This window comes from Lepus europaeus, chromosome 10 (assembly GCF_033115175.1).
Source record: "Lepus europaeus isolate LE1 chromosome 10, mLepTim1.pri, whole genome shotgun sequence".
Taxonomy (NCBI): domain Eukaryota; kingdom Metazoa; phylum Chordata; class Mammalia; order Lagomorpha; family Leporidae; genus Lepus; species Lepus europaeus.
This window is the reverse complement of record NC_084836.1, coordinates 72589708-72661796: the sequence shown is the minus strand read 5'-3', so window position 1 is coordinate 72661796 and position 72089 is coordinate 72589708. Positions and strand designations below refer to the sequence as shown.

Sequence of the window (72089 nt, the reverse complement as noted above, 5' to 3'; positions counted from 1 at the left end):
ATCATACCATGCAGCTTCTCAGACCACAAAGGAATGAAATTGGAAATTAGCAACTCGGGAATCCCTAGAGCACGTGCAAACACATGGAGATTGAACAACATGCTCCTGAATGAACAATGGGTCATAGAAGAAATCGAAAGAGAAATCAAAAATTTTCTGGAAGTAAATGAGGATAAAAGCACAACATACCAAAACCTATGGGATACAACAAAAGCAGTGTAAAGAGGAAAGTTTATAGCAATAAGTGCCTACATAAAAAAATTGGAAAGGCACCAAATAGATGAGCTTTCAGTGCATCTCAAGGATCTAGAAAATCTGCAGCAAACCAAACCCAAACCCAGTAGGAGAAGAGAAATAATTAAAATCAAAGAAGAAATCAACACGATTGAATCCAAAAAAACATTACAAAAAATCAGCCAAATGAGGAGCTGGTTTTTTGAAAAAATAAACAAAATTGACACCCCATTGGTCCAACTAACTAAAAAAAGAAGAGAAAAGACCCAAATCAATAGGATCAGAGAAGAAAATGGAAACGTAACAACAGATACCACAGAAATAAAAAGAATCATCAGAAATTACTACAAGGACTTGTATGCCAGCAAACAGGGAAAGCTATCAGAAATGGACAGATTCTTGGACACATACAACCTGCCTAAATTGAGCCAGGAAGACATAGAAAACCTAAACAGACCCATAACTGACACAGAAATTGAAACAGTAATAAAGGCCCTCCCAACAAAGAAAAGCCCAGGACCAGATGGATTCACTGCTGAGTTCTACCAGACATTTAGTGAAGAACTAACTCCAATTCTTCTCAAACTATTCAAAACAATCGAAAAAGAGGGAATCCTCCCAAATTCTTTCTATGAAGCCAGCATCACCTTAATTCCTAAGCCAGAAAAAGATGCAGCATTGAAAGAGAATTACAGACCAATATTCCTGATGAATATAGATGCAAAAATACTCAATAAAATTCTGGCCAATAGAATGCAACAACACATCAGAAAGATCATCCACCCAGACCAAGTGGGATTTATCCCTGGTATGCAGGGATGGTTCAATGTTCGCAAAACAATCAACGTGATACACTACATTAACAGACTGCAGAAGAAAAACCATATGATTCTCTCAATAGACGCAGAGAAAGCATTTGATGAAATACAACACCCCTTCATGATGACAACTCTAAGCAAACTGGGTATGGAAGGAACATTCCTCAATACAATCAAAGCAATTTATGAAAAACCCACAGCCAACATCCTATTGAATGAGGAAAAGTTGGAAAACCAAAACCAAAATTAATATTTGGGATTGCATCAAATTGAGAAGTTTCTGTACTTCAAAAGAAACAGTCAGGAAAGTGAAGAGGCAACTGACAGAATGGGAAAAAATATTTGCAAACTATACCACAGATAAAATGTTAATAACCAGAATCTACAAAGAAATCAAGAAAGTCCACAACATCAAAACAAACAACCCACTTAAGAGATGGACCAAGGACCTCAATAGACATTTTTCGAAAGAGGAAATCCAAATGGCCAACAGACACATGAAAAAATGTTCAAGATCACTAGCAATCAGAGAAATGCAAATCAAAACCACAATGAGGTTTCACCTCACCCCGGTGAGAATGGCTCACATTCAGAAATCTACCAACAATAGATGCTGGAGAGGATGTGGGGGGAAAGGGACACTAACCCACTGTTGGTGGGAATGCAAACTGGTTAAGCCACTATGGAAGTCAGTCTGGAGATTCCTCAGAAACCTGAACATAACCCTACCATACAACCCAGCCATCCCACTCCTTGGAATTTACCCAAAGGAACTTAATTTGGCTAATAAAAAAGCCATCTGCACATTAATGTTTATTGCAGCTCAATTCACAATAGCTAAGCCCTGGAACCAACCTAAATGCCCATCAACAGTAGACTGGATAAAGAAATTATGGGACATGTACTCCATAGAATACTATACAGCAGTAAGAAACAATGAAACCCAGTCATTTGCAACAAGATGGAGGAATCTGGAAAACATCATGCTGAGTGAATTAAGCCAGTCCCAAAGAGACAAATATCATTTGTTTTCCCTGATCGGTGACAACTGAGCACCAAACGGGAAACCTGTTGAAGTGAAATGGACACTATAAGAAACAATGACCTGATCAGCTCTTGTCCTCACTCTAGATGCACAATGTAATACTTTATCCTTTTTATTATTTGTTGTTGTGGTTGTTGTTGTTCTAGTACTAGTGGTTGAACTCTGTAATTAACACAGAATTATTCTTAGGTGTTTAAATCTTAACTGAAAAGTGATCCCTGTTAAATTTAAGAGTGGAAAAAGAGAGGGAGGAGATGTACAATTTGGGACATGCACAATCAGACTTGCCCCAACTGATAGTTAGAAATGTGCCAGGGGATTCCAATACAATCCCATCAAGGTGGCATGTACCAATGCCATCTCACTAGTCCAAGTGATCAATTTCAGTTCACAATCGATGGCTCTGATAGGTCTAAGAATCAAAGGGATCACACAAACAAGACAAGTGTCTGCTAATACTAACTGATAGAATCAAAAAGGGAGAGAAGGATCCAACATGGGAAGCGAGATGCACAGCAGACTCATAGAATGGCAGATGTCCTAAACAACACTCTGGCCTCAGAATTAGCCCTTAAGGCATTTGGATCTGGCTGAAGAGCCCATGAGAGTATTGTAGGCATGGAAAACCAAGATACCATGGAAAAGGAAAAAAAAGAAGAAGACCTAAATGAAAGATCTCTGTGAGTGAGATCCCAGTGGAAAGAACGGGCCATCAAAGAAGGAGGTACCTTTCTCTGAAGGGAGGAGAGAACTTCCACTTTGACTATGACCCTATCGGAATAAGATCAAAGTCAGCGAACTCTAAAGGCTTCCATAGCCCTGGCAACTCATGACTAGAGCCTAGGGAGATTACTGATGCCATGAACAGGAGTGTCAAATTGTTAAGTCAGCAACAGAAGTCACTGTGTACTTACATCCCATGTGGGATCTGTCCTTAATGTGTTGTCTAATGTGCAGTGATGATATAGCTAGTACTGAAACAGTATTTTTACACTTTGTGTTTCTGCGTGGGTACGAACTGATGAGATCTATACTAGTTATATACTGAATTGATCTTCTGTATATAAAGATAATTGGAAATGAACAAAAAAACCTGGTGTTAAATTGGAAATGGCATAGAAAGTTAATTAATTGGATGTCTCACTTGTTGTTGGCTTGGAGGGCTTGGATTAAGTATGGCTTTGGAAGGGAAGAACAAAAAGAAGAAGAGAAGTGCCGAGCCTGGAGAGAAGCTGGACGGCGGCGTCGGCGGGCATCTGACCGGAGACTACCTGGTTGGACAATTGGCCGGTAGCTTAGCCCACGGCAAGCGCTCCTCCAGAGGCGGTACAGGTTGGCTGGCGTCTCTTTTTAGCTCTTTGGAGCCGCAAGTTCAACCCGTGTACGTGCCCGTGCCCAAAGAAACCACCAAAAAAAGGAAACGGGATGAGGAGGAAGAAAGTACACTCCAGACTCAAAGACCGTTTTTGCAAGAAGGTGCAAAAAAAGTAAAAGTGAAGAAGAAACTCTCCGAGGCAGACAAAAATTTAGCAAACAGGGAAAGCGCTCTAGCAAGTGCTGATTTAGAAGAAGAAAGTCAACAAAAACAAGGGCAGAAAGAAAAAAATTCTCAGTCTAAAGTTAAAGTTGCAGCTAGAAAATTACTTGAAGATGCAGATCACAACTTTGATGTAAGTCAAAGAAAGAAAACCCAAATCAACCAAGAGGAAGAGAAATTAAATGAGAGAACTGTGTTTGTTGGAAATTTGCCTGTCACATGTAATAAGAAGAAACTGAAGTCATTTTTAAGGAGTATGGGCCAATAGAGTCTGTACGATTTCGTTCTCTGATTCCAGCAGAGGAAACTCTATCCAAAATGTTGGCGGCTATCAAGTAAGTTTACAATTAGAGGAAGGAAGTCATCTTAAACTCTTCTCTTTTGGTTAAAAACTCAGACCATTTCTTAACAGCTTTATAGATTGATACTACATGCTTGACCATTTTCTTGTGTTTTTAGTAGCCTATAAATTTGTCAGATGTTTGTCTTTAAACCTAAATGTAAGCTGTAGAGTCACAGGAAGTATTGTCAAGTTATGTACTGGAAAATACTCTGAGAAATTGCCAAAGAAAATTATTTTAGTGTTTGGAGAATATAAAGTTTGTTTTAAAATTCAGAGTTAGAGAGGGAGAGAGAGAGAGAGAGAGAGAGATCTTCCATCCGCTGGTTCACTTCCCAACTGGCTGCAATGGCCAGAGCTGTGCCGCTCAGGAGCCGGGAGCTTGGTCCATCTTTCACTGCTTTCCCAGGCCATGGCGGAGAGCTGGATCAGAAGTCGAGCAGCCAGGTCTCGAACCAGCGCCCATGTGGGATGCTGGCACTGCAGGCGGCGGCCTTACCTGCTACACCACAGCGCCCACCCCTAGCATAAAGCATTATGACCACATTTTCCAGTACAAATCATAAGTACCATATTTCATCAGTTCTGAGGATTATCTAATAATTTCTGTCAGATCAAAGTGTTTTAGAAACCAGTGTTGCTTTATACTTGCTGTCAGCTAGTTGGGTTTTCCCAGAGAAGATTCCTGTTTGCTTCTACAGGTCACCTGGGGGTTACTATTAGCCTGTAGCTAGTTTCAGTTCTCTGATTAGTAGTGTGACATATTCCAGTTTTGGGGTTTGTTTTCCTCCAGTGCCAAAAATGAGATGACAGCTCTCCTTGCTTCCTCTTCCCATTGGTGTCAGCATCCTTTAAGATTTATTTATTGGGCCCCCCTGTTGTGGCACAAAGATTTAAGCCGCTATCCATAATGCTGGTGTCATATGAGTGCTTGAGAAATGATAATTCAAGTCTCTCCTGGCTGCTCTACTTCTGATTCAGCTCTCTGCTAATGCACCTGGGAAAGCAGCGGAAGATGGCCCAAGTGCTTGGGCCTCTACTACCTGGAGAGACCAGGATGAAGCTCCTGGCTTTGGCTTGGCCCAGCCCTGGCCATTGCTAATGTGCCTTAGAGACACTTCTGGGAATCTTGTTTCATCGAACTATTGCATTGTAACCATCCCTTGGACGTCTTAGTACCACCTCCGTTCATACATTCATTCTTAATTTGGAGTTATTTAGCAGATAAGGCCTTTGCTGGGTTTTCCACATTGTCATCACCATGCCAGATGTGTAGTAAACACTTGATAATATACTGCCTCCCACAATAATACCTGTTGAGATAACCAAACATGTAGGGTCCTCCTGTATGCAAGGTGTTGTTTAGGTGTTGTGGGGAATAGAAAACTTGGTAAGATCCCACCCTTCTTTTCGAGTCATACAAACTTCTATTTCTCTATAGGGTTAACAACCAGGAGCCTATATTTTGACAGAAACCAAGCTTCTGACAGGTGTATGTAAGAGCAGTACTAAACAGATTGGGTGGGATTTGCCAGAAAATTGGAATTTGCACCTGTGATTGTCATCAGCCTCTCTTCCTCTGCCTTTTTTAAAAATTTAAAATGTATTTAAGTAATCAACCAGATGGTTCAGAATCAAAAAGTAGAAAAGTATACCCAATGAAGCTTTTTTTCTACTCCTTTGTTATTGTCTGCCAGTTCGCTGCCCCAGGCAAGTAACTGTTTTTAGAGTCTTAGGTAACCTTCTGAAAACAGCTTGCAAACCTATAGGCACACATGTTCTTTCCCCCAGTGTAACTTCTCGCTGGGCGCTGGGCAGCGTTTGACATCTGCACTACTCCAAACCTTTTCTGCACTTGATGTGATGTTTCAGTGTAAAAGTGGTTATTTTAACGGATCATCAAAGGAGGAGGTACCTTTCTCTGAAGGGAGGAGAGAACTTCCACTTTGATTATGGCCTTGTCTAAATAAGGTCGGAGGTGGTGAACTCAAGAGGCTTCCATAGCCTTCGCAGCTTGTGACAAGAGCCTGGGGTGATTACTGATGTCATAGATAAGAGTGTCAATTGTTAAATCAACAACAGGAGTCACTGTGCACTTGCTTGCCATGTAGGATATCTGTTCCTAATGTGTTGTACTATGCGAATTAATGGTAAAATAGTATTCAAACAGTACTTTATACTTTGTGTTTCTGTGTGGGTACAAACTGTTGAAATCTTTGCTTAGTATATACTAAGTTGATCTTCTGTATTTAAAGATAATTAGAAATTGAATATTAATAAAGAATGGGATGGGAGACAGAGTAGGAGATGAGATGGTTTGCAGGTGGGAGGGTGGTTGTTGGGGGAAGAATCACTATAATCCAAAAGTTGTACTTTCGCAATTATATTTATTCAATAAAAGTTTAAAAAAAAAGAAAATTAATTAATTTTTTAAAAAAATATTATGTAGGATCTCTGTCTTTAATGTGCTGTACACTCTTATTTAATGCTATAACTAGTACTCCAATAGTATTTTTTTTCACTTTGTGTTGCTATATGGGGGCAAACTGTTGAAACTGTTACCTAATATATACTAAACTGATCTTCTGTATATAAAGAGAATTGAAAATGAATCATGATGGGATTGGAAGGGGAGAGGGAGTGGGAAAGGGGAGGGTTGTGGGTGGGAGGGAAGTTTTGGGAGGGGGAAGCCATTGTAACCCATAAGCTGTACTTTGGAAATTTATATTCATTAAATAAAAGTTCAATTAAAAAAAAAAGAAAATATGAGGCCGGCACTGTGTTGCAGTAGGTTAATGTTCCACCTGTGGTGCTGGCATCCCATCTGGGTGCCGTTTCTAGTACTCGCTGCCCCTTTTCCAATCCAGCTCTCTGCTATGGCCTGGGAAAGCAGTAGAGGATGGCCCAAGTGCTTGGGCCCCTCCACCCACAGGAAAGGCCTGGAAGAAGCTCCTGGCTCCTGGCTTCAGATCAGTGCAACTCCAGCCATTGTGGCCATTTGGAGAGTGAACCAACGGGGAGAAGACCTTTCTCTCTGTCTCTCCCTCTCACTGTCTACCTCTCAAATGAATAAATAAAATCTTTATATATATATATATATATATATATATATATATATATATATAATTTGTGGGGTTGGCACTGTGGCGCAGCAGGTTAATGCCCTGGCCTGAAGTGCTGGCATCCCATATGGGTGCCGGTTTGAGTCCTGGCTGCTTCACAACCTATGCAGCTCTCTGCTATGGCCTGAGAAAGCAGTAGAAGATGGCCCAAGTCCTTGGGCCCCTGCACCTGTGTGGGAGAACTGGAAGAAGTTCCTGGCTCCTGGCACAGCTCCAGCCATTGTGGCTAAATGGGGAGTGAACCATCAGATGGAAGGCCTCTCTCTCTCTCTGCCTCTCATTTCTCTGTGTAACTCTGACTTTCAAATAAATAAATCTTTTTTTTAAAAGAAAATATCATTTGTTAGACCATTTGTAGGAAAGACAAGCAGAATGTTCACCATATTAGGCCCTTTATTCACAAGTTCCAACATCATTACTACCACCAATTCAGATTTAAGAGGAAGGCAACTGTTAACCTTGGGTGTGTACCTTAGGGAAGGGGTAAACGGGATGTAATATTTCCTATCTCTTCACTTAGTTTCTAGCCTGCAAACCTCTCCTCCCCTTCTCTAGTTGTCCCAGGTAAGAAGTCAGCATGCTTTACTCATTCACAGATTTGTCTTGAAAATCCCATGGCCCACTCTCCCTCTGTCAGACCCTCACTCATATCAGGTGTGTGGGTGAACACATGGGCCAGCACCCAACGTTGCATATACTGTTGCCATTATGACCCACAACCTACATACATTAACCAGAATCTCATCTGGTGGCCTCTCAGCATCACCCACCCAGGTTGTTGCTCTCAATTCAGGCTCATCTAAGTTCAGAGGAGCATAAGGGGAAGGCTATGTGGTTAGGAGGCCACCCTGCCTTACCAGGGCTGCCTCTGACACATCACTTACTGAAAATATTGCTGCTATGGCAACTCTCCAAACTTGAGGCCAGTGCTTCAGAATTCCTCTGAATGTAGGTCTCCACATATCCATTGGCCTCGTCAGGTACTCCAGGAGCAGACTCACCCCATGCTTACTGCAGTGCTCGCCAGGCAGAGGCAGGGCTAGCTCAAACTTCCCATCACTCTCTCCTGGTGTGTCAGCAGCTGAAATCAGTACCACGAGGCCACAACTCAAAGCACATCTTCAGGCTTTCTGTGATCATCCTACTCTGTGGGCAGATTGTGATGTGGCAAGCCTTTGAGTCTTCTGCTGGATCCTTTGAGCAATGGGCTCTAGCGGGGCAGGTGTGTTCCTCCCCAAATGCTTTCTACACTGTCAAGATAGTGCCTGCCCAATTCTGGCCTTAGAGGATTTGTAATTTTCCAGGAGCATATACTCAGGAGGTGGGTGGATGGGCCCTTCTGAGGTGTGAATGGGATTTTCTTTCTTTTCTTTTTCTTGATCTTTTTTGTTTGTTTGTTTGTTTGTAATGAGGACTCTAAGGTTGAGTGTGACCAGAGTCCCCTGCCTCAGTTTTCTTACCTTGAAGTACACTCAGAGGTGAGAATAGATTTATGGGTCTTCCATTTTCATGACACCTCAAGATTCTGTTCATTATCATCTGTCCCCTGATGTGGTCCTATTGGAGGTCTGGTGTCAGGAAAGGTTTATACTTAGAAGATAATGCTAAGCGCCTTTATATGGAAGAGGGAACCTCAAGGTTAAAAAGATCCTGGCTTTAAATGTGGAGAGCTCCCGGTTGCTCCTCTTCCAGTCAAGCTCTCTGCTGTGGCCTGGGAGTGCAGTGGAGGATGGCCCAAGTCCTTGGGCCCTGCACCCACATGAAAGACCAGGAGAGGGGATGTGGCAAGATGGCAGAATAGGAAGGGAGCACACTGATAGTCTGGGGAGAGACAGTTTAATAAAAGTGGAGATACTGTAGGTTAAAGGAAGAGTAGGGGAAGAAACAGCAGAGGAAACTCTTCCAGAACTAGTGATTCACAGTGGACCTGCGTGGAGAGCATGGGAGCCCAAGTTCGGGATACAAGCGGCAGACTCAACACACCAGTGCTAGAACGCAAGGTGAGCCAAACCTCAATAGCACGAGACACCAGCAGGGAGCGGAAAGAGGAGACAAGAGTGAACTAGCCTTGAAGCCCTGTGGGGAAAAGTTCACCAGGCTAACTAGAAGACAGAGAGAAAAAAAAAGTGACCAATACGGACACGAGTTTCTCTCTCTCTGCTCACCTCTCAAAGGCAAGCAAGACAAAGAGCAGGTGCCATTTTAGACATACGTCATAAGCAGGGTGACCTCAGGTCTGCACCGGCCCTGAGCCTAGCTGAAAAACCTGGCTCTGGGGGGTGTGTGTGTGAAATAACAGGAGATTAAGATCTAATGAATGTGTGGTACTAATGAACTGAGACTGAGAAAAAAGGGACGGTGGGGGAGAGAACTAATGGAATTCATGTGAGTACTCTGCAGAGACGCTACAATTTGGTAACCTTGGCAACCCAGTGGGAGACTGCAGGAAAATTTGAGCCCACACTGAGGGAAACACAGATTCCCTCTGTGGTCCTTGGGAAAGAGCTTCTGATCCCTGGCTCCTGTGGGTATATCATTCGCCTGCTAACTACCTCCAATTCCGTTCCACTGTGCAGAATTACATCCCTTCTAAGTAAAAAAAAAAGGAAAGAAAGAAACAAAGAAAGAGAGAGAGATTTACCACAACTAACCTGGGAGTGTCACCTTTGGCACACTCTTAACCCTGAGGAACCAAACAGAACTCTCAGGCCACACCCACCTCAAGCCTCTAAGGCTCCATCAAAAGCAGACAGTCCACGTAATACAGTCATAGTATAACAAGAAAAAACACCACAGTGAGGGAAGAAGAATCCAAAGACTATCTCTACAATGCCAAAAAACAAATGCAAAAATCAAGGAAACAAGAACAAGGAAGACATTAAGACACCCCCAAATGAAAAAGACACCCCAAGCCAAGATTATGAAGATGATGAGATGGAAGAAATGCAAGATACGGATTTCAAAAAACTTATGATAAAAACAATTAGTAGTTTTCAAAAACAAATGCTTGAGGTACGGAATTCCTTAGTGGATAGGATAGAAAATCTCCTTTGAGAAAATGAAATATTAAGGAGGAATCAAAATGAAACGCAGAAACTAGTAGAACAGGAAAGTGTGATAGTGAAGAGCAATCAAAATGAAATGAAGAACTCAATAGATCAAATGACAAACACATTAGAGAGCCTTAAAAACAGAATGGGTGAAGCAGAAGAGAGAATATCGGACTTAGAAGACAGAGAACAGGAAAGTATACAGTCAAACCAAAGACAAGAAGAGGAAATTAGAAATCTAAAAATATTGTTGGGAATCTACAGGATACTATTTAAAAACCCAACATTTGGGTTCAAGAAGTTCCTGAAGGCATGGAGAGAGAGAAAAGATTGGAAGGCCTTTTTAGTGAGATACTTGCAGAGAAATTCCTGGGTCTGGAGACGGACAGAGACATCCTAGTACAGGAAGCTCATGGAGCCCCAAATAAACATGACCAAAAGAGATCCTCACCATGACACGAGTAATCAAACTCAAAACAGTGAAACATAAAGAAAAGATCCTAAAATGTGCAAGAGAGAAACGCCAGATTTATCTCAGAGGATCTCCAATTAGACTCACAGCAGATTTCTCATCAGAAACCCTGCAAGCTAGAAGGGAATGGCGAGACATAGCCCAGGTACTAAGAGAGAAAAACTGCCAGCCCAGAATATTATATCCTGAAAAGCTCTCATTTGTGAATTAAGCAGAAATAAAGCTAATAGAAATTGAAAGCATTTGTCGCCACTCATCCAGCCCTGCAAAACATGGTTAAAGATGTGTTACACTCAAAAAACAGAAACATGGTCCTCAATATGAAAGAAGGTAAAGGAAGGAAACCTCACAGCAAAAGATCACAGGAAGCTCAATTTCTCTTTGACATAGAATTAAACTCTGATGCTCTGTTAAAGCAATGTGTTAAAGTAATCTATTATGTTCTCTTGATGTCTGTTAAATTCTAATTGTTCAAAAACAGCTGAAATTTTATTAAGAGCTATGGGTTATTTAAATATGTGCTTATTTTCAAAGATTTGAATAATCACCTTGTAACAATGATCAAATTTGGTCTATGTTATGTCATGATTTTAAGGAATCTTATTTCAACCAGATATTTTGGATTTTGAGCCTTCTTGGTGTTCTTCACAGGCATTCAAAAAAATCAAAGTTTCAAACAATCTGGACTCTAAAATTTCCAGTAAATCTTGGACTTTGGTTTTTCAAGTTTGGGCCCAACTGAAAAAATCGAAGGACCTATGTCTCTCATCTTATAGAGACGCCAACTAATCAAGCTATTTGGACTATATTAGAAGTACTGTCAAGATGTGACGTGGTACTAAATTTTAAGTTTCTATAATGGAAAATGCTATTAATACAAATGTTTGAAAATTAAAAAGTCTAATGATCTTGTGTTACTAGACATGATAGTTATCTTAATGAGAAAGCCCCAGAGGCCTAAAGGGTTAAATACTTGTAAAATCCTACAGGTAGGTGCTTTCAAAAATACTGTGAAGTAAGCAAGTGCCTCTTGTTGGTTGATGAGTTTATAATTTTAAACATGGCGACTTAAAGTCTTTTGTCATCCACAGTTATATATGATTTGCTGCTCATAAAACTAAAGCATTGTTGGTTCTGTGTTTAGCTGTCCTCTTATAGGTTCCTATGGACTTTTTCCAGCCACTTCTATTGTAGTCAGTACTTAGGGATGGCTCTGTAAACAGATGAAGCCAATAATGTATTAACAGTACCAACTGAGAGAAAGTATAGTTAACTGAGGTTATTAAAAAAAAAATTCAAATCAATTGGCAATCTACAAAAAGAGTTAAGGATTTTAAAAGCTATTATTAAAATTGCCATATTGGTCTATTATGTTATATTATATGTGTGTACATATTGTATGTCCACATGGGAAAATTTTATTAACAATTTCATTTTAATTGGCTTATAGATAAGATTGTCCATAAATTTAAGCTGCTAAAATTAATCAAAGATACATTTTAATTTGTCTGACCTGAATCTGTGTATCATATGTTTTAAACTTGTTGGTAGAAAGAAACTAAAAACATTTTATATGGTTGTGCTTAAGTTTACTGGTTAAACAAACTACACCATGTTAGATATTTAAGAGGTGTTTCCAAATACATGATTCTTAAAATTTATAGAAGGCATTGGACCTTCTGGTAAATGTTTTCTTAAGTTGGTATCTAATGGTTGAAACTGTTTGCTAAGTATTCATGTGATATTGCTATTGTCAGCAAGTGATCTAGGACTTGCTCCCTCATTTCTCTATTCTAAGCCCAACTTGTTCTTTCATTTCTCTATTCTCTTCAAGGTAGGAAACTAATTCTATTATAAAGGAATCTGTAGGATGCACAATTTAATTTTTAGACCTTATAAAAGAGATGGCTAACATTTTTCTGTAATAGCATAGCCAAAATAAGAGCTTAAATTATAATTTCATAGCTAGATTTACTTCGCCATCAGCAAAGTAAACAGTAAGTAGAAAAAACCTCCCTTTCAGACCAAAGGGAAAGAAAGTTTTAAAGTGAGAATATAATTTTCCTCATGGGCATTGTCTACCTTAGAAAAACTACTACAGAACATGCCTGTGACTATAGCCTTGTAGTTCAGGCCACTGAAGATTAGAGATGGGACTTGGGCATTCCCTTGACTTGCATCCTCTGGTCTGCTTTAACAACAACCAGGAGGAAAAGAAAGCTAGGCATCAGAAGCAATGGGTGGCAGGCCTATTAATGGCTGATCTGTACAGTGATCTTCCCTCAAGGAGACCCAACAGGCCAGTCCACTGCAGTGGCTTTCAATGTGGTAAGCCTGGGCTTCAGCTGAACTTAGCTTGTGAAAAGCCCTGGCAGCTCTGCCAAGAGTTGGATCACTGGAAATGGACCTGCCCTGGAGTCGAAGGATGCCCAGGTCAGAGCCACAGATCTTATTGGCTCTAAGCTGAAAAGCCCTTCACTCAGCCCAGCCTCCAAAGTGACCACTGCAGCTGAGGGGATGGTCAAGTAGGGTCAGCAACATTGCAGGCAGAACTGTAAATTTCTTGTTAGAGATGCCCCCTGCCTTTACCTGGCCAGCTCTCCTCCCAGGCCAGCTAAGTAATGAAAGTCAACAGGGTGCCTTTCCCCTAGGAGGTTCACACCTCCCTTAGGATGTACCCCATGTGAAGAGATAGATAGATCTGGGCCTCTTATCTTACAAGGCCTAAAGCCCACCTGATTATTATCAAGCCCCTTCTGTCAGGTTCTATTTGCCTCTCACTCAGAAAACTTAATTGTAGCTTAGACAGCACCTTTCTTAGCTCCTCTAATAATGACTCTGTTCTAGACCCTGTCTAGCACACTTGGGCCTCATTCCTTTGTAATCATAACCTCTACTCTACCACCAATGGCTCTACTCCCAACCTGTGTGTACTGATGGTCCTCTTCCCCACTTAATGCTGTATAATTGTTCAGACCTGGTTAATGCCACTCTTAGGATCACTGGTTACTATCCTCACCCTGTCTTTCATGACCTTGTCTAAATATGATCAGAGTTGACAAACTCAGAAGGCTTCCATAGCCTTGGCAACTCCTGACGGGAGCCTTGGGTGGTTACTGGCACCATAAACTAGAGTGTCAATTTGTTGTGTCAACAACAGGAGCCACTGTGCACTTGCTCCTCATGTGGGATCTCTGTCCTTAATATGCTGTACATTTTGATTTAATGCTATAACTAGTACTCAAACAGTATGTTTCACTTTGTGTTTCTATGTGGGTGCAAACTGTTGAAATCTTTACTTAATATATGCTAAATGATCTTCTGTATATAAAGAGAACTGAAAATGAATCTTGATGTGAATGGAAGGGGAGAGGGAGCAGGATGGGGAGGATTGCTGGTGGGAGGGAAGTTATGGGAGGGGGAAGCAATTGTAATCCAAAAGCTGTACATTGGAAATTTATATTCATTAAATAAAAGTAAAAAATAAAAAAATTTAAAAAACGACCAGGAGAAGCACCTGGCTCCACGCTTCGGATCAGCTCTGTGCATACCGCAGCATGCCAGCCGTGGTGGCCATTGAGGGGTGAACCAACGGAAAAGGAAGACCTTTCTCTCTATCTCTCTCTCACTGTCAACTCTGCCTGTCAAAAAATAAAACTAAAAAAATAAAAAAAAGAGTCATGATGCTGAGCCAGTAGCTAGACCCCTTACTTGAGTTTTATAATGTGTATTTTGGATATTCTAGGAGAATTATTTTTACTTCTTCCCTCCTTCTTTGTGCTTTGGTTATCTAAGGTGGACACATGAACTGTGAATTAGGGAGGTATTCCAAATTTAGCTTTGAATTAAATAATTTTGTGGGTTTTTATTTTAATTTTTCATTTGGATTGTTCTCATAGGCATAGATTACATCTTGTAGGTTCTAAGTAACTGCATCATAACAAAGACCATTGTATATGATGGCAGTTAAAAATACTTGGCTTGGGGATTAACATAGGGCTTATAGATAGTATCTACCCATGAGATTTTGTCCTGGATTTAGGAGAACTTTATAAGCTGATTGGCGGTAGCTTTTTATTACTGATGGACATTAATGTACTGAGAACACCTTGTCCTTTAAATAATAAAATACAAATGAAGATTTATACGTGAGTTCCCTTTTGTCTTGATCTACCATGGTAAAGCATTGAAATCCTGTTGGTTCTGCCTTTTAGATCTCACTGTAATCTATTGCCTCTTCTCCATTCCCACTACCACCATACCTTGATTCAGTTCCTTCTAAATTATCTTTAATATATTTTTTAATTGACCACCCTGCTTTTTTGTTTTTCTTACCTTTGTGTCCAAAGCCTTTTAGTTCATCTCACTTTCTTTGCCACTTTCTGATTGCTCAGTATCTCTTACTACAATTTCTAGAGAAATCAAGTGGATGGTAGTTCTTTCAACACATCATACAAAAGAATGCTCAATAAATAATGAATGGAATGCCTTAAATAGCTAGGGTGAACATTTGACCTGCTTGGCCCTGGATGGTTCCTGTTTATACATTTCAACCCTGTGTAGTTATTAATATGTCCCTTTTTATCAAATTTATCTCAGAACAACATATTATACATTCACCTAATTGTGGCAGTTATCAAATAGATATCTACTTCATTGTCTCTTCTATGAGATAGTTCTTGAGAATCAGAAATAGCATTTGTTTATTTTAATCGCCTCATTTATTCATTCAACTTAAGAGACTGACTCTGTCAAGATGCTGAGTTTTAATGTCAAAGCAAACATGTTTCTTGTCCTCCTTAAGTTTTCATTCTGTCAAGAAGGAGCAGTCTACACAAAGAATATTGCCTGAAATAGTAAACATTAGTGTGAAATGAATAGATTTAAGCATTCCTAATCCTGCAACTCTAATCCTATGAATTATAATTGATAAACATAAAATTCCATGTCATCCAGCTATCCATTTGCATTTCTACTTAAAAACAAAACACCACACATATACCTAGGAATGCATAATATTTATATGCTATCTTGATATTAAACATGAGAAAAAATGAAAATAGAGTAATAGCAACTTTGAATCTCTTCTTTTTTAATCAATTTATAATCCTATGTGTTTCTCTACAGTGTGGATTATCATTGTAGATACTCTACTTATCTCTCACTTTTTATTTGACAGATGAAAAATCTGGGGTTTTAGAAACTGAGCCTTAAGACGAAAGATATCCTTATCTATCTATCTATCTATCTACCTATCTATTTATCTATTTGAAAGGCAGAGTTACAGATACGCAGAGGCAAGAGAGAGATTTCCACCTGCTGATTCACTCCCCAAATGGGTGCAACAGACAGAACTAACATTATCCAGAGCTAGGAGCTTCTTCCAGGTCTCCAATTTGAGTACATGGGCCCAGGCAATTGCGCTATCTTCTACTTCTTTCCCAGCTTATAGCAGAGAGCTAGACTGGAAGTGGAACAGCAGGGACTTGAACCAGGGCCCATATGGGATGTCATACCTGAAGGCAGAGCCTTAGCCTATTAGGTCACAGTGCTGGCCCCAAAAGATTTCTTAATCCAGTATTTCATTTAGGTTAGCCTTTAACCAAGACTTCTTAACCATATTTCCATTGGCAAACTCAACTCTAAACTCTTTTCATCTGTTGCCTCTTTGTGAATTGATAATGTTGTCTCAAAACTTAATCAAACGTATAAATGATATGATGTAAAACATTTAGTCCCTTATCCTGGCTCCTAGAAGATACTTGGCAATGTTAGTTCTATATCCAGTTCCCCTGTTTGTTTCTGTACTTGGTGAATTAGAGGATGGTGTAAAATGATTTGAAAAGAATAAACATCAATAAAACACAAATAAAAATTGTATTCTCAAATCTGGATGTTAAACTATGCTGTCTACACCTCTGCTAAAAGTTACATTGAATTCATAGTCATTTATTATTTGAGAGAAACTTTCCAGGAACAAAGAAGTCAGTAAGATTTTTCTGAAAGAAGACAGAATTTATAAAAGAACCATAATTTGGTCGTCAGCAGCAATGGGTGTCACTTTTTAAGATTTTGGTCCAAGACAGGACGAAGAACATCAACTGATCCTTAAGATTTGGGGGTGGGAAGGAAGGGACGAAGGGGTGTAAACCAAAGCAGACCCCTCTGGTTCCCAGTCTGTTTCCATCTACCCCACACTGAAGCTCTTGGAGATGGCCAGAAGGTCTATCTAGGAATACCCTGGCCCGGACTCCATTTCCCAGAGTCACCAGGTCTCTGACGTTTTCCGCGCTCAGAATGCGTGTGCGTGTGAATGTGGGCGAATGTGTGCGTGCGCATGCGCATGCCTGCCCAGGTCGCTCAGAGTTGGAAACAGGAAGTTTGCTTACTGATCGCAGTGGGACGTATGAGGCCGCGCTGCTCCTTCTCACACATTCACTGAATATCTTGCTCGGTAAGTGCAACCCAGGCAGTTTGTGAGCGCACACCCGGAGCCTGCCACCTGCTGCTTCTGTGCCTCTGCATCTGCCGCCTGTGTGTCCCACGTGCCGTGGACTTTTCCTGTCCCACGCGCTCCGCTTTGCTCCCTGTGTGGCCTGAAAAAGGGGACGTGCTCCCGGTACTTTCCATGGCAAGTACGGAGAACAGGAAGAGGCACCTATGTGTGTGGGAAGGGGGTCGGTGCGAGGGCGGCTGGCGGCTCCCAGACGTGGCTCACTTGCTTCTCAGTGATCCTCGCAGCTTCCTCAGGCAGGCGGGGAAGGGACCCGGGATGTTGTGTCTCCCACCGCCGCTTCCCAGCCTCACAGCGCTCGGTCAGTCCTGCGGTCTACATCGCTCAAACTGCTTAAAGTGCAACGGAAGGGGGAACTGCACAAGCAGGGCAGGTGGGAGCACAGTGAAGGAAGGCAGGGAGACTCCGTTCTCTTTATTTAAATAAGCCCGGTTCCCACTTCGGTTAGGTAGCAGAATGCCGTCCGACCAGGCTTCCCACTGTATCCCACGGTGGTTTAGGCGAGGAGGGGCTCAGTGGCCTTCAGCGGGAAGCCGTAGGTGGCAGAGGGGTGAGGAAGAAGGCTCAGACTAGGATCTTTTTCAGGCCTCCCATCCTGCACCTCATTGGCCCAGTGAGGTCCCCTCTCCCCCCCCCCCCAGGACACATCTGGCAGCTGGGACCCTGTGTATGTGGCTAACTTTTTCCCAGAGGGAGCAGCGTGAAGGGTATGGATTGATCTCTCTTCCGTGTTTAATTAACAGACTTATTTCAATCTGGAGCTTGAAGAAATGGAAACGTAGCTGTTGACTTATTTTTCTGCTTTTCAATTTCTGTCTTCAGCTCCTCTTGTTAGCAAGGATGTCAGCTGTTATTACCTGCCACTGATCCTTTTGCAAAGTGGGAAGTGAACTGCAATCAAGAAGTCTACTGTGTGAGTCAATAATGAATTCTTTTAATCTGGATTTACATAAAGTAGAAAACTGTGATAAATACAGAAAAGTAATAGTTTTCTCTGCTCAGTTCTTTTTTTTTTTTTTTCAAAGATTTATATATTTATTTGTAAGTCAGTGTTAGGAAAAGAGTTGCAGATTGGTGCCTCCTCACACGGGGCACTAAAATGTTAGGAAAAGAGTCATAGAATAGAGAGGAGGCAGTGCATGAGTTTACAGCCAGAACGAATTTATTCAGAGAAAATAAATCCACAGAGGAAGGTGACCAACTGCCTGCGCGTACAGGATAGAGCATGTGGCAGAAGGCCTCGACCCCCAGGGGCAGGGTCTTTTTAAGAGGGCTAGGGCTGGGGAGTGGTGATAGGGGGCAGCAGGCAGAGGGGAATTCTAAGAACTGGGTGAGGCCTGGGAAGGCAGTGGAAGATGGCCCAAGTCCTTGGGCTCTGCACCTGCATGGGAGACCTGGAGGAGGCTCCTGGCTCCTGGCTTCGGATCAGCTCAGCTCTGGCCGTTTCGGTCATTTGGGGAGTGAACTGGTGGAATGGAAGACCTCGCTTTCTGGCTGTACTTCCTTCCATAACAGAGCTGATCTGAAGCCAGGAGCTTTCTTCTAGATCTCCCATGTGGGTGCAGGTGCCAAGGACTTAGGCCATCTTCTACTGCTCTCCCAGGCCATAGCATAGAGCTGGATCAGAAGTGGAGCAGCCGGGACTCGAACTGGTGCCCATATGGGATGCTGGCACTGCAGGCAGCGGCTTTAACTGCTATGCCACAGTGCTGGTATCATTCTTTACCATTTTTAATAGAGAAATGTTTTACTGTGAGGTACATGATCTGGTAATGTAGCATGATGTCTTTAAGGAAAGGTGCCATGTGCGGAAGCAGTCTGATGGTGTCCATTCATCTTCCCATTAATGACCTTCATTGATGCCTACCATAGGATGGCAGAAGGCAATACTCTTTCTGAATTGCATCAAGTCAGGAGGATTCATCTACAGTTTATATAAGATTTCATTGTATGAGAGAATAGTCATAATAGTGCATTGTATAGGTTTTGTTTTTTTTTTTTTTAAACGATTAATTTTATTTACTTGAAAGGCAGAGTTACACAGAGAGAGGGAGAGATAGAGAGAGGTCTTCCATCCATTGGCTCACTCCTCAAATGGCCACAATGGTTTGGGCTGGGCCAGGCTGAAGCAAGGAAGTAGGAGCTTCTTCTGGGTCTCCCATTTGGGTGCAGTGGCCCAAGTATTTGGGCCATCCTCCACTGCTTTCCCAGGTGCATTAGCAGGAAGCTGGATTGGAAATGGTCCAGACTGACTTGAACCAGTGCCCTTGTGGATGCCAGAATTGAAAGTGACTGCTTAACCCACTATGCCAGCCCCAAGGGGATTGTTTTCAAAGGGGGAGCTAAATTTTTTTGATATAGCTCAATATAAAAATTATAATGTGTAGTAGATGATGATTTTGGTTATATTTTGAGTTTCATTAAAATTTTTTAGCGTGTATTTTTGAAGTTAATGAGTCCTAGTATTTATCTTATATATCCTTGTTTTGATAAAATAAACTTTTTCTTATCTCTCAATTAAAATAATTTTAAAAATATATTTATTTTGTGTATTTGAAAGGCAGAGTGACAGAGAGTGAGAGAAAGAACTCTTTCAGCCCCCAAATAGCTGCAATGGCCAGACTAAAGCCAGTAGAAGCCTGAAATACCATTCGGGAATCCCATGTGGTGGCAGCAACCCAAGTGTTGGGCCATCTTCTGCTGCCTTTCACAGGCATATTAGTAGGGAACTGGATTGGAATGGAGCAGCTGGAACTTGAACTGGTGCTCATATGGGATCTGGCATTGCAGGTGGTAGCTTAACCCAGTGTGCCACAAAGCTAGCCCATCAATAGACATTTTGAAGTGGAATCAGTGACTATGGACAATCATGATCTAAATTCACAAGGGAAATGGAAAGAAATTTATTCTTACTCCAGTTGGTTCCATGGGCCTTTACTGGACATCTGCTTTGACTAGGCCAATAAGCGAAACAAAAGGAGTCAGAACTTCAGTTAACATTTTGCTCTAAATCAGGGGTGGGGAACATCCAGCCTGTGACCATGTAAGGTCCATGAAATCATTTGTTCTGACCCTGCCAAGGCAACTGCAGGTGGGACTGGATAATCAATCTGTAGCAATCTTATTTTTAAGTTGATACTTTTGTACTGTCCATGAATGATGTTATAAATATTCAGATGGTCTTGGCAGAGAAAACTTTTCCAACCCTGCAAAATGATAATGGCAAATTCAAAGCAGTTTACTAATCTCTTTAAGAATAAATGAATAGGATCTGGCGCTATGCCCTAGTAGGTTAAGCCTCTGCCTGTGGCTCTGGCATCTCATGTAGGCACCACTTCATGACCCTGCTGCTCCTCTTCTAATCCAGCTCTCTGCTAATGGCCTGGGAACACAGTGCAAGATGGCATAAGTGCTTGGGCTCCTGTACTCATGTGGGAGAGCCCAAGAAATCTGGCTTCAGATCAGCCCAGCTTTGGCTGTTAGAACCATTTGGGGGAGTGAACCAGTAGAAGGAAGACCTCTCTCTGTCTCTCCTTCTCTTTATCTGTAACTCTGCCTCTCAAATAAGTAAGTAAATATTTAAAAAAAAAAAAGAATGGATGAATAGAATTAGCAATCCTGTGAAAGATAGTTGTAGGCAACATAAGCCAAAGTCATCAATTATGTTACTGAATACTGTTAGAGATACCAAGCATGTTGTTGAAGTGACTTTATTCCTTCTCAGAACAGAGAATTGGAATCCTGTGTGTTGAGAGAGGCATGTGCATCAAAAATAATGCTGCTGCTGTTGGCTTACAGAGAACCTGTTTCAGAAAATGCATGTTTATGGCTAATCTGCATGAAGTATACATGTTTACAATTGGTACCAATTCATATGTACAAGTGTTCTTTTCTAGATATGCATGATATGGGGATTCTTTAATGTCTGGTCCTTGATAAGGGAGATGAAGAGAGGATGGATATTTGGGGAAATTTCATAGCTCAAAACCAGTCTCTGAATATTAAGTCTGCCATGAGTAGTGCTGCTTTAAATTATAGAACCCCCATGTACTCTGTTGGGTGACCTGGGTTTGTCAGGTCAATAACAGGAAACCTGTTTCTCATTCTCTCCCTTTCTCTCTGTATCTCTGCCTTGCAAATAAGTAAATCCTAAAAAAAAGATCTTCATCTGAGATGGCTGCAATGGGGATAATGTATTTTCCAGGGAATAATGTATTTGAAGGTTTTTGTAGGTTTTTTTCTTTGACTCAGGTGAATTTCACCTGGAATGTAGACAGACCAAAGTCAGTTATGTGCAGACCACAGAAGTTGTCTGTTGATTTTTCTGAGTGACCACGGTGTTCTGCTGCTGCCTACTGGATCCTGAAGCCTGTGGTGGCTCTCACCTGAGCATCTGTAAGCCAGAAAGAGTCTTTACCACTTGAGGGTTCCATATTTTTCTCCCCCCCCCCTTTTTTTCTCTTTGCTATTTCTGCTGGTCTGCAAAGAGGATGATTGCCCAGGAATAGTCACTGCCTTGATCCAAGATGCCACTTGTCACACAAGATTGCTTCTTGTGTGACACTGGCCATTGAAAGGGACTCTGATGGACTTAAACTGGGCATCTTCAAGGTAGACAACTTGTCCTGCCTTCCAACCCTTTGGCAGTGCAATGAATGCCAATACGTTAACAAGTGTAGCTTTCTAGAGAATTTGATGGAGGAGAAAGGCTGAAGAAATTCATCATCCCTCATTTCATTGCTTTTGTCATGTTTCTCTGATTTTGGTATTATTTTATAATTTTCCAACAGACTGCCTATGATTCTGTTTTCATAGCTCTCAAGCCTTTTCTGCTTCAGGCTATTTTTCAGAGAAGGACAAAGATATTATCAGTTACCATAAAGTATTTCTAGAAATTGTGTTTTCATTGTGACTGCAAGATTGGAAAACTGACTTCTCTTGGGACCTAACAGTTTTGATGGGTGCTTATCCTGGGGCTCACTTTGAGCACTAGATGGAATTGTTCCGTGTGACTTCTTCATATTTCAGGTTCCTGCTCATAGAAAAACTTTTCTCATGTTTTTTGAGTGCCTGGTTGGGTTACAACTGCCTATAGTGAGAACTAAACATTTATTTGGCACTTGGAGATTCAAATTGCTGAATCATGCAGTCTCCTGCATTAATTTAATTAGAAAATGCGTTTTGAAATATTTGGGCTGTGTGTAGACAGGGCAGTTTTCCTGGATCCTGGTAAGAACTGATGTACTGATAGTGTTTTTCCAACCCATATTGTATTCTGAGATTTGCTTCATTTTATTTTTTTAAAACTATATCTGAGCTTTGCTTCCATCTCTTCTGAAGTTTTTGTGCTTCCATCCTCTTTACAACCACAGACGTGAGTACCCATTCTTCCTTCTCTTTTTGATACTGAGAAGAGTAATGGAGACATTTCAGCTCTCTTCCTTGTCAGCACATCTTCCTCAGGCTATCTCCTTGAGTTAGACACTAGGTTAACTTTGCTACCTGTACTTAGTGTAACTTTACAAGGAAAGTCATCATAATCAACCTGCCTTGGAAACCTTTCATGTTTTATTTTGAAATATGTTGTGAGTGTTGTGAGTGTGTCTTTTGTATCCATGTCTGTAAGCTGGAGACTTCCCACTGAAAGCAGAAGGCTGCTGAGGGACAGCACAACTGTAGCTTTGCTCTATTATTTGTATGTGGCTCCTCTTTCACTCTTTCTATTTTTTTTTTGTAAGAATTAACAATTTTATTTTATTTTTTTAAAGATAGATTTATTTATTTATTGACAGGCAGAGTGAACAGTGAGAGAGAGACAGAGAGAAAGGTCTTCCTTTTGCCGTTGGTTCACCCTCCAATGGTTGCCGTGCTGCGGCTGGCACACCGCGCTGATCCGAAGGCAGGAGCCAGGTGCTTCTCCTGGTCTCCCATGGGGTGCAGGGCCAAGCACTTGGGCCATCCTCCACTGTACTCCCTGGCCACAGCAGAGAACTAGCCTGGAAGAGGGGCAACTGGGACAGAATCCAGCGCCCCGACCGGGACTAGAACCCGGTGTGCTGGCGCCACAAGGTAGAGGATTAGCCTGTTGAGCCACGGCGCTGGCCCAAGATTTATTTATTTGAAAGTCAGAGTTACACAGAGAGAGAAGGAGAGGCAGAGAGAGGGAGAGAGGTCTTCCATCTGCTGATTCACTTCCCAGTTAGCTGCAACAGCTGGAACTGCACCCATCTGAAGCCAGGAGCCAGAAGCTTCTTCTGGGTCTTGCATGTGAGTATAGGGGCCCAAGGACTTGGGCTATCTTCTGCTGCTTTCCCAGGCCATAGCAGAGAGCTTGATTGGAAATGGAGCAGCCAGGATTTGAACCAGCACCCATATGGGATGTCGGCACTGCAGGTGGCGGCTTTACCTGCTACGCCACAGTGCTGGTCCCACCATTTTATTTTATTTTATTTATTTATTTTTAGAAAATATGTTTTTTAATATTTTAATCATATCTTTGCATTTATAACAGTTGATTTCAGCAATCACAATCTTTTTTCTTCCAATGCCACAAACTGTGTTACAAATGAAAGCTGGTACTGATGCTTATCAAAATATACAAGACAATTGATGTTTTATATAAAACCACTTTATATGTTAACTTGTTCCCAAAAACCTCTTTCTCTTATTTTGATCCGTCTTAAAAAAATTTGTTATAAATATTTACAGCACTTTTTTTTTCTGTTAGATGAACATTCTTAAAAAGTAAAAAATGGGAATTTTGTGGACAGACCACATAAAACATGAGACAGTGTCAAAGACTCCTAGCTGTGCTATTTTTTTTTTTTAAATACAGTACTGAAAATGCCCATCAAACCTTGCCATCTAAAACATCCTGTTCATATTTAAACTCCCCTTTTCTCCAACTAATCTGTTCATCAATAGGAAACAGAAAGCAAAGGCCACTCTGCCTTGGGTCTTCTTTCAGAAAGGAGGTTGGGGAAATGCTTTGCAGAGAGGAGTTGTAATATGTAATAATGTAATATTAGGATGAAACTGGCTCAACCTTTTTATTTCTTCAAATATAAGTGAAAGTGAAATCCTCTTAAAGCTAATATGCTACAAAGTAACTGCTGGAGACCAATATTTCATTTTCTCACCTAACAGATTCCAGTGGTTTCTGTGTTTCTGTCTTTTTAACCCAGACCTGTATCAGACTCCTAGAGCAGGGGGAAGTTTTTTGGTCAAGCCATAACTCCTAGATGTTATCCATTCCGCTCAGAGCATCAAAGCCATAGCTCTGCTATTAGCCTGGTTTACATTGTGTGGTGGTTCTATCCCTCATGGAGATGGATTCTTCAAACAGGAATACATCTAAGTTGAGAAAAAATTCATGTAGTCTGTTTCTCAAAGTGAAATGGAATTTTGGCCAATCTTGAGATTGTGATCAGCAGGGTGGTGGAATTTTGTTCAATGTGTTCCTTCCTTGTGGAGTGCTCTGTGTTCTCCTTCCAGTGTGCACACCGGGAGCCTATGGGAGGAGTGTCTGTCATTGAGGTGTTTGTGCAGCACTGAAGTATCTGAAGTTGCCTTTGCGACCATCTCTAACTAGAATCTAAGGTGCAAAGTGAGGAGGAGACTGTCACCCTGAAATCACCCTGAGTTTGTGCCTCTTGCTCCTTTTCTTTCCTTCATTGCTAGAGCAGCCTTAATCAGGATTATACTGGCTAGCATTGGTTCTTTTGGTTTTGAGTGCTTGGAAAGCAAGAGAAATGGTTTTTAAGTAGGAAAGGATTGAGAGGCACTAGACAAGGTCAGCAGTGGCTTTCTTGGCTCTGTCATATGACAACTTGAGTCAGATTATTTGTGGTCATTTTAATTTTTTAATAGAAAGGCAGAATGACTAACAGGGAATTTTTGTACCTGTTTCTTTTTAATTTTAACTTTCTTTTATTCTAGGAAACAGATCTTTCTGCTGATTCACTCCCCAGATAGCCATAACAGTCTGGCCTGGGCTAAACTGAAGCCAAGAGCAAGGAGCCAGATCTTTAGTGTGGGTGCACAGGTCCAAGGACTTGGGCCATCCTCTGCTGCTTTCCCAGGCCATTAGCAGGTAGCTGGATGGGAAGTAGAGCCACCAGGACATGAACTGGTGCCTGTATGGGATGCTGATACTGTAGGCCATGATTTTAACTAGCTGTGCCACAGTGTGGACTTGCTTTTAAAACTTTTTTTTTTTTTAATTTGTTTATTTATTTATTTGAAAGGCAGTTTTAGAAAGAGGAAAAGATATCCACATCCCCACCACACAGAGAGATGGAGAAAGAGAGAGAGATTAATCTTCCATCTATTGGTTCACTCCCTCAGTGGTCATAACAACCAGTGCTGGGCTGGATCAAAGCAGGAGCGGGGAGATTCATCTAAGTTTTCAGTGAAGGAGCAGAACTCTCCTCAGGTACATTGCCAGGCCCATTACCAAGAAGCTGGATTAGAAGTAGGGTATCTGGGACATGAACCACAGCCTGTGTGGGATGCCAGTGTCACATTTAGCAGCTTTACCTGACATGCCATAATGCTGGCCTCACATATGCTAGAAACATATGTAAGGAATATTAAAAGGTCTGTTTATTGCCATTAGTTGCCATTCAGGCCTGCTCTACAGAACCATTTTGAAGTAAGTAATGTTTCTCACATGATTGAATGGCAGTCTGCAAGACTGCTCCAAAGGGAAAGTTTCAGTGGCATGTGGGGCTGTAATGCAGAAAGGGGGGTGAGGGGTGAGGGAGGAGGAGAAGGCCAGAAGAGAGGTTGAGAAGGATTCAAAAACACAATTGGACACAGGTCATTTGTGCAGATTACCAAAATTATCCTTTTATCTCTTAGGGTATTTTATTTTTTTAATTTAGAATTAGTTTTTTAAATTGAGTTTCTGATATCGTTGACTCACTTTTCAGTTTTTTTCATGTAGATATTTTTATAAGCAGTAGAGAACTGGTGTAATTAAATGCAAAAAGACATTCTTATATAATCAGTTCACAATAGAGTTTCAATAGAGAGATGAATATGGCTGTGTGTGTCCCTTGCTAAGAGAAGAAGTTTTATGACTGAATTTGAGGTCATTAAAATCAATTTTATATTGGAAACACTGACTGCTTCTACTGCTGCAGTAATTCCTGGCTCACACTCTGTGTCCACATGTGAGCACAATAGAAAGGATGCAGACCTGGAATAATATATGTGTACCCTTTGCTTAAACCAGGAGACTGATGGACTGGAGTTCTTTGTTTTGGGTTGCATTTTTCTGTAGAGTGAACTATAGCAATTTGGGTCAATGATGCTGTCTCCTAGTAGATGACCCCGTTGGCTTGCTTGACCATCCACCTGGCATCACAAGTGATTCCCAAGGCAGTTGTTGGGCTTATGGATAAAAGAGGCCTGTTTACAGATAAATTATTTCCCCTGGAAAAATAATAAAAATAATAAAATCATGAACTATTGATTCAAAGACAGTAATCCTATCCAGTATGGGATATAGAAAAAAAGATTTTATTGTTTTTAAATGGAAGATTGGAGAAGTGGTTTGAAAGAAGAGCTTCATGTATGATGTGTAATTCCCTAGGAGGAAGACTGAAGTAATTCCCTTTAATTGTCTCTCCCTGAGGGAGCTCATTGCTCAGGGAAAGAATTCTAATATTTATAGAACAAATATTAATAGCCCATGTGTGTCTTACATATGAAATGTCTACGGATATGTTCCCCAAGGCCTTTGAAATAAAGGAAACTTGACAACAGAAGAGAAGGTTGGCATTATCTGCTGTCTTGGGCTAGAATCTGTGCATTTGTTACCCATTTGGTGCCCTGGCTCCTGTTGTGTTCATCTCTCTCTTCTTTTTTTATTTTACTTTTTAAGATTTATTTATTTATTTGAAAGAGTTACGCAGAGAGAAAAGGAGAGGCAGAGAGAGGGCTTCCATGCACTGATTCACTCTTCAAATGGCTGCAATGGCTAGAACTGGGCTGATCCGAACGCAGGAGCCAGAAGCTTCCTCCAGGTCTTCCCATATGGGTGCAGGGGCCTGAGGATTTGTGCTATCTTCCGCTGTTTTCCCAAACCATAGCAGGGAGCAGGATTGGAAGTGAAATAGCTGGGACTTGAACTGGCACCCATGTGGCATGCTGGCACTGCGGGCAGCAGTTTTACTGGCTACACCACAGTGCTAGCTCTGTGTGCATCTTTTGATGGCTCTTTTTAGGCCACTCCTGTATCCAGATTCCCGAATAGATGACACAATCTTTTTTTTTTTTTTTTTTTTTTTGGCTAAAGATGTATTTATTTGAAAGGCAAAGCTACAGAGAGGCAGAAGCAGAGAGAGAATTCTTCCATCCACTGTTTCATTCCCCAAATGGCCACAATGGCGGGAGCTGAGCTGATTCAAAGCCAGGAGCCAGGAGCCAGGAGCCTCCTCTCTGTCTCCCACAGGTTCAGGGGCCCAAGGACTTGGGCCATTTTATGCTGCTTCCCCAGGCCATTGCGAAGAGCTGGATCGGTAGTGGAGCAGCCAGAACTTGAACCAGTGCCCATATGGGATTTTGGCACTGCAGGTGGCAGCTTTATCTGCTACACCATAGCATTAGCCCCTTGACACAATCATTGGCCAGCCTGCTGATCTGCTCACTCAGCCTAAATTTGAAGTTGGCTAGTTTTTATAACCACTCCAGAGTCATGGAGCCCCAGAACTGCCCGTGACTGGCTCTGCCTTCTTGTTCACTCCAGAGATGGACTGTAGGCACAAGTCCCAAGTACCTTTGGCCCTCTTTCCTCTGTTTTCCTGGTGACTAGTCTGATTCCGAGCTAAGCAGGAAACTTGTTGGCTCACAACAGCCTCTGGATTAATGTTTCGTTCTTTCAGATCCCAAAAGCCTTCAGTAGGGTGTGTTATTTTGTACTGAGATGTGTCTTTATAAAGGCTGGTATCACTGGGGATTCTGTGTCCTCATGATCAGCTGAACTCACATAGGTCTGGATGGAGTCCCAAGATCCTGGCTTTAGGCTGGCACATTCCCAGCTGTTGTGGGCATTTGGGGAGATACCAACAAATACAAGAAATCTCTCTCCCTTCCCCGTCTCCCTGCTTTTCAAATGAAATGAAAAATAGATAAAATTTGGGAAAATATGTTTTACCTTGTGTCCTAAGGAAAAAAAATTATTGTTGCTATATGAGGACTCATTTGTATACTTTGCAAATACTCATAAATCTCAACTTAAAGACTGGTTGATCACTGCTCTCTTGGCTGCCTGCTTCAGCTCCCATTCTGGGATCGATCTCTTTCTATCATCTGCAGTTTATTGTGGGTACTCATAAATCATCAAACTGCCTCCCAACTTTATATCCTTGTGTTCTTTATACATAGCTTGGCCATAATCTCACTTTCTTTAGCAGCATGCTTCATAGGCAAAGAGATAGTGGGATGATTGATTTTCTCTGAGCCTTCCCCCCAAGTAGTTTATTTTATGAAGCTGATTCTAGGTGATTGGTCAGAAGTTGGGGTGCAGAGATTGCTGTTAGAGAAATAGAGCTGTCACTGCCCATTCCACTGTGTCCCATCCTGCAACCCATGCTTGCCTTAGGATTCTTTTTTTAGAGTACTGGAGTGAGCAGTAGTGATGCAATAAAAGAAAAAAAAATTAATTTTTAAACATATTTATATTTATTATTATAAAGGGAGCAGATTCCATGTATTTAATGGGTACAATTCTAAGAATATAACCGTACTTCTTTACATATTTTCTCCTCCTTTCATTTCTGTTTTTAAGGATTTAAGAAGTTGGATTTTTTCTTAACCTTACCGTTACTCCTTCATCTCCAGTCTTCCTGTCCATTTGTTCCTACTTTACAGTCTGGTACTTTTAGGTTTTTATTTGTTCCCCTCCTTTCATCTGTATTTTTGCCTACTCCTACCTCAGTTCCAAAGAAGGAATGATGAATAAAAATCATGAGCTATTGATCCAAAGACAGAAATCCTATCTAGTATGGAATATAGAAAAAAAATTCCATTATTTTTAATGTTACCTGAATTTTCTTTTTCTTTTTTTAAAGTTTATTTATTCATTTGAAAGGCAGAGATACAGAGAGGGAGAGGCAGAGGCAGAGAGAGATCTGTCTGCTCGTTCACTCCCCAAATGACCACAACGACCAAGGCAGGTCTAGACTGAAAACAGGAGCCAGAGGCTTCATACAAGTCTCCCACATGGGGAACAGGGGCCCAAGCACCTGGGTCATCATCTGCTACTTTCTCAGGCTTATTGGCAGAAGCTGGATCAGAAGTAGAGCAGCCAGGACTCAAACTGGCACCCATATGGAACGCCAGCATTGCAAGTGGCAGCTTTATTGTCAATATGCCACAGCACCAGCCCCGGATTCCATTTTAATAAAAGATAATACGAAATTCTTCTAGATGAGTTTTCCCTGTGGCTACACCAATAGGAATTTATTTTTTCTTATAATGTGACCCAGGTTAATTATTTTCATGTTTCCTGATTAACATTCTCTACTGATTCAGGAGGCTGGCAGATTGGGAGACCGGGGAAAGAGCATCTATTTTCTGTTCAGTTGTGCTGACAGCATGGAAGCTATAAGGGAAGTAGGTAAACAGGAAAAGTGAGGTTTGAGGTATGACAAAAGGCAATGTAGAGAGTAAGTATAGAGGAAATAAGTGCAGAACCATATTCACAGAGAAGTTGGTAAGAAAACTAAGTGTGTGGGGCCAACGCTATGGTGTAGCAGGTAGGGCACCTGCAGTGCCAGCATCCTATATGGGTGCCAGTTTGAGTCCTGGCTGCTCCACTTCTGACCCAGCTCTCTACTGTGGCCTGGGAAAGCAGTGGAAGATGGCCCAAATCCTTGAGCCCCTGCACCCATGTGGGAGACTCAAAAAAATCTCCTGGCTCCTGGCTTCAGAGTGGCACAGCTTCAGTCGTTGCAGCTGACTGAAGAGTGAACCAGTGGTTGTAACTGACCTTCAAATAAATAGTTTTTAAAAAATAAGAAAACTGTTCAGAGAGCTAAAAAGAAGGAAAGAAAATTTGAAGATAGAGATCAGAGGAAATGGGAAATTGGAAGCATCTGAGGGAATTCTGACTCTGATCACACACCCTTGCTGAAGGCCTTGGGAAACAGGCTCTTGCACTCATATTGGTGTGAGTATAATACAGTAGAGGAATAAAACAGAAACAACCTAAATGTATAGAGAATTGGTAAAATACATCATGGTATATCTGTACAATGAAATACTAAGTATGTAATGATCTGAAAAATGATTTAGGGACGGAGTTCTTGTGTGTTAAACAAGATACAGAAAAAATGTCCCCATGCAGAGTAAAAAAGGCATGTGTATATATGTCTTTTAAAAATTGTATTTACTCACGCTTGGAGACAGGAAGGAGAAGACGGTGGTTGCGAAGCTTTACCCTTTCTTGGAACAAGCAGAATCATCCCAGGCTGGGACCTCTCAGGAATTTCAAAGCTTAGCACGGAGCCTGCAACAGTCTGGCCTGGCGACTTTATTTTCAGCCTTTTAGTATAATAAATAGTAGTTGCTTCCTAGAGTTGAGTTTTTAAGGATTCACAAAAAGGAGCCTGTACAAAATATACATACAGTTCTTTATTAAACAACTGTAGACACTTCACTGTAAAAGTCCATAAAACTTTATAAACAAACGTTTTGTAAATAGAATCTATGCTACAGTAAAAGAATTAACACCGTTATTTACATGCAATACTGACATTTTGGCACTTTTTGAAAAGAAACATACAAAACACTTGCTTAAAAAGAAATTTAAAATTATAAAAACTCAGAGCGTCACTACCATGCACTTTGCAAATACCTCACAAGCACTTATGGCACAGCTAGCAGAGAGCCCCAGGCTCCCTGGCGATGTTTATGTAACTTATAATGTGCTTCCATAAGTCTGTTGTAAAACCACCTGAACGTTGTCAAGAATAAAGTCAAACGCCATATTCCAAACTGAAAAAAAATTGTATTTACTTATTTTCACTTCATTCATAAGACAAGAGAGACAGGCAGGAAGAGATTTTCCATCTGCTGATTCACTTTAGGCCTTATAACAATTTTCTGTGATAATAGCCTAGACACATATAAAAGAAATTATGATTTTACAGCTAGATTTATTTTGCCATGGGTACAGTAAATAGGCAAAGCACTTTCTTTCAAGCCAAACTAAGGGAGAGAAAGTCCTATAAATTACTTCAAAATTTATAAGGCAGTTTGAATAACGTGGTCTTAATGTCTGATCTTACCTAGAAGGACCTAGCTTTCCTATGGGCATCATCTTATCTCACAGGAAAAACACTGTCATAACATGCCTGTGATTACATATTTCTAGCTTAGGCCACCAAAGAGTAGGGGTGGGATTGAGCATCCCCTTGGCTGACATTCCTAAAGGCTGCTGCTGTGGTCTACTTTAACAGAAACCAGGAGGAGAGGAGTGAGCTAGGCAGCAGGAGCAATGTAAGGATAGGTGGCAGGCCAGTTAAGGCTGCTCTATATGGTGATCTGCTATCAAGAGATGCAGCAAGGCCAGTCCACCCCCAAGTGGCACATGTTTTCAGTATGAGCAGTCAGGGCATTGGGCAAATAGCTGTCGTGACAGAAACTGGCTCCTGAAGAGCCCTATCAGCTCTTCCAAGAGCAAGGCCACTGGAATCAGAATTGCCCTGGGGGTTGAAGGATTTCTGGGTCAGAGCTGCAGACTCTACTGGCCTTCCCTAAACTGAAAAAGTCCTTTACTCTGACTAGCTTCCAAAGTAACCACTACTGTTGGGAGGATGGCCTAGGGTTAGTAACAAAGTAGGCAGAGCACTAATTTCCCTTTATAGGAGCCACCTATTCAAAAATAACCTGTTCGGCCAGTGCCATGGCTTAACAGGCTAATCCTCCGCCTTGCGGCGCCGGCACACCTGGTTCTAGTCCCGGTTGGGGTGCCGGATTCTAGCCCGGTTGCCCCTCTTCCAGGCCAGCTCTCTGCTATGGCCAGGGAGTGCAGTGGAGGATGGCCCAAGTGCTCGGGCCCTGCACCCGCATGGGAGACCAGGAGAAGCACCTGGCTCCTGGCTTTGGATCAGCGCGATGCACCAGCCGCAGCGGCCACTGGAGGGTGAACCAATGGCAAAAAGGAAGACCTTTCTCTCTGTCTCTCTCTCACTGTCCACTCTGCCTGTCAAAAATAATAATAATAATAATAACCTGTTCAAGCCAGCTCTCTTCCCAGGCGTGTCTTCCCTAAGGAGGTTCACCCTCCCTTATGATGTCTCTTCTAATACCCCATGTGATGACGTAGATATGTCTGGGCCTAGCATATACCTGTCCAGGCCTTAATGCCTACTGGTTATTATCAAGCCCCTCTTGTTAGTTTCAGTTTGCCTCTCAATGGGAAAACTCCCTCTTGGTTTGGGCAGCACCTTTCTTAGATCCTCTCATGATGAATGACTCGGTCCTTAGTTTAAGCTCTTTGTGCACTGCATTTTGTTCACTTAACAAAAACAGTAAGCATTTGATCACTTTTAAGACACTTTATTAAAAAAAACCCTTTATTTATTCATTCATTCATTCATTTATTTCAAAGACTGAAGAAAAGAGAGGAAACTGTTTATTAAAAATGATAGATAGACCTTCCATCTATTGGTTTTCTTCCCAAATGAAACTGGGCCATGCTGACCCAGGAGCTAGGGTCTCTCATGTTGCTGGACAGAACCTAAGCACTTGGACATTCTTGAGCATTAGCAAGAAACTAGACTGCAGTGGTGACAAGACAAGATTCCATGTATTCTATCATGGGATAAGGACATCCCAAGTGGTAGCTTAACTCACTGCAATTTAACATCCACCTGAAGGCTTTCATTTTTTTTTTTTAAGATTTATTTATTTATTTATTTATTTGAAAGGCAGAGTTACACAGAGAGAGAAGAAGCAGAGAGAAAGTTCTTCCATCTGCTGGTTTACTCCCCAACTGGCCACAATGGCCAGAACTGTGCCGATCGAAAGCCAGGAGCCAGAAGTTTCCTTCCAGGTCGCCCACATGGGAACAGGGGCCCAAGGACTTGGGCCATCTACTACTGCTTTCCCAGGCCATAGCAGAGCTGGATTGGAAGTGGAGCAGCTGGGACTCGAACCAGTGTCCATACGGGATGCTGGTACTGCAGGCAGAGGCTTTACTTGCTACACCACAGCACTGGCCCCAGACTTTTATTTTTAAACTCTCTTCACCATGCAGCATGAAATGAGTCTGCAATTTTTGTACAGTGAGATTTAAATAACCATCACTTAATTAAAAAAAAAAAAACTTATCCAGAAAACTGATTTTGTATACAATATCAAACACTTTTCCAACAACTATAACTGTATTCCCATCCATTTTACCATTCAAAGGAAGCATAGCCAATTGGTGATTTGTTCTAGATCCAGGGGAATCATTTTTCTGCATTAATTCATCTTTTCAATTTTCAACTTTTAAATGCCAGGTTGTGGTGCTTTTCCCATAATATAGACTTCTGAGCTATCTTTTCAAAGTAATGTTATTTTAAGAATATTTTGGGGCTGGTGCTGTGGCGTAGTGGGTAAAGCTGCTGCCTGCAGTGCCAGCATCCCTTATGGGCACAGGTTTGAGTCCCAGCTGTTCCAATTCTGATCCAACTCTCTGCTGTGGCCTGGGAAAGCAGCAGAAGATGGCCCGAGTTTTTAAGCCCCTGCACCCATGTGGAAACCTGGAAGAAGCTCCTGGCTCCTGGCTTTGGATCAGCATAGCTCCAGACATTGTGGCTAACTGGGGAGTGAACCAGCAGATGGAAGATCTCTCTCTCTGTCTCTGCCTCTCCTTCTCTCTCTGTGTAACTCTTTCAAGTAAATATTTTTTTAAAAAAGAATATTTTTCAAATTTACAGAAAAAATTATAAAGATAAAAGTGTTTACAGATACTCCAAGCCCCAATTCCCATTATTACTAACATCTCATATTAGACATGGTACACTTGTGGCATAGCAGGTAAAGCTGGCATCCCATATGGGTGCCGGTTAGAGTCCCAGCTGCTCCACTTCCATTCCAGCTCTCTGCCTACTGGTTTGGATTGGATCAGTACTGGCTGTTGCGGTCATCTGGGGAGTGAACCAGTAGATGGAAGACCTCTCTCTGCCTCTTTGTAATTCTGGTTTTCAAATAATTAAATAAATCTTAAAAAAAAAAAAAAAGCATGGCACACTTACCACAACTAATGTGGTCCTTCTTTTTAAATATTTATTTTCACTTGAAATGCAGATTTATGGAGAGAGAGAGGAAGAGGTCTCCCATCTACTAGTTCACTCCCCTAATGGCTGCAATAATGGGCTGAGACAAGCTATAAGGAAAAGGGGCAGAAATAGAGAGGAGATAACCAGACTACATTTATTTAAAGCAAATAAATTTGCAGAGGTTGACCAACTGCCAGTGTGCACAGACCAAACATATGACAGAAGGCAAAGATCCCAGCAGGCTGGGTCTTTTTATATCTTAGGTGGGCTAGGGATGGGAGTAAGGGGGTGAGCAGCAGGTGGAGTTATGTGCCAAACACACTTCTAGGGAAGAATATAGGCTCCTTTTCTCTTAGTGATTATATGATAACATACTAATAAGAAACTATAACATACAATTTCATCAAGAATAAATTGTGTTATGAAAGTGATACATTGGATAACTAATGAGAATGCAGGGGATTAGAAGGCAGCACCTGACACATGTCCTAGCTCCCTCCTCAAACACTGCCTCCCTCAGCATGCATCATATCTCATTTCCCTGGCTTTCTTCTAGACATCTGATTAATCCTTTTCAGTTCATTTACAGTTTCTTCTGCCTAAAATTAAATATTGATATTGCTCAGATGTTTACCATTGCAGTGCTTGTCTTCATTCTTTACCAATATATATAATGCCTAGGTATTCTCATTTATTCCTTATGACTTCATATTTTATATTATACTGAAGAAATTTACATTTCTCCTGAGCATAGAATTCCTCTATGCAATTATGACTTTCAGAGGTTCTTCAAAATCAATATGGGCAAAATTAAAAGTAAAACTTGCTTTTCCTTTGGAAAACTTTATCTCAGAGCATGTCACCAACATTCAACCTCCTATAAAAGGCAAATATGTGGGAACTCTTAATTTTTCCCTTTTTTGTCATTCACTTATCCATGGCTAGCGGATCCTATTCCTTAGTTGTTTAATCTTTTTTTTTTTTTAATTATTTTTTTGAAAGTTAGAGTTACACAGAGAGAGAAGGAGAGGCAGAGCGAGAGGTCTTCTATCCACTGGTTCACTCCCCAATTGGCCATGATGGCTGGAGCTGTGCCAGGAGCCAGGAGCTTCTTCCAGGTCTCCCACGTGGGTGCAGGGACCCAAGGACTTGGGCCACCCTCCACTGCTTTCCCAGGCCATAGCAGAGAGCTGGATAGGAAATGAGCAGCAGGAACTTGAACTTGGTACCCATATGAGATGCCAGCACTGCAGGTGGCAGCCTTACATGCTATGCCACAGTGCCAGCCCTTCCTTAGTTGTTTTTCAAATGTCTTTATTCCACCTGCCATCCTCCTGGTCCCAACTTCCTTATATCTGCAGTTTCCTACACAGATGGCAGTAATTATCTAACATGGCTCCCATTCTTGCTGTCAACTCCAATCCATTCCCGAAGAAGAAAGTAAAACACAAATAGATGTCACCTTATTTTACTTTCATACTTTCGGCTAAACCACGTGATTCTTTTTCATCTTACTTCTACCTACTTCTCCATCTTCATCTTTGTCAGTGGCCCCTGATCCCAACTCTGCTTTAATCATTGTGAATTTTGTGCAGTTTCTGGCCTACGCCTTGCCTTTAACATATTATTTGGCATGTAATAGTTCATGAATCTACAGACTACATAAATGAATGAATCTTTTGAGGGTCATGATTCCTTGGAGGAACTTAATAAGAGATGGAAGGAATGAAAACAAAACAAAAAATATCCTCAGTATATAGAAGGCACACTATTTTTGCAAGTCACAGAGAAGAGTCTAAATAGGAGTTTAGAAGAAGAAAAGTAATGAAACTGAAAAGTTTGTGACAAGGCTAATAGGCACTGGTCAAGATTCTAACAAGCCCTTTAGGGAAAGAGTAAGATTTTCTTTACCTCCAGATAGGCTATGATCTCCAAAGACGAACAGGATCCTCTAAACCCACTTACTGCATAGACAAAAACTTCAGCATTTCATTCTGTCACAGGTGTTGGAGCGTGATTTTGTATTTTGATGGACATGTACCTAATGGCTAGTGACATTGAGCATATTCATATATGTTTTGACCATTTATATTCTTCTGAGAAATATCTATTCAAATTCTTGCCCGTTTCTTAACTGCATTTTTATTTATTGTTTTGGAGTTTTTCCAGTTCTGTATATGTTCTAGATATCAGTCTTTTGTCATTTAGAGTTTTCAATGTCTTCTGCAGTTCTGTTCCTTGGATCTTCACTCTGATGATTACTTAGTTGTGAAGAAGTATCTTAGTTGGATATAATCAAATCTACTTTTATTTTTGTTATCTGCACTTTTGGAATCTTACCCAAATGCTGTTGTCTATGCCAGTGTTTTATGGTTTCCCCTATGTTTACTTAGTTTTTGGTCTTAGATTTTAATTCACCATGAGCTGACTTTTACATAGCATAAGAAGTGTTGGGGTATATTTTCAACCTTCTACATATGGATAATCAGTTTCCTCTGGGCCACTTGCTAATGAGATTCCTTTTTCTCCAGTGCATTTTGGTTTCTTTGTGAAAGATGAATTCCCTGTGGAAATGTAGGTTTATTTTTGGGCTGTCTATTCTGTCCCACTGAACTGTGTGTCTGTTTTTATGCCAGTGCTTATACTGCTTCTGTACTATGTCTTTTTTTTTAAAGCCTTTATTTAATGATAGCATATTTCATAGGTAAAACTTTAGGAATATAGTGTTTTTTTCCCCCATACCCACCCTTCCACCCCCCTCCTGTCCAGTCTCCTTCTCCCTTCCCCATCCCATTCTTCATTATGGTTCATTTTTAGTTTAACTTTATGTACAGAGGGCCAACTCTATGCTAAGTAAAGATTGCAACAGTTGGCACTTACACACACAAACAACATATAAAGTACAGTCTGAGAACAAGTTTTGCAGTTAATTCTCATAGTACAACTCATAGGACAGAGGTCCTACATGGGGAGTAAGTGCACAGTGACTTCTGTTATTCATTTAACAATTAAGACTCTTATTTATGATGTCAGTGATCACCCAAGCTCTTGCCATGAGCTGCCAAGGCTATCTGTGGAAGCATTTTGTCACCATAGACTCCATCAGTATTTGGACTAGGCCATAAGAAATGTGAAAGTTCCCTCCTCTCTTCAGAGAAAAGTACATGCTTCTTTGATGGCCTCTTCTTTCCACTGGGGTCTCACTCACAGAAATCCTTCATGTAGGATCTTTTTTGCCACAGTTTCTTGGCTTTCCATGCCTGAAATGCTCTCAAAGGCCTTTCAGCCTGACAAGGAAGACTTAAGAGTTGATTCTGAGGTTAGAGTGTTGCTTACAGCGATTGTCATTCTAGGATTCTGCTGTGTGAACTGCTTCCCATGTTGGATATTCCCTCCTTTTTAATTGTGTCTATTATTATTACCAGGCACTTGATGTTATTTATATGATCTCTTTAACACTTAATCCTATCTACATGTTCACTTTAAGAATAAAGGTGGCATTTTTACCACCAGTTTTAATGAGATTGGGGTCCCGTGACAAGTTTTTAAACTGTACCTTTAGAAATAAGTCTGTAGAATTGTATGCAGAACTGTACGGCTTTATAGTTACAAACTTCCTCCTCCTTCTCTTATCCCCCCTCTTATTTTTTACTGGGATCTATTTTCAATTGATTTTATATACGTATGATTAATTCTATGTTAAGTAAAGCGTTCGACATGTATTATGAAGAAGAGAAAAGAAAAAAAAAATAAAAAACTGTTCTTCAACTGTCAAGATGACGGCTATTCAAGTTATTGTTTCTTAAGGCCCAGTGCCATGGCACAGTAGGTTAATCCTTCACCTGTGGTGCCAGCATCCCATATGGACACCTGTTCTAGTCCTGGCTGCTCCTCTTCTGAACCAGCTCTCTGCTATGGCCTGGGAAAGCACTAGAAGATGGCCCACATCCTTAGGCCCCTGCACCCACATGGGAGACTGGGAAGAAGTACCTGGTTCCTGGCTTTGGATCAGCGTGACTCTCATCGTGGTTTTGATTTGCATTTCCCTGATTGCTAGTGATCCTGAACAGTTTTTCATTTATCTGTTGGCTGTTTGGATTTTCTCTTTTGAAAAATGTCTAAGTCCTTTGCCCATCTCTTAACTGAGTTGTTTGTTTTGTCGTTGCAGAATTTCTTGATCTCTTTGTAATTCTGGCTGTTAATCCTTTGTCAGTTGCATAGTTTGCAAATAATTTCTCCCATTCTGTCAGTTGCTTATTCATTTTCCTGACTGTTTCTTTTGCGTACAGAAGCTTCTCAGTTTGAAGTAATCTCATTTGTTAATTTTGGCTTTGACTCCCTATGCCTCTGGAGTCTTTTCCAAAAATTATTTGCCTGTGCCAATGTCTTTCAGGGTTTCCCGAATGTTCTTGATTAATTTGATGATGTGGGATCATAGATTTAGATTTTTAAACCATATTGAGTGGATTTTTATATAAGGTGTAAGAGAGAGGTGTTGCTTCATACTTCTGCCTGTGGACATCCAGTTTTCCCAGCACCATTTGTTGAAGAGACTGTCCTTGCTCCAAGGAATGGCTTTAGCTCCTTTGTTAAATTTAAGTTGTTTGTAGATGTTTGGATTGATTTCCTGGGAGTTTCTATTGTGGGATTTCTTTTTTGTTCCATTGGTATATCAATCTATTTTTGTACCAATACAAGGCTTGTACCAAGGAAGCTTGTATCAGGGCTTTGGTTCACTAAGCCCAGCCTACTGGGGCTGGGCTTCCTGCTCACTGGTTCATAAAATGAGCTTGGATTTTTGTTGTTTAGGATTACTCATTGTTGTACAACTTGAGTAGTGGGAAGGAAATCACTCTGAAATGTTGTGATCCTTTTTGTTGGGTGGGGCATCTATGCCAGTGTGAGATGGCCCCCACAATTGATGGTTGTGTGCATGGGAGGTGAACACAGGAGCCCGCTGCTTATACTAGAAAATGTAAATAATCAATTTGTCTCTTTCCCACCTGCTGTAGATCCAATTAGAGGGTAGGAGAGACACAGATAGATTGTGGCGTGCCCAACCTCTCTGACCATTCCCCTACAATTTCTTTTTTCCCCTTTTAGAGCTTCAAGCACAATTTGCCAAGTTTTCCCACCTGCCTCAGTCTGCAGCTCCATGGCCTCCCAATCTCTCCCCTGGTTTTTGGGGGAGTGGCACCTGCCATCTTTCTGCCATTCCTTTGATACACCTCGGCCACTTCTCCCTCCTCTCTGCTTCCCCCAGTGTGGACCTGAGCAGTCTCTAGTGGAGTCCTGGCCACTCTGCATGGACTTCTCACAATTCTGCCTTCTGCTTGTATCCCCTCTACTCATTAACTATCCATTTTTCCCTGCATGACTTGGAACATCCCACTGCTATACCACCATCATGCCCTGTCTCCATTATACTATGTCTTAAAATCAGATACTGTGATTCTTTCAGATTTATTATGTTGTTCAAGATTGCTTTGACTATTTTGTGGTTATCTGATTTCAAATTAATTTTAAGTTGGCTTTTTTCTAGTTCTGTGAATTTTTAAAAAATGATATATTTATTTGAAAGGAAGAGAGAGAGAGAATTCTTCCATCTACTTGTTCACTTCTTAAATGGCAATAATGACTGGGGCTGAGCCAGGTCAAATCCAGAGTCTAGTCTCCATCTAGATCTCCCACATTTGTGGCAGGGACCCAGGAACTTGGGTCATCTGCTGCTTTTCCAAGCAAATTAACCAGGAGCTAAATCAAAAGTAGCGCTGTCAGTACTTGAACAACTGTTCTGATATGGGAAACTGGCATTGCAGGTGGCAACTTAACCCATTGTGCCACATTGCTATCCCCTCTGAAGAATTTCATTAGTGTTTTGTGCATCAAATGTGCACATTACCTGGGACAACATAAAAATCTCAATTATACAAATTGCTTCAATCTAGGAACATAAGACACCTTTATAATTTTTATGTATTTGATTTTCATCATTGTTTTGTGATTTTATTGGAGATTTCATATCCTGAGTAAGTTAAACTTACTGAAAGGTATTTTATTTTCTTGTCACAATTATAAATATATTCTTATAATTTTTCCCAGTGAGTTCACTAAGTGCCACTGATTTTATTTTTACAATGTATTGTCGATATTGCTGAACTCATTTATCAGCTCCAGAATTCTCTTGATGATGTTCTTAGGTTTCTCTCTGTATAGAACCATGCTATCTGCAAACAGAAATATAAATTTGAATTCTTACTTTCCTCTTTGAATAGGTATTATTTCTTCTCTTTAATTTCTTGTTTTCTTCATTGAGTGAGAATTGTTTTTTTTTGTTTTTCAAAGAATCAGCTCTTTTATTAATTTTAATATTGTTTAAGGTTCTTCCTTCTTTCTTTATTTTTTCTAAGATTTATTTATTTGAAAGGTAGAGTTACACAGAGAGGTAAAGACACACACACACACACACACACACACACATATATATATATATATAGAGAGAGAGAGAGAGAGAGCTCTTCCATCCACTGGTTCACTCCCCAAATGCCACAATGGCAATTGCTGAGCTAATCTGAAGCCAGGAGACAGGAGCTTCTGGGTTTCCCATGTGGGTGCAAGGGCCCAAGGACTTTGGCCATTCTATGCTGCTTTCCCAGGTTCATTAGCAGGGAGCTGGTTCAGAAGTGAAGCGGTTGGGTCTTGAGCCAGCCCTCGTGTGAGATGCTGACACTGCAGGCCAGGGCTTTAACCCACTGCACCATAGCATTGGCCCCTTCCTTATTTATTTCTGCTATGATCTTTATGATTCACTTTTTTCTACTGTCCTTGGTTTGACTCTTACTGTTTTCTCTGAGTCCTTGAAAAGGAAGAGTAGTAGGTTGCTTAACTGATGTTTCTTGTGTTTGTAGATGAAGTAATAGATTTTAGTTTCTATTTTTCCCTTATAATCGTGGGGACCTTCTAGATGACTGTAGGAAATGATGGAAGAAATGAGGATGTGTTAATTTGCTAACAAAATACTAAGAGGTAATATGATTTAAATCATGGAATTTTACTTTTCAGAGCAGTGGAGATTGAAAATACAAGATCAAGGTCATAAGAGGCTTGATTTTTCCAGAGGCCTTTCTCCTGATGGACATCAAAATATGATATCATTCCACCTTCTTAAAAGCATTTTCTCCAAGTAAAGTCACGTTGACAGCACTTCAAGGTATGGATTGTAAGGAGGCACATTTCAGTCCGTAACTGGATTTTAAATTCTCAGGAGTGGGATGGACTGCCTGCTCCACTTCTGATGCAGTTGCCTATTACAGGATTTAAATAATAACATGAATAGTTAAGACACTGGCATTTGAATGAGTTTTATGTTAGCTAATTTGTCATTAGTATGTGGCAATTATAAACATAATTAGTAATTTAATAATAATTAATTGTGAATAACTGTGGTCTTGAATTCAGGTATTGTGATGCCTCCACCTTTGGTTTTATTGTTTAAAATTGGTTTAACTAATTGGGATCTCTTACATTTTCATATAAGTTTTTAGCATAATTGTTTCTAGATGAAAGAAGAAAGTTGGTATTTTGATTGGGATTACATTAACTCTGTAATTGCTTTTGGTGGGCCAGTGCTGTGGTGTACTAGGTTGAGCCTTTACCTGCATCACTGTCATCTCATATGGGCATTGGTTCAGGTCCTGGCTGCTCCTCTTCTCTAATTGCCTGGGAAGGCAGTGGAAAATGGTTCAAGTGCTTGGGCCCCTGCACCCACATGGGAACCTTGCTCCTGGCTTCATATCAGCCCAGCTCCAGCTATTGTGGCCATTTGGAAAGTAAACCAGCTCTCTGCTATGGCCTGGGTAAGCAGTGGAGGATGGCCCGAGTCCTTGGGCCCCTGCACCCATGTGGGAGACCTGAGGAATCTCCTGGCTCCTGGCTTTGGATCAGTACAGTTCTAGCCATTGTGGCCATCTGGGGAGTGAACCATATGGGATGCCAGTGCTTCAGGCCAGGGTGTTAAGCTGCTGCACCATAGTGCTGGCCCCAACTTTGCCTTTCAAATAAGTGAGTAGATCCTTAAAACTAAAATAAAACAATTTAAATATTGCTTTTGGTAGTATGGGCTTTTTGATGTTAATTCTTCCAATTTATGAATATGGAATATTTTTCCTTTTTGTGTTTTCTTTTATTTATTTAATATTTTGTAATTTTCTTTGTAGAGATCTTTTACATTCTTGATTAAATTTGTTCCAAGGTAATAAAAGTTTTTTCAGCTATTGTGAATGGTACTGATATGATAAGTTCTTTATCAGCCATGACATTGTTTTTTCATATAAAGGCTTCTGCTTTTTGTGTGTTAATTTTACATCTTGCAACTTTACCAAATTCTCTTATGAGTTCCAATAGTCTCTTAGTGGAGTCTTTTTATTTCCTTATATATAGAATCATGTAATTTACAAAGATAAGTCGGTTCTCTCCTTTCTATCCCTTTGATTTCTTTTTCTTGCATTATTGCTCTGGCTAAATCTTTTAAAACTGTATTGAATAGCAGTGGTGAGAATGAGCAACTTCATCTGGTTCCAGATCTTAGTGGAAATGCTTCCAACTCTGAAGATTTATCATATGTTGCCTTGAATATGTTAAGAAATATTCCTTTTATACCCAGTTTGCTTAAGGTTTTTATAATGAATTGTATTTTATCAAATACTTTCTCTGCATCAATTGAGATCATCATGTGGTTTTTATTCCATTTATTAATGTGATGTATCACATTTATTGATTTTCTTATGTTGAATCACTCCTGCATGCTAGGGATACAACCCTCTTGATCCATGTGAATGATCTCTAATGTATTGTTGGATTTGATTAGCTGGTATTTCGATGAAGATTTTTGCATGTATATTCATCAGTTGTATTGTTCTGTAGTTCTCTTTGTTGTATATGTTTTTCTGATTTAGGAATTAAAGTGATGCTGGCCTAATAGAAGGAATTTGGGGATTACCTCCCTTTCAATTGTTTTTAATAGCTTAAGAATTTGAATTAGTTCTTCTTTAAAAGTCTTGTAGAACTCAGAAGTGAAGCTGTCTGGTCCTGGGCTTTTCTTTGTTGAGAGGATCTTTATTACTGATTCAACCTCTTATTATTTTTTTTGTTTGTTTAGGTTTTCTTTGTCTCTTCATGACTCAATTTTGGTATATTGTATGTGTTCAGGAATCTTAATTTTTTTGGGGGGTTTTACTTTTTGTTAGTCATTGCATCAAATTCTCACAGTCTAAATTGAAGTGATAATCTATTCTGAGTACTGTACTTCCAAACCAGTTTCGTACTAATATCCCTGGAAACAGTGGATGATGGCTCACATTCTTTGGTTCCTGCCGCTTGGTTGATCTGCCACCTAAGTGGAGGACTTTAGAGCCTGGTCCAGCCACAGCTATTGCAGACATTTAGAGAGTGAACCAGCAGATGGAAGATCTCTCTGCTTCTCTCTCTCTCTCTCTCTCTCTCTTTCTCTTTCTTTCTGTGTGTTTGTGTCTCTCTCTCTCTGCCTTTTTAAATAATTTTAAAACCTATTTATTTATTTATTTATTTGAAGGTCAGAGTTACAGAGAGAAGGAGAGACAGAGATCTTCCATCAGCTGGTTCATTCCTGAGATGGCTTCAGTGACCAAGATGTGGCCAAGTTGAAGCCAGTGGCTTCTTCTGAGCCTCCCATGGGGATGGCAGGAGCCCTAGTACTTGTGCCATCTTCCACTGATTTTCTGAGGCCATTGGCAAGGCGCTGGATAAGAAGTGGAATAGATGGGACTTGAAATGGTGCCCATACAGGATTCCAACTTAACAGGTGGCAGCTTTGCCCACTGAACCACAACACCAGCTTCCCTCTCTGCCTTTCAAATAAGTAAATCTTTAAAAAAGAATTGAAAAACACCTTAAGGTAGAAACATCATCATGACTGAGCAATGAGAAATCTATTGAAGTGATCTACTTTTTAAAAGATTTATTTTTATATTTGAAAGGCAGTGTTAGAGAGAGAGAGAGAGAGAGAGAGAGAGAGAATAATCTTCATTCTGAGCTGCAATGATCGTGGCTAGTCCAGACTGATGTCAGGAGCCAGGAGCTTTTTCTAGGTCACTCACATGGGTGCAAGGGCCCAAGCATTTGAGCCATCCTATGTTGCTTTTCCAGATATATAAGCAGGGAGCTGCAACAGTTTGGAGCATTAATGTCTGTGATACTCCCCTTGCAGTTCAAGGACATAAAACCTTCTGGCACAAAGACCCATTTATGGCTGGGCCAAGATTTCAACTCTCCAGGTTTGGGCTAGATGGTTTCTGAGCAATTGTGTTAAAATAAACATTAAGTTATAACTCTTTTTTTTTTTTTAAAGATTTATTTATTTATCTGAAAGTCAGAGTTACACAGAGAGAGGAGAGGCAGAGAGAGAGAGAGATGTCTTCAATCCGATGGTTCACTCTCCAGATGGCCGCAACAGCCAGAGCTGTGCCGATCCGAAGCCAGGAGCCAAGAGCTTCTTCTGGGTCTCCCACACGGGTGCAGGGGCCCAAGCACTTGGGCCATCTTCTACTGCTTTCCCAGGCCATAGCAAAGAGCTGGATTGGAAGAGGAGAGCCAGGACTAGAACCGGCGCCCATATGGGATGCCGGTGCTTCAGGCCAGGGTGTTAACCCGCTGTGCCACAGCGCCGGCCCCAAGCTATAACTCTTGGTTTAAGCTTTTGTAGCAGAGTTTCATGTTAGTCAATGATAATGTCTATGGCAACTTTGAGTCTCTGGATTGCAACCAGTGAACGTATCCAGACCAACAGTAGTGAGATCAGCAGTCAGCTGAATGGTGTCCAGGTGAACTTAAATGGCTTTTCTTGTTTGTTAGAGGAGTGATCTCCTTCAGTAACCTGACATCTGGACACTGACAGTAGACATTGAAGGACATCCCCTTCACCAACTGGAGTATGCCAAGTTTGGATCCATCCTATGGTAAGGAGGCCTCAGTAATCATGCTCTGTTTTTATTGTTCTAGATCAATAGCCAAAGTCTTGGTAGACAACATGATTTGGAGAATCACATGCTCAAGTTGTGTAGTAGACTATATTTCTAGTATAGTACAGTTAATAGTCATGTATTTAATTGTATTGAAACATAGCAAGGTTCCAAGAGAGATAATTCTTAAGAACTAATGGACATCATTCAGGGAGAATGTCATCAATGTGATGTGTGCTTGTGTTCTCATTGGAGAAACTGTGTTTGATGGCAAAGTCAATGAGGTGCCCATGTATACCCTAGAACTGTCCTTTCAAAGTGAAGGCAAACTGACACTGAGGGCCTTTTGGAAAGTTCTGAACAAAACACGTTTGCCACATTTGTAATAGTTAAGACATGTCATTTACCTATTGAGAGGCATTAGATATGTTAATATTAGGTATAATGTACGGTAAACATAATGGATGGCATATAGCATTAAGATTTTAGTAATGTAACATGGGGTGCTATTTATTTTTTCCAGATTTAATAGGTAAAATTGTGTTGCCAAATAGAGAATAGTTGAAATAATCACCTTTTTATTAATTAATAAATTTTATTAATTAAGTAATAAATTTTAATGCATAAAGACATTGAGTGTCTTTTTATAGGGCCATCTGAATTATTTTAGTTTGAGATCTCTAAATTCTTATTTTCTCTAGCCAAGTAATTTAAGAACTTTATTTTATTACTCACTGTGTTAGACCATTTCTGCCACCTGTGGGATTTTTTGTGCACATTTGACTATTGAAAATTTAGGCAATACTATTAAAGTGAGATGTATTAAGTAAATTATTTACTTTTACTTTTCTTTTGATACATACTTTAGAACTTTCCTAGGATTTATATTGAGTACTCTGCTTAAATTTAGTGGGACCCCTGGGTAAGAATGTTATTTAAATTACATTAATGATTGCACCCATCAAATTTTGTGAATAAGTGCATGTGAAACCAGGGAAAGTTGATGTGCATCTAATGATGTAGAGACATAAGAATCAACATCTTTGAAGTCCTGGCTGTTCCTCTTCCAGTCCAACTCTCTGCTATAGCCTGGAAAAGCGGTGGAAGATGGCCAAAGTCCTTGGACCCCTGCACCCATATGGGAGACCGGGAAGAAGCTCCTGGCTCTTGGCTTCAGATCGACGCAGCTCTGACTGTTGCAGCTATTTGGGGAGTGAACCAACAAAAGGAGGGCCTTTCTCTCTGTTTCTTCCTCTCACTGTCTGTAACTCTGCCTCTCAAATAAATAAAATCTTTAAAAAAATAAATAAATTTTAGATTTTCAATTGGATCAAGTTATGTACTTTTCAAAAATTTATACATGTACACAACTATAATTTTTTAAAGATTTATTTATTTTAAAAATTACATAGAAAAAAAGAGAGGCAGAGAGAGAGAGAGAAAGGGGGGGGGGGCTTCCATTCTCTGGTTCACTCCCCAATTGACCACAACAGCTGGAGCTGTGCCAATCCCGGGAATTTCTTCTGGGTATCCCACATGGGTGCAGGGGCCCAAGGACTTGGGCTATTTCCTACTGCTTTCACAGGCCATAGCAGAGAGCTGAATCAGAAGTAGAGCAGCTGGGGCTTGAACCAGCAATATGGGATGTCAGCACTATAGGTGGTAGCTTTACCTGCTACGCCACAGTGCCAGCCCCACAACTATAATTTATACATTTTACATTTTCCTTCTTTAGATTAAAAAAAAAAAAGATATATCGGGGCTGGTGCTGTGATGTCACAAATAAAACCTCCATCTGTAGTGCCAGCATCTCCTATGGGCACTGGTTCATGCCCTAGTTGCTCTACTGCTAATCTAGCTATCTGCTAATGTACCTGAGGAAACAGAAGAATATGTCCCAGTTCTTTGGGCTCCACACTCATGTGGGAGACCCAGAAAAAGCTCTTGGACCCTGGCTTCAGATTGACCTAGCTATTTCATTGCTGCCATTTGGGGAGTGAACTAGTGGATAGATGATCTCTCTCTGTCTTTCTCTGTAACTCTGCCTGTCAAATCAATAAAAAAATCTTTAAAAATACTTATTTATTTGATAAGCATAGTTATACAGACAGAGATCATACATCCATTGGTTCATTCTCTAAAATGGCTGCTATGGCAGACCAGCGCCGCGGCTCAATAGGCTAATCCTCCGCCTTGCGGTGCCGGCACCCCGGGTTCTAGTCCCGGTCGGGGTGCTGGATTCTGTCCCGGTTGCCCCTCTTCCAGGCCAGCTCTCTGCTGTGGCCAGGGAGTGCAGTGGAGGATGGCCCAAGTGCTTGGGCCCTGCACCCCATGGGAGACCAGGAGAAGCACCTAGCTCCTGGCTTCGGATCAGCGCGGTGTGCCGGCCGCAGCGTGCCAGCCACGGTGGCCATTGGAAGGTGAACCAACGGCAAAAGGAAGACCTTTCTCTCTGTCTCTCTCACTGTCCACTCTGCCTGTCAAAAATTAAAAAAAAAAAAAAAAAAAATGGCTGCTATGGCTAGGGGTGGGCTAGGCTGAAGCCAGGAGGTTTATCTGGGTTCCCCACTTGGATGGCAGAGGCCCACACACTTGGACCGTCTTTTGCCACATTCCAAGGTCCAATAGTAGGGAGCTGGATCAGAAGTGGGATACAATATGTATGATACATATGTATGATAGGCTAGCATTGTAGACAGCAGCTTAACCCACTGTGCTACAGTGCCAACCTCATTGATTTTGTAATATCTTTCCTTTAATCTTTTGCCTTTTTTTCTCTTTCTCTGGTTTAGATCTTTAAGTACTAAAGCCATAGTTTAATTCTTTTTTTAAAGATTCATTCATTTTAAAGGCAGATTTACAGAGCGAGGGAGAGGCAGAGAGACAAAAATGTCTTCCAGCTGCTAAACCTGGACCAGTATGAAGCCATCAATCAGGAGCTTCCTCTGGATCTCCTTCATATATGAAGGACCTCAAGTATTAGAGCCACCCTCCACTGCTTCCCCAGGTGCACTAGCAGGGAGCTGGATCAGAAATGGAGCACAGAGGACTTGAACTGGTATACATATGGGATGCCAGTCTTACAGACTGTAACTTAACCTGCTGTACCATAACTGATAACTCATTGTCTAGATCATGTAGGTGGCAGCAGATAATGCAGGCAGAGTGCACCTTCTTTAGTTTGCCAGGTTGGATTGTTTAAACACAGAAATTTATTTTCTCATAGTTCTGTAAGTTGGAAGTCCAAGATCAAAGTGCCAGTAGGTTTGTTTTCTCCTGAAACCCCTCCCTCTGGCTTCCAGTCAGATATCATCTTGCTGTGTCATCTCATATTTCCTTGGTTCATGTCCATCTCTTGTTTCTCTTCTTGTGAGATCACCAGTCTGAGTTACGATCTCATATATTTGATTTTTTTCTAATTTAATTGTGTAATAAAAGGCACCATCTCTAGATAGAGTCACACTGCAAGTTAGAGACTGAAGATAGGAACTTTGGAGAGGCACAATTCAGTGCATCACAATGGAAAGCACCCAGATGTCTGCCTCACAGGCAGCCAACTCTAAGCAGGACTTACTGTGTAAAGTGAGTCTTAACATTCCTTTTGTTGCTGTTTTATTACTATCTCTGACTAACCTGAATGCCTGCATGTACACAACAAATTATCTGTATACAATTACACAAACTAGAATATAGATAACTGATAGTAGTGTACATGTAAAATCAATATAGCAGTCCATAAGATAGAATATTTGAAATTAAAACCAATGAGAAGTAGAAAAATGATAACACAATCTGAGCTCCATTACGATATATATGATATCCACTATACATAATTTTTTAAGTAAATCACTATGAGGGATATAACAAAAACTTTCACACTAACAGTAACACAGATTAATCTACGTGAGGGTACAGAAATATTCCAAATTCATTTCCACATAAAATATGACTTCTGTTTTGCATGATACATTCTATACTTACTTGTGAATATGGCTATTAATTCCTGAGAAAATGTATTAGCATGTTTACTGACCTAAATGGTTATTTATTTTAAGATTTATTTATTTATTTGAAAGAGTTACACAGAGAGAGAAGGAGAGGCAGAGAGAGAGGTCTTCCATCCACTGGTTCACTTCCTAACTGGCCGCAATGGCTGAAGCTACATCGATCTGAAGCCAGGAGCCAGGAGCTTCTTCTGGGTCTCCCATGCAAGTGCAGGGGCCCAATGGCTTGAGCTGTCTTCTACTGCTTTCCTAGGCAATAGCAGAGAACTGGATCAGAAGTGGAGCAGCTGAGTCTTGATCTGGTGTCCATATGGGATGCTGGCACTGCAGGTGGCGGCTTAACCTGCTACACCACTGGGCCAGCACCACCCCATATGGTTAATTCAGGGAGCATGCATGTGGAGAAAGGTGGCATTCAATGTTCTCTCTCTCTTCTTACAGAATATGCTAATGAATCAAATTATTAGAAAGTAAAATATGATCAGACAACACTGGTTGGTACATTACTGTATATTTTCATTAATTTTCATTAATGATGAATAGCTCAAAATTGACCTCAAATTTTAGTCCATGTGGGATCCTGAATTAGTTTCATTCTCTGGTCATTACTTTGTTTATATGACAGGGACTACATTTTTCATTCTTCATTAAGTGCTAATCAAGTATTAGAGCTCTTCTCTAATACTCGGAAGGTATAACTAAGACCCAGGGAGAGGAAGTGAATTGTAAAAGATTAATCAAAAACAATTGAGTGTGGCCTTCCTACTTTCTTTCTTCTCAGGAATCCCCACAGAACCTTCATCTCCAATTCCAAAATCAGCAATTCCTACTGTCAGAGCTATGTGGCTACCATTATAGGGAGCAGTAATTCTTGGAAAGGACAAGGGAATCCACTATTTTATAACACCACTGTAGTTGTATGATGCTGGGAACTAAGCAATAATTTGATTAAAGGTCTCAGGTGAAGTTACTTAAGATGGAAGCTCAAGACTGAGGTCCCGGGGCTGGCACTGCGACTTAATGCTGTGCCAGCATACCCCTATGGGCACCAGTTCATGTCCTGGCTTCTCCTCTTCTGAACCAGCTCTCTGCTGTGACCTGGGAAAGTAGTAGAAGATGGTCCATGTCCTTGGGCCCCTGCACCTGTGTGAAAAACCCAGAGGAAGCTGGCTTCAGATTGGCCCAGGTTCAGCCATTATGGTCATTTGGGCAGTGAACCAGTGGTTGGAAGGCCTTCCTCTTTCTGTCTGGTTCCTAGCTTCAGATTGGCCCAGCTCCAGCCATTGTGGCCATTTGGGCAATGAACCAATGGTTGGAAGGCCTCTTTCTGTCTCTCTGTCTGTAGCTCTGCCTCTCAAGTAAATAAATGATTTTTTTAAAAATCTGGAAGTATTAAAAAAAAAAGGACTGACCTCCTTCAGTTTGCAGAATAAAGTCACTGAAAAGAATTATCAGATTAGAGATGATACAGGAATTTGAACAGCACAATTAATATATTAATATACATAGAAAAAAATGACCAATAGCTGTGGGCCAAGAGTCAATGGCCTATGACATACCACTCAAATCCTCCAGAACATGATCATAATTTCATGTCCATCTGATTTAGACAAGAAAAGGAGTAAAAGCAGGTGCTCATTGACACCCTTATGTTTGGTATCCTTACCTAATTTGTGGGAGATACTGCAAATTAAGTGCAGATCTCAAAAAAATAAAATTTTGCTAAATATATATAGATAACTGGATGGAGTGATGAATAGATGAATTTCAGGAATTTTGGGGTAAAAAATTGCCAGGTAGTGCAATTTTAAATATTCACAAAGATTTTAGAAGGCACTCACTCTGTTTTCCAGCCATATTAATCCATTTAATGTATTAGAATAATGTTCCTCACTGTGAAATATGATACATTAATTGCCCACAAATTTGTTTTAGTAAGAACAAGTATCATTTTAAATAGTTAAAAATGAATTTTTCAGGAATAGTAGTTTCTTCAGTGTTATTGGAGTTTTTTTTTCCCCCTAAGTATCTGTAAGAAGGGCTCTAGAACCACAATCAAATTATGATAATTAAAACAATACATTTAATGACAATTTCCAAAAATTATTTCAACATTTTAATTTCTCCATTTATAGTATGTTTCTTTCAAATGTAAATTTGCCAAATCAAGAATTAATGAAGAATTGAAGTATTATGTGGTTATCTCATGTTGCTAGACAAGTTCTTTTCTTTAAAGATTTATTTATTTATTCGAAAGGCAGGGTTACACAGAGAGAGAGCAAGGTCTTCCCATCTGCTAGTTCACTCCCCAATTGGGTCCAACGGCCAGAGCTGTGCCAATCCAAAGCCAGGAGCCAGAGCTGCTTCCAGGTCTCCCACGTGGGTGGAGGGGCCTAAGGGCTTGGGCCATCTTCTGCTGCCAGCACTGCAGGCAGAAGCTTCACCTGCTATGCCAGAGCACCAGCCCCTAGACAAGTTCCAATGTATCCCCTCTGTGTCCCAGGAGGCTGATTTTCTAGCAAACAAATAGATGATCCTTATTGCTTCCTAATGGAGTTGTGCATTGGTTTTTGGGAAATGTAGCCTCATCTGCCCACGATGTCAGCAGGGCAGAACCATGGAAATTCTCCTCTGTCTTCCTTCTCAGCATATGCCATTCCAACCACCCCCACCATCTTTACAGAGTTCCTGGCCCTGGGGATTTCCTCATATTACTCAAGAAGTGTGTGGTTGGTTTCTGTGTTTGTGAATGTTATTGTGGGGATAGATGGAACCTTGGAGAGCAGTACAGGTATGTGTCTCTTGCTGGCATGGGTGACAGTCATGGATCTGAGGTGTTTGGATCTGTCATTTAGGTGCACCTTGTAAATCTTGGCTGGTCCAGGAGGGGACATCAGTGGTAGTTCCTCAGTTCTAGAGCTGGAGAAAGAGTGAATAAGGTTGAGATTTCAAGGTTTTTTTGCCAAATGTGCACAGACGGAAGATCAGTGTGCCTCCAGGTGTAGAGAAAGCAGTTCCAAAAGTCCTGTAGACAGTCTGTCTCATCCAAGATGGCCATGGCATGGAGATAGGTTTTCAGGCTGTTTGAGCGGAAATGTATATGGGGTAAATATAGGTTGCACCTCTGCTATTGTTTAGCCACCTGTAAGATGAATATGTTAGCAATACTAATAAAATGTTCCTACATTCCCTGAGAAACCACTGTGAGGTGTGTGCAGGCTGACTTGCACTATGCAGCAGTTACATTTGTGGGGTTTCTTTTTCTTTTCTATGGTACAGTGTAGGGATAAAGAAATGAGCTCCAGGCCTGCTTGCCTGAGTCTGCATTATGTTCTTTTTTTTAAGAATTTTTTATTTAATGAATACATATTTCACATATACAGCTTTTAGGAGTATAGTTGTTCTTCCTCATTTTCCTGCCCTCCCATCCCTCCTCCCATCCCATCTCCTATTCCCTCTCCCATTTCATTCTGCATTAACTTATTTTTTTCATTGACAGTATATACAGAAAACCAGTTCTATACTAAGTAGAGATTTCAACAGTTTACACCCACACAGGCACACAAAGTATAAAGTACAGTTTGAATATAAGTTTTACTGTTAATTCTTATAGTACATTTCATTAAAGACAGAGTTCCAACATGGGGAATAAGTACACCATGACACTTGCTGTTGATTTAAAAATTAACAATCTTATTTTTTATGGCAGTGACCATCTGAGGCACTTGACATGAGCTGCCAAGGCTATGGAAGCCTTTTGAGTCCACAAACTCCATCAGTATTTAGACAGGACCATATGCGAAGTGGAAATTCTCTCCTCTTTTCAGAGAAAAGTACATCCTTCTTTGATGGCCTCTTCTTTCCACTGGGGTCTCACTCACGGAGATCCTTCATGCAGAACAGTTTTTGCCACTATGTCTTGGCTTTCCATTCCTGAAATGCTCTCATGGGATTTTCAGCCAGATCTGAATGCCTTAGAGGCTGATTATGAGGTCAGAGTGATGTTTAAGGTGTTTGTCATTCTATGACTGTGCTGTGTGGACTGCTTCCTATGTTGGAACTTTCTCTCCTTTTTAGTTCTATTTATTGTTATTACCAGACACTTGGTCTAATATGATCACTTTATCACATAAGAGGGGTTTAGTGTCACCCAGCTTAATGGGATTTGGAGCCCCTTGGCAAGTTTTTAGCTTCATCCTTAGCGGTAAGTCCATGGGAATGTGTGCCAAACCATACAGCTCCTCGCTCTCTTATTCCCACTCTTATTTTTAACTGGGATCAATTTTCAGCTGACTTAATACACCTATAAATAATTAATTCTATGTTAAGAGTTGAACCAATGGTATTAAGTAGAAAAAATGAATAAATAAAAAGATAAAATGAAATAATAAACTGTTCTTTGACAGTCAAGACAAGGGCTGTTCAAGTAATTGCTTCTCATAGTGTCAGTTTCACTTCTACAGGTTACCTTTTAGGTGCTCTGTTAGTTATCACAGATCAGAAAGAACATATGGTATTTGTCCCTTTGGGACTGGCTTATTTCACTAAGTATGATGTTTTCCAGATTCCTCCATTTTGTTGCAAATGACCAGAATTCATTTTTTTACTGCTGTTTAGTATTCCATAGAGTATATATATATACATGTATATGTGTGTGTGTGTATATCTTTATTTGCAGATGATATTATATATATTACATATTATATATAATGTGTTATATATAATATACATATTATATATTTTATATATTCTGCAAATAATGATAGTTTGACTTCATCCTTACCAATCTGAATCCCTTTGATTTCTTTTTCTTTCCTGATGCTCTGGCTAAAACTTCCAGGACTATATTGAACAGCAGTGGTGAAAGTGGGCATCCCTGTCTGGTTCCAGATCTCAGTGGGAATACTTCCAGCTTTTCCACATTCAATAGTACACTGGCCATGGGTTTGTTATAAATTACCTTGATTATGTTGAGGAATGTTCTTCTAGACCCAGTTTTAGGTGTAGTATGTTATCAGATGATTTCTCTACATCTATTCAGATAATCATATAGTTTTTGTCCTTCAGTTTGTTAATGTTATGTATCACATTGATTGATTTGTGAATGTGAACCATCCCTGCAAACCAGGGATAAATCTCACTTGGTCTGTGTGAATGATCTTTCTGATGTGTTGTTGAAATAGATTGACCAGAATTTTGTTGAGGATTTTTGCATCTATGTTCATCAGAAAAATTGGTCTGTAGTTTTCCCTCTGTTGCATCTTTTCTGGATTTAGGAATTAAGGTGATTCTGGTTTCATAGAAGGGATTTGGGAGGTTTCCTTTCCTTTAACTGTTTCTAATAGCTTGAGAAGAATTGGAGTTAGTTTTTCTTTAAATGTCTGGTAGAATTTGGCAGTGAATCCATCAGGTCCTGAGTTTTTCTTTTTTGGGAGGGCCTTTATTACTGATTCAATTTCAGTTAGGTCTGTTTAGGTTTTCTGTGTCTTCATGGTTCAATTTAGATTGGTTGTATGTCTCCAGGAAGCTGTACATTTCTTCTAGATTTCCCAATTTGTTGGCATACAACTCTTCATAGTGATTTCTGATGATTCTTTCATTTCTGTGGTATCTGTTGTTACATTTCCTTTTTCATCTCTAATTTTATTGATTTGGGTCTTCTCTCTCCTTTTATTGGTTAGTTGGGCCAATGATGTGTCAATATTGTTTATTTATTTTTTCAAAAAAACAACCATTTATTTTGCTGATCTTTTGGGTTTTGGTTTTTTGTTTGTTTGTTTCAGTTTTGTTGACTTCTCCTCTAATTTTAATTCTTTCTTTCTTCCTCCTGTTTTGGGGTTTGGTTTGCTAATTTTTTTCTAGATCCTTGAGGTATATAGATAGTTCATTTATTTGGTGCCTTTCCAGTTTCTTGATGTAGGCACCAATTGCTATAATCTTTCCCCTTAACACTGCTTTTGCTGTATCCCATAAATTTTGGTATTTTTGTATTGTCACCTTCATTTGTTTCCAGAATTTTTTTTATTTCTCTCTTGATATTTTTTCTATGACTCATTGTTCTTTCAGTAACAGATTGTTCAGTCTACATCTGTTTGCATATAATGTAGATTCTTGAGTTGATGATTTCCAGCTTCATTGCATTGTAGTTTGAGAAGATGTATAGTATGACTTCAATTATTTTGAATTTGCTGAGACTTGCTTTATGGCCTAGCATGTGTTCAATCCTAGAGAAAGTTCCATGTACCAAAGAGAAATACATGAATTCTTTCACTGTAGAGTGGAAGGTTCTATAGATATCTGCTAGGTCTATTTGGTCTATGGTGTCAACTCTGTTGTTTCCTTGCTGATTTTCTGTTTTGTTGATCTGTCCATTGCTGAAAGTAGGGTATTAAAGTCCCCCATTTCTATTGTATTTGAGTCTATATCTTCTTTTAAATCCTATAACATTTCTTTTAAATATCCAGGTGCCCTGTAGTTAGGTGCATATATATTTATAATAGTCACATCTTTCTGTTGAATTGATCCTTTGGCCATTACATAGTATCCTTCTTTGTCTTGAATGTTTTTGTGTTAAAGTCTATTTTGTCTGATATTAAGATGCCCACACCAGCTCTTTTTTGGTTTCTGTTGAGTACCGACTTTGCCATGGCATGATTCTATAAATAGTTCTGTTTATGTACTTTGGATTTCATTTGTTTATTTGCTGGGTAATTATCTACTTTTGTAGTAACGTTTCTGTTTCTGTGTATAACATATCTTTGAGCGTGTTTCATAGGGATGGGCAAGTAGTTACAAAATCTTTCAATTTTTGTTTGTTGTGGAAAATCATTATTTTTTCTTTACTTATAAATGAGAATTTTGCAGAGTTCAGTATTCTGGGTTGACAGTTTTTTCTCTTAGGACGTGGATATTGTCTCACCATTCTCTCCTTGCCTGTAGGGTTTGTGATGAGAAGCCTGGGGTGAGTTTAATTGGGTTTCCTCTGAATGTGATTTGTCATTACTCTGGAACATATTTTAGGATCTTTTCTTTATGTGTTACTGAGGAGAGCTTTGCCACTATGTGTTGAGGTGAAGATATTTTCTGGTCATGTCTATTGAGAGTTCTGTGTACTTCCTAAACTTGGATGTCTCTTTCATTCTCTAGAAGGGGGAAGTTCTCTGCTATAATTTCACTAAGAAGGCCTTATAATCCTTTCTCTGTTTTGATGCCTTCTGGAATTCTTAGGATCTGTATGTTGGATCATTTGATAGAATCTTGCAGATCTCCAATTGTGTTTTTCAATTTCCTGATTTCTTCTTTTTCTTGTGCTTGGTCTGTGTTATTTCCAGAAATTGTCTTCTAGTTCTGATATTCTTTCTTCTGTTTCATTTGTTCTATTATTGAGACTTTCCACTGTTTTTTTATTTGTTCTATTGAATTCTTCGTATCTAGTATTTCATTCTGACTTCTCTTCAATATCTCAATTTCTTGGGAACACTTTTTATTTAGATAGTAAATTTGTTTCTGATTGCTTCTAAGTAATCTGATGATTAATTTTCTGAATTCCATTTCTGGCATACCCTCATTCTCTTCTTCTTCCACTTCTATTATTGAAGAGGAGAGGTAATGTTCCTTTCTGGGGCTCATACCATCTTCCTTACTCTTATTAAAATTTTTCCCCTTGTTTTTCACAATTTCTGCTTCCTTTTATCTTTAATATGTGTCTTGGTGCTTGTAGTGAGATTTCGCTCTGCTATGAGCTGCCATGTGTCTGTGCATTGCCAGTGGAAACACACAGCCCTGCTTCTGGAAGTCCTGCTCACTTCTGGATGGTGATGGGAGCAGATAGGAGAGCTCTGGTTTACTAAGACCTGCCGACTTGGGCTGGGCTCTGGTGTGTGAAACAAGCTAGGGATTTCAATGTTTAGAACTTCTCCCCATTGTACAGCTTGTGTGGTAATGGTGTGAAGTTACTCTAAAATGTTGTAATCCTCATTCCCAGGTGGGGGAGGTGTGGTAAAGTGGCCCCCACAATTGATGGGTGTGTGTATATGGGAGGCAAATATGGTAGCACCCTTGTACATTCCGAGATGTAAACAGACAATATGACTTCTCCCAGTCAACTGCAGGTCAAGTTGGAGGGAGGGGGATACATGGATGGGCAGGGGTATGCCTGAATTCTCCATCTATTCCCCTATTCTTTCTGCTTGGAACTTCAAACACAGTTCGCCTGGCTCTCTCACCCACTGCTAACCACAGCTCCATGGACTTGCAACCTCGAGTCTTACCTGGTCCACCCAGGGAGAAGGAGGGCGTGGTGTCAGTCACACCCTTTGGCTTTTCCAACACACCTCTGCTGTGTCTCTGTGATTCTTTGTTCCCTATATGTAGACCTGCTCAGTCTGCTCAACTCCTGGGCTTCTTCGCGTGAAACTCTCAGCTCTGTTGCCAGCCTGTATTCTCTTTTCTTATTAGTTATCTATTTTTCTCCCATTGACGCAGAACATCTTGTTGCTATACCGCCATCTTGGCTCCACCTCTGCTTCTACCATCTTGGCTCTGCCCCAGTGTTTCATGATATATCTCCTTTAAGTGAAGTTTCTGATTTCCTGAACTGTGTAGCCTGCCAAGCACTACACATTTGAGGTTACAGAGGTTTATATAAGACCTAGTTTCCAAAAACATGGAAATTTGGGCACGAGGTGACAGTCCCATTTCCTTTGGAAGTGGGTAGTTTTATGATATTTGAAAAAGGAAGCTCCAAAAATAGAAATCATTTCTGACAGAATACCACTTGATGCTCTCTGAGATAGTACCTCAGTACATTTAGGCTTCAGAGCTGAGAAAAAAGAAATGCAAGGGTTCAAGCAGTTATTGATCATACTGACCAGAGTGAACAAAATATAGTTGATATTACCTTACCTCATCCATAAGTTATGAAAGATTGAGTGATATTGGACGTTTGGACCAGCCTTCAAAAGAAAGTGGTGAATGGATTAGAAAGAAAGGAAAGAGCCTAGCAAATGTTACTTATTTATTTGGTCTTGAGGCTGTGGCCTGGGGTAGAGGGATAACCTCTCATGTCTGAGAGTCACTGTTTACATTGCTTCCTACCACATGTCCATTACTTCATTATAGTATCATGATTTACAGAAATGGAGGTCTTTGAAACCTAGTGTGCCTTACACTTGGTATCTAGAACTATACTGCTGCCCCCTGTATCCTAATAATTCTCCCTCATAGCTCAACAAGAGTTTGACGGTCCCTGCATGTAAAAATAGGTAAAGTAAATTGTGTTTCAGGAGATAAATGGTTTGAGTATTGTCACATGATTTGTAGATGCTTGGTACCCTAAATTTTGGCTAGTATTGTCTATTTCGCCACACTTAATTAAAAAAAACACATTTATTTTCAGATCAATTTCAGAAGCTGTCACCAGTTTGAAATAGTATTGCTTTAAAAGACTGCCCTGAGCATGCCTTTCCTTTTTTTTATTTTTTAAAGATTTTTATTTATTTATTTGAGAGGTAGAATTACAGACAATGAGAGGGAGAGACAAAGAGAAAGGTCTTCCTTCCATTGGTTCACTCCCCAAATGGCTGCAATGGCCAGAGCTGGCCGATCCAAAGCCAGGAGCCAGGTTTTCTTTCTGGTCTCCCATGCGGGTACAGGGGCCCAAGTATTTGGGCCATCTTCTACTGCTTTCCCAGGCCACAGCAGAGAGCTGGATTGGAAGAGGAGCAGCTGGGACTAGAACCGACGCCCATATGGGATGCTGGCACTGCAGGTGAAGGATTAACCTGTGCCATGGCACCAGCCCCATGGATTTCCTTTTGATTCTGTTATGTACAGATTGTATGACTTCAAAAAGCATATCATAAAATTTTCCCATTTACTATCAGTAATTTCTTTTTTAAAAAAAGATTTATTTATTTACTTAAAAGTCAGAGTTACACATAGAAAGAAAGAGAGACAGAGAGAGAGGTCCTCCATCTACTGCTTCACTCTCCAATAGACCACAGTGGCTGGAGTTGCGCCAATCTGAAGGCAGGAGCCAGGAGCTTCCTCTGAGTATCCAACGCAGGTGTACGACCCCATGGAGTTGGGCCATCTTCTACTGCTTTCCCAGGCCAAGGCAGAGAGCCAGATCAGAAGTGGAGAAGCTGGGTCTCGAACCGGCACCCACATGGGATGCCAGCACCGCAGGTGGCAGCCCCACCCACTGTGACACAGCACCGGCCCCAGTAATTTCTTCTTGAAAACCTTGAGCAATATTTAGTACACATGCAGTTTCTGAAAATTACTGTGAGCTTTTTCCTATTTTCTGAATAGTAAAATTATACTAAATTAGACTTCATGTGCTAATCAGTGTCTTAAAATATAAATAAAAATAATATGATCACATATAAGCAGAAATGTGAAGCATAACATTATGATCTACAAATAATTCATTTGTGTGATCCCCAAGACTTTTTTTTAGTGTCAATAGCTTTGCTAAGATCCAATTGATAAGCATAGATCATGTTTATAGAAGCTTTTTTTCTAAGAATTTAAAAATTTATTTGAAACTGCCCTATACAGAGAAAGGGAGAGATACAAATCTTTAATCTGCTGATTCACTTCCCAGAAGGTTTCAATGGGCAAGGCTGGGACAGGCTGAGGCTAGGATCCAGGAGCTTCATCTGGTTCTCCTGCATTAGTAGCATTTAGCCAAGTACTTGGGCCATTTCCACTGCTTTCTCAGGCCACTAGCGGGCAGCTGGATCCAAAGCAGAGAAGCCAGATATGAACTAATGTCCATATGGGGGGCTTGCATTGCAGGGGGCAGCTTTATTTGCTACATGACAATGCCAATCTATGTTTATAGAAACTTCTACATGACATTGTGAAGTTGTATTAATTGTATTTTGCATGTAATTGAACTTTCTCCCCTGCTCACCAACATGTACCAGCATTTGATGTAGCACAAATCAGAAAACACAAAATAGCCATTTGATTTATAATTCCAATTCAGTATTTTGAGATGAGCTCAGCTGGACAGTTCCTATGATCAGCCTGGGGGGAAAAATGAGGATCTAGTTATCTGAGGAACTGATTGACACTGGTGCCTTAGAGATGGCTTCATTTAAATGTCTGCTGCTGTGTTGTACAAACTATCTGTTTCTGTTACGTTTACTGATACATCATGGGGTTAAGCAACTGAAAAATTGAAATCTTGTGAAAGGATGGATACAGGGAATGATGTTATTTGGAACCATTACTGGTAAAATGTATTGCATTAAATATACATTGTGTGTGTGTGGGCGGGGGAGCTCTGGCCCCCCGGAACCTGTGAGACTCTTCTCTGGAAAACACGGGACATGGACAACTCTTAGACTGCCAAAAGCTTTATTTTTCAGCATGCCTATTATAGTGCAAAACAGCATAGCCAGCAGATTAAGGAAGCAAACAAAGTTCAAGGCCTTCATGCTTACTACTAGGGTCGATCCCTAGGGGATTTATCAGTCAAGGCCCAGCTGCCTTGTCTTGCAACACAAACAGATGGAGGTCTGCTGCTACAGATGTAAATGTCCTTGACGACTGTTGGACTCAGGGCCTTATGCCAAGTCCTTTACTGGACCTTCTCCTGTGTTAACAGTCAGTCTCTGGACGTAATCTCCTGCAGTTGTGTATATTTGTTCCAATACAATTTTGGCCAAAAAAATGTGAAGCTGTAAGTTGCATGCTTTCTATAGAATTTCAGTTCTAAAAAAACAAGAAGTGTTCTAATGTACCCATAAATACAGAATCCTGTGTGGTGGGGTGAAATGATAAATTTCCCAGGACAGGTTGACAATCACCTGCCAGCAGACAGGCTACTCAAGATGTTACAAACCTTAGAAATAGACTATCCAACACATGCTTTCCCTGCTAATCAACCTCTACCCATGGTACCATGTGTGTTTACAGATGCCAACAAGTTACTGTTTGGAATAGTGATCAAATCAACAGAAAAAGATAAGATCCATGTAGAACCCCATGGGGGATCAGTACAATTGGGAGAAATAAAGGCAATAATCAAGGTTCTACTCCTTAGCCAGGATGGGCTGGTAAATATATTTTGGACAGCAAATACTCAGTACAGGTAGCAAAGATGATCCCTTTTGCAGTCTTTCACCCGACCAGTAAGCCAATTGACAAGATGTTCACAACACTTAAAGAGCTAACTGAGAACAGAAAACACCCAGGGTATATCTCACACGTAAGATCACATAGTGGGTTACCTGGCTTTATTTTCCAAGCCAACAAAAAGGTTGATCGTCTTGTCTCCTGCAACACGTCTTCCATTGGACACCTAGAACAAGCCCGTATTCTACACAAAAAATTTCATATGTCAGCAAGCAACATAAAATTGCTTTCCCTGGAGCTAACAATGAGCCAGTGCAAACACCTAGTACACTCTTGCAAGAATTGTGCACCCTTCGTCCCATTAGGCCCACTGCAACAAGCAGGAGTGAACCTGCGAGGCCTTGCTCATGATAAGCTCTGGCAAGTGGACGTCACCCACATTAACTCCTTTGGTAAACTTAAGTTTATCCATGTAGTGGTAGATACTTATTCAAAGGCTGTATTTGCAACAGCCCAATCTGGAGAAAAGGCTAGTAATGCGATAAAGGTGGTTAAATCAGCCATGCTGGTCCTTGGTGTCCCCTGGACCACAAAGACTGATAATGGGCCAGCGTATACATCAAAGGAATTCCTTCCTGAAATCCAGGAACATACAGTCTGCCACAGGTATCCCATACAACCCACAGGGACAGGCAATCATTGAAAGAACTCATAGGATGATTAAAGATCTCCTACAAGGACAGAAAAACAATCATATGCCCCCAGACCCACAGCTTGCTTTGACTGAGGTCCTTTTCACTATCAATTTTTTTTAGTTTGGATTCCCAAGGGATCAGCCCAGCTTATAAACACTGGGGATCCTTTCCATCCCAGACTGCAGCCCCTGTGGTTAGGTGGAAAGACCCCCAGACAGGAGAATGGAAGGGACCACACCCTCTGCTAACCAAGGGTCAAGGATATGCATGTGTCTTTCCAGAGAATGCGGAACAGTCCATTTGGATACCAGCCAGAAACATCAAGCCTGCAACTGACAGCCAACCAGAACCAGCTGAACAAGATTGAGAGTCTACCTTGTTAGCAGATGCACCTGCCCTATCATCCTACCCTGAGAAACTGCCCATAGCCACATCCATTATTGCTTTATACCCCACTAGCTCTGGTCAGCCACTCAAATGGCCCACAGCCTGGGTGCGGTCATGCCATTGCTGATTACCACTGTTCCTCATTGCTACCCCCATCTGAGCAAGCACTCCTGAGGTCTCCTGTTTTGAGCGCTGGTTAGCCAATGACGGGTAAGATCCCCTGGGAGACAACCTAAGACAGGCACAGCTGCTTACGGAGACCACTTGGAAATGGGGTCAACAATGTTATGACCAAGAATCATGCCTCCCATTGCTCAAAAATAAACGGAAAGGGGGAAATGTGGTGGAATGAGAAGGTGAGAAGGTCATGCCAAGATGGCCGCTGACAACAGAAACTGCCTGACAACAGGCTGTGATTGGATGGTTTCAGAAACTGCCTGACAACAGAGCCTGACTGGCAACCCCTTGACTGGATTAGCTGCTTTTGCTATATAAGCAGCTGTAGCAACTGACATAAACGAGTCTGCAGGCTGCTTGCCTCAGGCCTGCTTTCACCCGACTCCCAGGGTTTGTGTGGTGATTCCGCGCCTCTTGCCCCCACCATGCTCTTCCTCTTAGAAACGAATCCACTGCAACAGTGTGGTACTTTTGCATTAGTAGAAAAATGGTAAATGCCAAATAACTTTCTTTAGTAAAAAATTTAGTGAAACATAATGTTTATCTCATTGATAACCTCATTTATTTGAACAATCATCCTTGTATTTTACTGTTTTAATATTGCATTATTTTACAAAATTTGTAGACAATGCTTTCATTAAATCAAAAATAACTTATTTTTAATCTCTGCTGCTTTTATATATATATATTCTTATATATTTCCATGCTTAATTGTTTATCCTCTACAGCTGATGTTTTCTCAGTTCATGTATTTATGACTCTTTTTTCATTCTGTCATATTCTTTTTTTTTTCCCAGTTTGATGGAAATCCTTCGATTTGCCTTCTCTTCCAGGTATAATTCTAGGAACCTCCACATATTTTCAAGAGCAAAGAAAATTAATACATCAACTGTAAGTAGTTTTCTTAATTGTTTCTCAGCTTGTTGTCAGTTTTCATTTTAGGAGATTAATAATAGTTTATTAATTAAAATGGAAAAATAAACATAAATTTTATTCTCAGGATTGTACATAAATAAGATGAATGATATTTTGCATAATTTTGAAATATTACAATCATCTAAGATAAGGCAGTTTGGTTTCTGCTCTTTCTGTTGCCAAAGCAAAATATAGACTTGTTATATATTTTGAGTTGGAACTTAGGGTAAAACATGCTAAATCTTTTGGGTCATGATGTCTGAAACAGTCACATAGATGATGTTACATAGATGATGTAGTGGGCAGTGTTTGCGTTCTGCAAGAGTAACAGTTATCTAGTACTAAAACAAATTAGTTAACCTTGTTTTTGAATTATTAGAGTAATACAGTCCTTAATAGTTTTGAGGAGCTGAACTTGATTCAGGGATAGCATCAGGAATGTGTGGGGAAAAGAATCTACTGCAGATTTTTTTTTTTAATATTTATTTATTTGAAAGGCAGAGCTTCAGAGATTGAGAGAGGTGGGGAAAGAGAATGAAATACCTTACATCTACTTGCTCATTCTCCAAATGTCCTCAGTGGCTGGTACTGGGCCATCCCAAAGCCAGTGGCCTGGATTTCCATCTAGGTCTCTCATATTGATGGAAGGGGCCCAAATACTCAAGCCATCTTTCACTGCTCTTTCAGAAACTTTAGCAGAGAGCTGGATTGGAAGCGGAACACCCTGGACTCTGCTTTTCTGGGAATTCTTCTCTATTTATTCCCATGATAGCTTCACTGATGGTTTCTTGTCTTCTTACCTGAATACTCTACATTCTTCCCTTTAATGTTGTTCATTCAAAAATCAGTTTTGTCCCCTTTTCAGCCTGTGATGTAATTGTCCTTGACAGATGTGTTTCCTTTGTCATCTAAAACTCCTGTTTCCCTCTAGTTTGGGCATTTTTCACAGCCTTTAGACCATAGGTTTGTCTCCCTTTGAATGCTTCTGTGTGGTTGTCCAAATGCTCAACAAGTCTAAAATGAAACCACATCTTTCCTTCTTTCTTCATACCCATATGTAAGATTGAAAACTGCCAGTGTTTGTTTTGTGACAAAGTTTATATGTTAACTAGAAGTGTTTTATCACAGGCGATGATAGGATTTGAAGACCTGGCTGTGTATTTTACCTGGGAGGAATGGAAGAACATGAACAAAGCTCAGAAAATCCTGTACAGGGATGTGATGCTAGAGACCTACAGCAGCCTGCTTTCCTTAGGTGAGTGACATCCATCACATGCCCAATGATAACAATTTCCTGCTATTTGAGAAATAAATGAACACTTCATAAAGTTTAATGATGTACAGGTGTAGAATTTGAGTCCATGAATAATCTGAATGTCTACTATCTAAGAAAGGATTCAAATTGGAACATTGTGGCATAGCTCTTAGACTAAGCTGTAGTCCTTTAAATAACCTAAAGATAGTGATTCCATAAAGACTTACATTATTTCCTTTAATAGGGCACTGCATTACCAAACCTGATTTGATCTTCAAGTTGGAGCAAGGAGCAGAACCATGGATGGTGGAAGAATGCCTATATCAGAGCCTTCCAGGTCAGACTGCACATAATGGACAGGGAGGCCAAGGCAGAAAGAGTGCAGCAGATGTTGACTGGTGCTCTTCCCATGAATTTTTCCCATGCATTACTCCTGATGACAGCTGGTTTTATGCATCAAACACAGGCATTCTGCAGTATCTAGGGATATCAGTATCTCTTGGTGAAGATGTTCTTTGATTGGAAAAAAATTCCAATGCTCTTCTGATGTTACTAAGGCTTTTTTTCTATGTTTGATACATTCCTCAAATTCTAACTTGTCCTCTATACTTTAGTATTTTTTCCTTCATGTATTTTATTTCCTCAGTGCTTGTTAATTGGGCAACTTATAGAAACTTGTCTCAGATTGAGTTCCCACTCATGGTTTTGGCCAGGTGTAGAACTTGCTATTTTAAGTGTCTCATGAGTAAACAAATAAATGTGAACTCTCTCTCTTTGTGCCTTTCTCTTTTCTCTTATTCTCTTTCTTTGTGCCTCTCAAATAAATAAGAAAATGATAGGTTGTTTGAAACATTTGAGGACTGAGCCTGTGGCTGGCAACCCTCTGTTTCATTCTTCATGTCTCATTCTCTGACTCTTAAGTAAGTAAATAAATAAGTAAATGCTAAGAGATGGTTAGAAGTAAATCTCCCTGCTGTGACATCAGAAATCCTGAAGCTAAGCATGAATTTGTATAGAAACATGAAAATAAGTGATCCTAAACTAACCATGAACATTGATTCTGAATCCCAAGGTCAAGTAACCTAATAGTTTCATGTTGAATGTCTCAGATTTGTTTAGGAGTGGAGTTTGAAGTATGAATTCTGTCTCAAACAAAAAAGATAAGAAAGGCATAGGAAATGAAAATTTCTTTGAAAATAAGAGAAAACTGATCAAAAGCTTCCAGAAACTCAAATTATCACAGAGCAGTGTTTGTAGAATGAATTGAGGGGAGATAACCAGGACTGGTGATTTGAGAATGAGCTAGAAAACACTTTTCAAAGAAGGTAAAAATACCTTGGGTTGCAGAAACAAATTCTTTATACTGTTAGGGAGTGTATACCCAAGGTGTTATATTGGGACTTTTTTGTATCTGCTGTAGTTCTGAGAAACTGAAGATGCTAGATGTCCTTAGGAATATGGGGAAGCTGTCATAGCGTACAGATAAAAGCAGAATTTTTCATTTGAAAAAGCCCACAAATACTGTTGAATCAATCATAGATTCAGATCTTGTTCCTTAAATGTGGTCCTGCTTAGAGTACAGACACATTTCACTCTCTTCACCTGCAAGTAAATGATCCAGTAAAAATTCTCATATTCATGGTTGAAATATCAGAGAAGCACAAAACATAAATTTTATAAAAATAAACTGGAGAAAAAGGACAGGGAAAAAATGGTTGCTAGGCTATGGGTGAATTTTTTGCTAAATATTTGTCCATTCTTTAAAATCTTACATAGCTATCTCATCATTGTGAAAGGCAGAGTGACAATGAGAGGAGAAACAGAAAGAGATCTTGTATTAGCTCACTCCCCCAATGCCTGCAACCATTAGGTGTCACTAGTCTGAAGCAAAAAGGTTGGAATTCCATCTAGTCTTCTCTGATGTATCACAGGGTCCCAAGCACATTAACCATTATCTGGTGTCTTCTAGTTTACATAAGCAGAGGGCTGTATTGGAATCAGAGAAGCCAGAGCTCATACAGGCACTATGTTGGGATGCAAAGCACCACAAGCAGTGAATTAACACATCTAACTAAAAAAAGCATTCTGCCATACTTGAAAAAAATTCAGGTAGTAAACGGGATCATGATTGAACATTGGGAAATCTATTAGTATAACTTGATTTATCATTGTATTAAGGAAAAAAACATGGTCATAAATATCTTTTACTGATTATGTTAAAATCTTACACCCATTAGATAACAAGTAATTTTATTCCCCATACATCAGTATTCCAGGATAAAGCATTTATATATGATTCAGTGATTTTTTTTTCTCATTTCAGTTGCCATGGAAAATGATGACATAATTAGGACCAACCAAGAAATTCAAGAAAAATATTTGAATCAGAATGGTACGACAAATAACATGACAGTAACTCCCAAGAGAGTTGAATTAAGAAAAAGACTTAATTTAAGTTCAAGTCATATTTCAAAACTGATTATCAGAAAGGGAAGTTATTCAGCATTGAAACCTGAGGAATGCAATGTGTGTCACAATGTATATCCCCGCAGTGGGCCTGATGAGCTGCAAGCTGGAGAGAAACTTGATTCTTCTAAGGTATCTGGGAAATCCCTCCAGTGCTGTGAGCCTCTCAATGAGTATCACAAGATTCAGACTGTGAAGCAGTCATTTAAACATAGTGGAGAAGGGAAAGACTTCAAGAGAAAGAAGATATTCTTTAGATTTGAGACATGCCATATGGGAGAGACCTGTAATAAGTCAACTGGAACTATTGGAAAGATAGCTCAAATAGAAAAAAATTTTCATGAAAATACTAACCTCAGCAAGCATCAACAAATCAACACAGGGGAGAAGCTCTATGAAGATATTGGGTATGTAGAACCTCTCATTTACAAATCAGATCTTGCAATGAATCAGAGACCAAATATAGGAAAAAAACCCTATGCATGTAAACGATTTGGGAAATCATTCAGTTGTAAGGCCTGCCATAGAATCCATCACTGTATTCACATACTAGAAAACCCCCATGTGTGTAGTGATTGTGGAGAAACCACTTACAAGAAGTCAGATCTCATTAAACATCAGAAAATTAACACAAAGAAGAAACCTCATGAAAGTAATGAGCATGTAAAAGCCACTTTCCAAAAATCATACCTCATAACACATCAGAGAATTCACACAGGGGAGAAACCACATCAATGTAATGACTGTGGAAAAGCCTTTGGCTATAAGTCAGCCCTCATCAAACATCAAAGAATCCACACAGGAGAAAAACCTTATGAATGTAATGACTGTGGAAAAACCTTTGGCCAAAAGTCACAAATCAAAACACATCAGAGAATTCACACAGGGGAGAAACCTTATGAATGTAATGACTGTGGAAAAGCCTTTGGCTATAAGTCATCCTTCATCAAACATCAGAGAATTCACACAGAGGAAAAATCCTATGAGTGTAATGACTGTGGAAAAACCTTTGGCCAGAAGTCACAACTCAAAATGCATCAGAGGATTCACAAGAGGGAGAAACCTCATGAATGTAATGAATGTGGAAAAGCCTTTGGTAAGAAGTCACATCTTGTAATTCATCAGAGAATTCACACAGGAGAGAAACCTTATGAATGCAATGGCTGTGGAAAAGCCTTTCTGTGCAAGTCACGGCTCATCAAACATCAGAGAATTCACACAGGGGAGAAACCTCATCAGTGTAATGCCTGTGGAAAAGCCTTTGGTTATAAATCAGTCCTCATCACACATCAAAGAATTCACACAGGGGAAAAACCTTATGAATGTAATGACTGTGGAAAATCATTTAGCCAGAAGTCACAACTCATAATGCATCAGGGAATACACATGGGGGAGAAACCTCATGAGTGTAATGACTGTGGGAAAGCCTTTGGCTATAGGTCATCCCTCATGAAACATCAGAGAATTCACACAGGGGAGAAACCTTATGAATGTAATGACTGTGGAAAATCCTTTGGCCAGAAGTCACAACTCAAAATGCATCAGAGAATTCACACAGGGGAGAAACCGTATGAATGTAATGACTGTGAAAAAGCCTTTTGCCAGAAGTCAGACCTCATCAAACATCAGAGAATTCACACAGGGGAAAAACCTTATAAATGTAATGACTGTGGAAAAGCTTATGGCCATAAATCATACCTCATCAAACATCAGAAAATTCACACGGGGGAGAAACCTTATGAATGTAATGACTGTGGAAAAGCATTTGGCCAAAAGTCACTATTTAAATTGCATCAGAGAATTCACAGGGAAGAAACTTCATGAATTTAATGAATGTAGAAAAGCCTTTGGCAAGAAGTCAAATTTTGTAATACATCGGAGAATTCACATGGGAAAGAGGCCTTATGGATGTAATGGCTGTGGAAAAGATTTTCTGTGCAAGTCACGGCTCATCAAACATCAGAGAATTCACACAGGGGAGAAACCTCATCTGAGTGTAATGCCTGTGGGAAAGCCCATTGCTGTAAATCACAACTCATAACACACAAGAGCATCTTTTGTAATGCTGAATGAGTGGCAACAAGTTCTTTCAGTTTCTTTTTGTTATGGAAGGTCTTTATTTCACATTCATTCATAATTCATAAATGAGAGCTTTTCAGGGAATAGTATTCTCAGTTGACAGTTTTTTTTGTTTGTTTTTGGTTTTGGTTTTTTGTTTTGTTTTGTTTTGTTTTTCATTTAAGACTTAGTCCCCATTCTCTGCTAGGCCATAGAGATTCTGATAAGAAGTCACCTGTGAGTCTAGTTAGAAATCCTCTGAAAGTTATCTGGCATTTCTGTCATGTACATTTTAGAATCTTTTCTTTATGTTTTGCTGTTGAAAAATTGACTGCAAGATCTTTCTCACCAATGCCATTAGGAATTCTATGTGCTTACTATATTTGGACATCCCTTCTAAAAATTGGGAAAGCTTTTTTGTAATTATTTCGCTGAATAAGCTTTCTAAACCATTCTTTCTTTCCACACCTGGAATTGTGTTTTGGGCCATTTGATTGTATCTCATAAATTTCCAACACTTTTTATTTTATTACTATCTAAACTTTTATTTATTTGAATTTTATGTATTAAATATATATAAATGCATATATATAAAATATGTAAATATGTGTTATATATAAACCTATATATTTTATATTTAAAATATATAATACATAAAATATATAAAAATGTTTCCTCTCCTATTCCCACTCTTAATTTTTACAGAGATCTTTTTTCAGTTTAGTTTATACATATAAGGTTAATCCTACATTAAGTAAAGAATTCAACAAATAATATGAAGAAAAAAAGAAAAAAAAACACTTTCTGAACAGAAGAGACCAGGGCTTAAGCAATCATCAAACCTCAAAATGTTCAATTCATTCCAGTATATTATATTGTAGGTATTCTATTACCTACCTAGATTTGGGAAAATATATGATATCTGTCATTTTGGGACTGGCTTATTTAAGTTTAGTGTTTTCCAGTTGCATCCATTTTGTTGCAAAAGACAAGACTTCTTTTTTTTTCTTACAGCTGACTAATAATCCAGAATGTATATATACCAGAATTTTTTTTTCCAGTCATCAGTTGATGAACATCTGGTTTGATTGCGTATCTTAGCTTTTTTGAAATGAGTGGCAGTGATACGTTATCTACAGATAACTCTTTTAGATGCTGGTTTCTCTTAACTCGGGTAAATCACCAGGAATGGGGTGATTGCATTATATGCTAGGTTTATTTTTCTATCTCTGAAGTATCTCCTTGCCATCTTCCATAGTGGCTGGACCACTTTGCATTCCCATCAACAATCGATTAGGGTATGGGTATGCTTTTACTCCACATTCTCACCAGCATTTGTTAATCATTGATTTCTGTATGTGAACCATTCTAAATGAGTTGATGTGAAATTTCATTGTAATTTTGATCTGCATTTCCCTAATGACTAGTGATCCTGAGTATTATTTCAAGTGTCTGTTGGCCATTTGTAATTCTTCTACTGAAAAAATCCTGTTCAAGTCCTTTACCCATTTCTTTGGGTTGTTTGTTTTGTTGTAATTGAGTTTCTTGAGCTCTTTGTAGATTCTTTATATCAATCCTTGAGTAGTTTGCAAGTATCCCATTCGGTTGGTTGCCTCTACACTTGGCTGAGTGTTTCTTTTAAAATGCAGAGGGTTCTCAGCTTGATGTAATCCTGTTTTTCAATTTTGGCTTTGATTGCCTGTGCTTCTGGGATCTTTTCCAAGAAGTATTTGCCTATGCTAATGTCTGTAGGGTTTTCCCAATTCTTTTTTTTTTTTTTTTTTTGGACAGGCAGAGTGGACAGTGAGAGAAAGACACAGAGAGAAAGGTCTTCCTTTTTGCCGTTGGCTCACCCTCAATGGCTGCCACAGTAGGTGCGCTGCGGCCGGCGCACCGCGCTGATCAGATGGCAGGAGCCAGATGCTTCTCCTGGTCTCCCATGGGGTGCAGGGCCCAAGCACTTGGGCCATCCTCCACTGCACTCCCTGGCCACAGCAGAGAGCTGGCCTGGAAGAGGGGCAACCGGGACAGGATCGGTGCCCCAACTGGGACTCGAACCCAGTGTGCCAGCGCTGCAAGGTGGAGGATTTGCCTATTGAGCCGCGGCGCCGGCGGGTTTTCCCAATTCTAACAATTTAATGGTATTAAGTGGATTTTTGTGTAAGATATAAGGTAGAGGTCTTGCTTCAGACTTCTATGTGTGGAGATCCTATTATCCTAACGTGATTTGTTGAAGAGAATTTTCTTCCTTCAGAGATTGATTTTACCTCTTTTTTCAAAGGTAAATTGGTTGTAGGTGCATGGATTGATTTCTGGTGTTTCTATTCTATTCTGTTGGTCTACCCAAGTGCTTTTGTACCAGTACCACGCTGTTTTGATTATAATTAACCTGTAGTGTGTCTTTTTTTTTTTTTAGATTTTAGTTTGTTTATTTGAAAGTCAGAGTTACAGAGAGAAGGAGAAGCAGAGAGAGAGACAGAGAGAAGTCTTCATTGGATGGTTCACTCCCCAAATGGCCACAACGGCTGGAGCTGCACTGATCCAAAGTCAGGAGCCAGGAGCTTCCTCCTGGTCTCCCACTCAGGTGCAGGGGCCCAAGCAGTTGGGCTATCTTCTGCTTTCCCAGGCCATAGCAGA

The 72089-nt window shown here is 40.2% G+C and overlaps 1 protein-coding gene and 1 pseudogene across 8 annotated transcripts; both read left to right on the top strand.

The window, feature by feature from the left end:
* The first annotated feature begins 3237 nt into the window (after nt 1-3237).
* Nucleotides 3238-6092, top strand: LOC133767797 (RNA-binding protein 34-like; annotated as a pseudogene).
* Nucleotides 6093-16983: 10891 nt separating this feature from the next.
* Nucleotides 16984-69980, top strand: LOC133768845 (zinc finger protein 260-like). Of its 8 annotated transcripts, none has more exons than XM_062203764.1 (9): nt 16984-17072; nt 17955-18045; nt 41474-41621; nt 45299-45402; nt 62476-62791; nt 63592-63649; nt 64802-64928; nt 65173-65265; nt 67252-69980. In XM_062203764.1, exons 7-9 carry the CDS (start codon nt 64805-64807, stop codon nt 69216-69218), a joined length of 2184 nt encoding a protein of 727 aa, XP_062059748.1. In that variant the 5' UTR covers nt 16984-17072; nt 17955-18045; nt 41474-41621; nt 45299-45402; nt 62476-62791; nt 63592-63649; nt 64802-64804; the 3' UTR covers nt 69219-69980. The 8 variants fall into 8 exon arrangements, with proteins under 8 accessions (XP_062059748.1, XP_062059749.1, XP_062059744.1 ...); XM_062203765.1 differs by having other exon boundaries at nt 62455-62791; XM_062203760.1 differs by lacking the exon at nt 62476-62791 and having other exon boundaries at nt 41479-41621; nt 63556-63649.
* Nucleotides 69981-72089: the final 2109 nt, after the last annotated feature.

What these genes read in the sequence shown, in the direction of transcription:
- LOC133768845 (XM_062203761.1), top strand. Translation starts at nt 63,560, where the DNA reads ATGGAAATCCTTCGATTTGCCTTCTCTTCCAGGTATAATTCTAGGAAC. An exon ending in CAGCAGCCTGCTTTCCTTAG is followed by an intron (nt 64,929 to 65,172) that starts GTGAGTGACATC and finishes TTCCTTTAATAG; the next exon opens with GGCACTGCATTACCAAACCT. An exon ending in CCTATATCAGAGCCTTCCAG is followed by an intron (nt 65,266 to 67,251) that starts GTCAGACTGCAC and finishes TTCTCATTTCAG; the next exon opens with TTGCCATGGAAAATGATGAC.